Source organism: Eleutherodactylus coqui, chromosome 6, assembly GCF_035609145.1.
Source record: "Eleutherodactylus coqui strain aEleCoq1 chromosome 6, aEleCoq1.hap1, whole genome shotgun sequence".
Taxonomy (NCBI): domain Eukaryota; kingdom Metazoa; phylum Chordata; class Amphibia; order Anura; family Eleutherodactylidae; genus Eleutherodactylus; species Eleutherodactylus coqui.
This window is the reverse complement of record NC_089842.1, coordinates 133,754,103-133,826,191: the sequence shown is the minus strand read 5'-3', so window position 1 is coordinate 133,826,191 and position 72,089 is coordinate 133,754,103. Positions and strand designations below refer to the sequence as shown.

Sequence of the window (72,089 nt, the reverse complement as noted above, 5' to 3'; positions counted from 1 at the left end):
AGAGAGCCTGCTCTCAAGTCAAAAAGCTTGTAAGCTGAGTCACTCTTAACCCAAGGTATCAGTGCACTGCACATTTTAAGATGATCTAACTTGTAGACAGTACTTGTAAATAAGCCCCATTGTGCCTTCTAACAATGGCAACACATATGCTGTCCAACTCATACTCCAGCCATTGATCTTCACAATAACTGTGCCATTTTCTAGGTCAAGGAAAAGGCTCCTCTATTGTGAATTGAATTAAGACTTCGGAACTGGCTATTAATTGTCTAAGTACTCACAGTTCCCCTGTCTAATAAAAGTATAGGCCAGGTCTAGGGAATGGCATAGGCTTTACAATGATGTCATTGTAGCACAGAAAAGATCCGATCAGAGATGCAGGAAGCTGAGCATGGCTTCCTTGCACTAATCTGCATCTTTGTCAAGCCCACCTGTATTCATATACTAGTGATGCGGATACAGTTAAGTAGAGAATGGAGTCAGCATCCCACTTTTCCCCAGGGTACATGCTTGTCAATTATTTCTTTTAAATTCTATTTTAATATAAAATCTCCCTTTTATTAGTTTACACTCCTTCTCAATGTAATATTGCATAGTCAGCATGTCCTGTTACTGAAAGAGTGTCTGTTTTGTTTTGTTCTGTTGCTGTGGAGCATCTGAGAGAATTTTAAAAATGCCTGTGAGATGAAGAACAAATGGGAATTTTCCCTTTCTACTCCATCCCTGCCACCTGTCAAACCCCTGTGCCACTTATTTCATACCTCAGTCAGTATGGCAGGCAAATTCCCCCATTTCACACATATGTTGTTTGTGTTCTCAGTTCCTGCTAGTATTATTCCGAGTGCACAAAGTGACTGCTCAGGGGCTTCTCTTTTAGAAGCACAGAAACAGTTTTCTCCATGCCAAGCTTTACCTTCAAACAGAAATCTCAGTTCTCACTAACTCCAGTATGTACGACGGTCCTCCTTTGTTTTCTTAGCTACAACACTGTCACTAAATGTTAATTGTGTAAAGAAGAGGCCATTCTCAAGTAAAATTAAAAAATAGCAATAACCATAATGGGCATGAATCATTTTTAAACCGTAGCGTTATTATGTAACCATGTTTAACAAAAACCTTTTATACCTTGGTCGGGAACTAAGTAAAAATGTTAACATATTAAATGGGATAAAACACAAAATAATTACCGTATATACTTGAGTATTAGCCGACCCGAGTATAAGCCGAGTCAATACGTTTTACCACAAAAAACTGCTAAAACTTATTGACTAGAGTATAAGCCGAGCTATACTCGAGTATATAGTAGGTAAAAGAAAAAGCAATACTCACCTCCCAGCAGCATCTGTGTTCCCGGCGCGATGCTGTCCCCGGCGGTGCGGCAAGCTGCTTCAGACTTCTCATCCGGCTTGGTTTTAAATTCCCCCACCGTTAGCGCTGTGTAACTAAGTGCTGTGATTGGATCGAGCCGGCGCTCGATAAACCAATCACAGCCATTTAGTGATTTCATTCACTAAATGGCTGTGAATGATCGAGCGCCGGCTGTGATTGGCTGGCGCTCGATCCAATAACAGCGTTTCATCACACAGCGCTGACGGTGGAGGAATTCAAAACCGAATCAGGGAGATGACAGCGGGGAGAAGTCTGAAGCAGCTTGCCGCACTGCCGGGGACACAGATGCCGACTGAGAGGTCAGTATTGCGTTTTTTTCATTTTTTTTTTTTTTTTACCTCCCTCGAATATAAGCAAAGGGGGGCTTTTTCAGCACATTTTTGCGCTGAAAAACTCTGCTTATACTCTAGTATATACAGTATATTTAAATTTGCAAACTGACAATTCAGTTTTATAGTCTGAAAACTTGTAACATCAAATTGCCATTGTTCTGTGTATAGAATATGTAGAAAATATTGTAAATGTGAAAGCCACATTGTAGCCACTGCATATGGCTATTACTTAAGCCTGCCCTGGTGGGCCACACAGCAGGGTATCACAAGCTACATGTGACTCCCGAGCACAGGTTGGCGATCACTCGTATAGAACCCGAAGTACCAACATGTGGTACATATACATGCTATGTCTGTAGGGGTCGCTCACATTGTCTTCACACTGTATAAGTCCTGTGAGCCTAAGAGTACATTTTTGAGGCATTGTTAGACTCCTGGAGCTAAATACCTTGTAGCAGGAGGGAAAAGAATTTGAGATAGAGAGAATAAATCACAATTAATTGTAATGCTGTCCAGTCTTTTCCGATTTCAGTCTTTTATTTCACCTGTGTTTTTCATCTAGCTCTAAGTAGCATTAAGACATCTTTCAGCTATAACACAGGTCTGAAGAGTTTATTGCAAGGCTGCAAGACATACAGTATTTGGCTCCCTGCTTTCACACTACATACACCCCATGACAGCCACCATGCACCCTATAACATGTTTGGTTTCTTCCAGGTATTCCAATTCTTCTCATACTCCTCCTAAATTATACCTATAGGTTAAAGTGACCCTCCAGTCCGGGATAAATCAAAGCAGCATGTGTAGAATGTTAGATTAATTATATATGCTAATGGAATGTGCATCAGGTAGTCAGAGAAGCAGTGCAGCCATCTTTGTTTGCCCAGGACTGGAGGGTCATTTGAATTGTCTTCCTATGAAATTGATTCTATTTTGTATATTTGAGATTGTGAAATTAGATTGTTAGCCCTAGGGAATAGAGATGAGCGAGCATACTCGTCCAAGCTTGATGCTCGTTCGAGTATTAGGGTGCTCGAGATGCTCGTTACTGGAGACGAGCACCACGCGGTACCCATCTCGATTAAACGAGCACTGACCATTGAATTCAATGGAGCCGGCAATACAGCCGGCTCCATTGAAAGCAATGGGCTGCTGGTGATCGCGGGATGAATTGTCGGGAAGGGCTTAAATATATAAGCCCTTACCTGAAAATCATCCAGAAATGTGTAAAAATAAAAAAATATATATATACTCACCTGGTCCCGGCAGACGGAGTTCAGCGTGGCCGGCGGCAGTCCTCCTGAACCGCTCTGAACAGCTGTGAGTAGTATTCAGCAGCCGGGGATTTAAAATCCCCGCCTGCTGACTGAGCTGCGGAAAACCGCATAAAATGCAGCATGTGTGTGATCCGAACGCGGGGGGAAAATGACATCCGTAGGTATTTAATTACCTGAGAGTGCCCAATGACACCCTGTGTGCATGGATCGCACACGCGGGACACCTGCACGGATTTTGAATAACAATTTATGCCAGGGACATGAGGCATAAAAGTCATAGAATAAAATGAACAATAAACATTGCAGCCACTTTGCCACTTATTCGAGACTTGATGCCATAACAGACACAATGCAGCCCATGACAGTCACAATACCTCCCTTTTAGCCTGAATGTCCCCCTATGACAATCACAGGGCTCCTTAAGCCTATGCTAGCCATAATACTTCAATGCCAGTTGCAATACCCTCATGCCAGCTATATAGTACAAAAAATGTGAAGGTAGTGCTCAAACACGATTATTACAAATATACCTCCAAAATTCCCCCCAAAATGTACTTACATCCAAAGAAGTGGGAAGCAAGTCGTCAACCCTTCCCTCCCCACCCCTTCCTGTTGCTAAAGGAATACCCAAGTCATAAAGGAAGGGATGTCCCAGGATTTATTTCAGATGCAATATGTTTTGGGGGTGTCTCAGGTTCAAGCCTGAGAGATCCCCAAAACATGTTGCTTTTGAAATTTATCTTAGGACATTCATTGATTCATGACTTGAGACTTCCTTTAGCAATAGGAGTGTGGGGGGACCCCCTCCTCCCTTCCTTTAGATGTAAATACAGTTTATTTGGAAATTTTGGAGGTATATCTGCAATAATCTTGTTTGAGCACTACCCTCACATTGCTTTTTGTACTGTATATATGTTGGCACTGCAGGATTCTGCTGGACCTTCTGTCTGCTGTCATTAATCATTATTTAAGACTCATGGAATGTGGATATTAGTGTGACACCATCTGGTGTCACACACCCGATGGGTACTATACGTGATACTCAGTGCACTAATCCTTCCAGCGCTAAGTATGGGGCTTATCTTTTAATTCTGCATTTCTCATGCCAGCTAGGAATGGTACTGACATATATTTTCAATAGCAGCAAATATATCAAAATTACACTCACTTTCAATTTCCCTCAGTTGGCGCAAAGTTAATTCACAGCTAAGTTCTTACTGCTGTATGGAATATTCCTAAAATGATAACTGGAAAGCAGAGGTGTAACTTGAAGCTCCTGGGCCCCAATGCAAAACCTATAACAGGGCCCCCAACTATAATGCTTTATTCATAGTACTGGACTGCCTATATGGAAAAGAGACGCCTTATGGGCCCCCTAAGGCTCCTGGGCCCGGGTGCAACCGCATCCCCTATAGTTACGCTAGTGCTGGAAAGAATGCATCATTTGATTTAAGGCAACCCTCTGGTCTCAGGACAAAATTTGATCCTGGGACCAGAAGGTGGATTATATTACCTGCCACTGTCTTCTGTGCTGTAGTCCCTCCAATTCGACATTTTGGGCTGTGTTTTCAGTAGTCCAAGGAGGTTACCATGATCTTCTAACTATCCAATCAACACTGTGCGCTCTATAACGCTAATCATAATGAGCAGGTCTGGTCATTCATATAGCAGTTATAGTGCATCAATAGTCTAACTCTTCCAATGCATTGTGTGGATTGGGTCATTGAAAGCTTGCAGCGGCCATCTTGGATGGCCCAGAACCAGTGGATAGGAGAAACTATGCCACAGAAGACCAACAGCAGGTAATATAACTTCTCCTTTTGGTTCCTTAACAGATTTTTATCCTGAGACCGGAGAGACGCCGTAATTAAAATTTCCAAAATCAATTGAAATAAAAATGTTTGTACTTCACCATTTATAATCCTCATTGTTGACCAACAAAGACAACGGCACCATAAAATCATGTGCTGAATTTTCGTTTATAGTTCTCAATGGGAAGAAAAAGAAAATATAACGCTATTAGATCAGAGATTAGTAACTAAGATTAATTTTGACTCTTAATTGTCTCACATACAATATGCATTCTATCTGTGATTGTCCCATTTTGACTCCATATAACTCATACAGTAGACGGCAATGAACCATATACAGTGTGTGTAAATCATTGTTCAAAATTGAATTCTAAAAATCATCAATTTAAGAAAAGCACAATGAAAATTCAAAAGTACTTTCACTATAAAAACTTTCATATGTATAATTTATCATCTGTCTCCTACATCTAAGCAAATTAGTGCTTCAAGAAAAGCCTTTTCATTCATATCCACAGTAGATGCTGTGCATTTAAATTATTTACTTGCTTCCAAAATTCATTAGACAACTCGCACATAAAGGAGACATTCTATACACAACTAAATAATACATCAAATGAATCAATCCAGTGGAAGGCTGTGCTACTATTTTAAAACAAAATACGAATTTCTAGACTTTTGCCACTGTTTCGATGAAACAAGGTATTACTAACCTCTTAATATTGGATTTCAATTAATTATTGACTCTGAAACCAAGACTTGCATTATTCCTCATGCCAATGTGTTATAAATCATAGAATGTTTACCGCTTTTTTCTATATATTTATTTTGCTAGAGGAATGTTTCACTGTGAATTTTGTTTCTCTGGTCTTAATTTTCTTCTTTAACGATGAGTATGTAATGTGCATACGCCATGAGAAGCATTATCTGAAAGTTGTTAATACAGGATAAATAGTTTATAGGCTGGGAAGAGTTCACTGCACGGGTCCTAGCTTTGAAAAGAGCCCTCTTAAAGAGTTAATGTTGAGCACAAGCATTGTACAGCAGCCTTACACCAAATTACTATAAGGGAGCTTACACACGGTACAGAATTTGTCCGCGCTGACATTTCTGCATCATAATGTTATCCCTATGGGGCTTGAATTCAGCTTCTGTTAAAATCTGCGATTCTTTACTTCAAAACCACAAGATTCAATTCTACTATGGAAAAGCTTTCTGCTGTGGAATTATGGACGTTTTGCAGAATTTTTCGTTTCAGATTTTCTGACATACAGGAGCTGTATAAGAACACAAGAAATTGGAAAAGATGTTCCTTGTAACACATTCTGCAGTTGCAAATGCAATAAAATCCACACCAGTTGGCAAAACCTTTATCTGCACTGCATCCTGTGGACAATTCCAATTCCAAACTGTAAATACAATCTTCTGGCCAGATGGACATTCACTATACTCACCTGGAATCTTACCAAGTTTATCCCTTACAAAATACACCTACAAGACATATTTATTTATGTTTTGCACATCGTTTTGAATCAATATTGGGGATTAATAGGCTGAACTGGATGGACATATGTCTTTTTTCGGCCCCTACATACTGTGATATTATGTTCTGCAAGTGTCCATAGAGACCTTCACCCAATCTGAAGATAGGTTATCGATAGTAAATGTCCAGAAAAACGCTTTAGGCACATGGCTAATTTTGGCTCTTAGGTTCCAACATATTTCTTTCATTTGGCCTCCCCTCATTTCAAAAGTCATAATTTGTCAGTAGAGCCGACATTGATGTGGTAACTGATATTCCTCATTTTCATCTTGGAGCAGCGTCTTTTTAAGGGAGTGAAGGGAGAGAGCTAGCTTCTCCAGTCTAAGGGCTTAGTCACACGAGCGCATATTGGCCGCCATTTTCACGGCCGGCCGATATACGCTACAGTGTGGTGCATTGGATTCCAAAGCAACAGATCACATGGCCGTATTCCCGTGGCGTAAAAGCGCCCGGCCAACTTAATATAGTGCCAGGCGCTTTCACGCCAGGCCGGAAAGATAGTCCTGGAACCAGTGACAGCAGCCAGAGAAGGGAGGTGGGAGGGAGTTTAGCAGCGTAACTGCTAAACTCCCTCCCCCTTATCTGCTGCTCTCTTCCTCTCCGGCTGCTTGCAATGGGAGGGGGCGGGGCTAAGCTGGTGAGCGGGCGAGGGGGAGGAAATGACATTGCGGCCTTGGCATATATGCGACAGGGCTGTGCTGTCTGCACGCGCACAAATGTTAGTTTTGTGTGCCTGTCCATGTGTTTTTATGGCGCCGGACGGCACACGTAAAAACGCCTACGGTAGTGTGAAAGAGCCCTTAAGAGGGAAGACAAGGGCTTTTATTGGAGAAGTGCATATTAATCATTCGATCATACAGTTGCATGCTTGCCGGCCTGCACAGATAAGCACAGCCAAGCCATGAAACACATGGATGGCTGCTACAGTAGTCAATTTAGCTTCACTTTTGTAGCATTCTAAAAGTGGACTTTTTCTGGACCTGAATGTCATTGTTGATAAGAACTGTTAGAATATCATTGTTGATAGGATATGTTAGAATAATATATATACTTCTCCATAGAAAACAAAAGACTCCAGAATTATTACATGCGGAATACAAGAATTTACTAAAACAGGCAGGAATGGAACAGCTCAACTTGATATGAGTAACAATACTTTTTACAGTGAGCTATAGCTAATATTATAGATATAGCTAATTATGACTCTAGTACAGTCATGACAGTGCATAATATTGCTGTGCAGCCTGCGCCTAAAGGAGTGCTATTAAAGGGGCTACTCAGGGCATAAATATTGATGGCTTATCTGTAAGATAGATCATTCATATCAGTTTGCTAAAGGTCCAACTGCTGGCACTTTCACCGTTCACGTGTTTCATTATATAACAGGCATAGCACCATACATTGTGCAGTGGTGGTGCCTGGTATTGCAGCTCAATCCCATTCACCTGAATGGGAATGAGCTGCAGTACAACCACATGACCAAGGAATGTGATATTACAGGCCAAAGAAGAAGCTGTGGTGCATGCCTTAGTTTTGAAGCCTCATTAAACAGCTGATGGGCAGTGCTGCCATGAGTCAGACCCCTACCTATCTGATATTGATTACACAACCTAAGGATAGGCCTTTAATATTTAAGTCTTAGATAAACCCCTTGCATTATTGAAATGTTTCACAAACCTCTAATTTAATTGTCTGCTTTTTTTTCTAATCCTATTAAGGCCGCCTGCAGACGAGCGGGTCGGATCCGGCAGCGAGAAATCTCGCCGCGCGATCCGACCCCAGAGCCTGCAGGGGCGAGCGCGTACTCACCCGCGCCTGGCGGCCCCGGCTCTTTGATGTGCCGGCTGCCGCGCAGCCGGCGCATGCGCAGACCGGAGCCGGCGGCCAGGTGAGTGCGTGCCCTGCAGAAAATTAGAACATGCCGCGGTTTGTTTGCCGCGCGAGATTTCGCGCGGCCAAACCGCGGCCGTCTGCATAGGAGTGCGTATTGTAATGCACTCCTATGCAGACTTTCAGCGGCGGAAATCCCGCGGGAAATCCCGCGGCGGGATTTCCGCTCGTCTGCAGGCGGCCTAATTGTTCTAAAATATAACTCCCGAGATCATTGAAGTTGTGTAAAAAGAATCACCTCCGAGCACACTTTTAAATGTTTAATTATCTTGGTCATATTTTTATATGGCTTACTGACACTTCACTTCACAGTTCATAAAGATCATCTTTACAGCTAATAAGGTTTAGAGAAGATTTTTAACATACAAAGTTACTTTAATTAATAAATTGACAGCATTTATTAAAGTGAGATTTTCATACACACAGACTACTAGAATATCAGTTATCTTTTTTTCTGCATTAAACAACATTGCTCCCTATGCTAAAACTATAATTATAACCAAACAATAATGTATACTGTAGGGCTACATAGAAATACCAATTACTGGCAATTTACTTGTAAAGAGCATTAACATGTACTGAACTTTTAAGAATAAGCTGCCATCTGCCTGTACATGGGGAATAGCACTATTTCTGGCCATTATATGACTTGCAACCTGCATTTCACCCTTTTTACCTCTGCAGACTGAATCTGTGATTTCCAGTTCTCTCTGAGCTGGCGGGAGGAGTCTGGCTGCTGTGCTGTGTTCTTTATAATGTGCACAAAGAAGATGGTAGATTCTGCTCCCTAAGGGTATGTTCACCTTAGGATTTCTCGAATTAAAACCATGGCAGAAATGTATGGTTAAGCTGTGGATTTCTGCTGCAATTATGCACATGCATATAGCGGATCCATCTGCGGATTTAGCCCTTTTCAGTGAACAAATCTCAATGCAAAATTCCCGGTGCAGAAACTGCATGGAATCTGCATCAAGAAGTGGCATGTCACTTCTTTTTTTTACCTCACATGGATTTGAAATCTGTATGTAGAAACAATCTGCGACATATAGACTATAGCACGGATTCCTATTAAAAATAATGGGGTGCAGATTTGACATGGAATTAACATTGATTTCTCTCAGATTGTGCTTCAAAATTCCTCCATGTGAACATACCTTTATTGTCTGTACCACACACACACAGAAATATTAACAGGGAGGACACTAGAAGCACTGAACAGTGGAGATGTGATTCCAGCTACTATAGCACAGTAAATAAGTCATCATAAGCTGCAACCAGCATGTATGTGTGTGTCTGTTTTCTCCTTCCTCCCCCACTCTCCATAGACCTGTCCATAAATCATCCCCCTCTCTACTTCCTGTTATCTGCCTTGTCATCTCAGTTATCAGAAAGCCAAAAATGCAGTAATAGAGGCACCTAGTAACCAGTACTTTAGTGTGATTTTTTTCAGCACAAAAACATCATTTTAGGTAAATGATGTGATTTGCACTTTTACTGTTTGTTACATTGGCTATTATATAGTCACTACCTAACCCCCCTGGAGTCTGGTGTCAATATCACCATTACATAGGTCCGGTAAAGTAAAAATTAACAATATAAAAGATCTATATAAAATTACAATTGATAGCAAATATTTTATAAATTGACACCTTAGTAATAGATGTATGACACTAGTGACATGTCAGGAGATCCCTGTTACCAATAAAGTTTGTTCCATTTTGTATCAGCCCAGGGGGAGGCGCAGGAAACCTTAAGGAGACACAACACCCTTCCTGACCCACGTTGTAGGCCTCTCATCAGCTTAGCCAGAAATCTACTGCACACTGATGAGGGGCAAACACCCTGAAACACCTGTTTTTTTGGCTTGGTTTCCTATTCCCAATCATTGTTATACAGACTTGTATAAAGGGTCTGACATTGATTTGAAGGAATGCTGCCATCCAATAGGTGGCGCTGCAGAGGCATTGTTCCATCTTAATTATTTGAGCTTAGTTAAGGCTTACATAGTTAAATATATATATAGAAGATCAAGTAAAGATCTCTTTATCCTCTGTTTTACTATTTGCTAAGCAGAGTACATTTCTAAAACAAAGTCCATCTCTAGTCAGCTCTAGTCCATCTCTTTCCCTGAGCAAACACTTGTGTGAGCGAAGGTCAATCATAGCTTTCTTCTTTAGGCCTAAACTTTTGATTGTCCTCTTCATATGCCAAAATATCGCAATACGTGTGTCAAGTAAAATACAAAATGGAGTGGGAAACAAGATTGTGTTCAAACGCTCTGGTTTCCCTCACAATACTGTCCATTTACCTCCCTTTGACATAAGTTATATTGCTTTGTAAAGGGTTATTTCCATCTGATAGTTAAAGCACATTGCTAGAGAAATTCTACCATTTCACTAGATAGGAATAAACATTTAAGAACAGTAATGAATGTCAGAAATAGCTTGTTTGACTTCACAGTAACAGTGAAAGCAAATGAAAACCGCAGCACTGATAGCAATCATTACAACCACAGCATGTATAAATGAGATTATAACCGGGCCGGTTGCACTAGAAGCAATTTTTTAAATTTATTAGATAAATAAACAAATAAATAAAAGAACCTTTGATTAAAAAGCATGTGCTGAAACTCAAAGGGATGGCTCTTTGATATTGTTGAGACCATTTAATTTAAGAAATCTATTGGGGGTAAACAATAGGATTTGTCCTACGGGAGTTATGACATACTGCGGCAGATTTACCAATGGGATTGTCATAAAATGTAAGTACATTTCTAGTGCATAATGTCATTTCAAGATTTCCACCTATTTATGAAGGAAGTACACTAAAGCGAATAATAAACAGTGCTTTGCTCGACAAGGGGCTTAGCTTAGCAGGTAGGAGCATAGCTTAAATGTGACAATAGCACAATTGTGTGGTGATATTAAAGCCAACAAATGGGAGGCATGAAGTTTGACAAATGTGTCTAAAGATATGCAAAATTTACCATCCAGCATGAGCCTCTTTGATTATTTGGGCACATTTTTAGACTGCCCAGTCCACATTTATGCAGGAAAAGGTCGCTTATTATTATTATGGGGGACTTGAACTATCCAAATATAAACCTGGAAGCCAAAACCTGCGGATCTCATAAAGGTAACACATTTTTGTCAATTACTAAAGATGATTGCCTCACCCAACTTGTACAGAACCCAACTAGATGGATGGCCATTTTGGACTTAATATTAGCCAACAGACCTGACAGAATAGTAGGGGTGCAGGTTGGGGGGCACATGGGAAATAGTGACCATAATATAATATATTTCATCTTGTCCTTCAAGAGAGAGTTTTATAGGGAAGATACGAAAATGCTAAACTTTAGGAAGGCAAAGTTCGATCAGCTTAAAGATGACCTAAACTTTATTGACTAGGATAATGTGATCAAAAACAATAAATGGGAAACGTTTAAAAACATCCTAATTACTTACTGTGAGAGGTTCATATCTTACAGGAATAAAAGACTTAGTAATAGGAGAAAAACAATATGGCTTATTAAAGATCTTAAGGGTGCAATAAACAGTAAAAAGAAAGCATTTAAACAACTAAAACAAGAAGGCAGTGAAGAAGCAGTAAAAACCTATAAGGAAAAAAATTAATTATGTAAAAATCAGATAAAAGCAGCAAAGGTGGAGACAGAGAGACTTATTGCTAAAGAGAGTAAAGCTAGCCATAAACCAGTGGTTCCCATACTTTTTCAGCCATAGAGCTCTTTTTGAAGCAAAAATTTCTCATGGAGCCCCAAGAAAGCGAGGCGGAGGGTGTGGTTAGGGGAGGGGTTAGGGGCATGGCTTATCACACCATATGATTTTTTTATCTCCATTGTAATAAAAAGGACAGAACCGTTTAAAAAAAAAACAGGCAGGAATGCTAAAGCACTGTATGGGCTATTGATATATATTATATTTAAAATTAACATGCTGTGGAATTAAATCCAAAGTGTGTGAATGCGATTTTCAAAATCTTATCCACTTTGCTGCTACAGCTACTGTAAATTCTGCAGCAAATCTGCCCTGTGTAGTAATAGTGACCCCATATATTGGTGGCCCCAGTAGTAATAGTGTCTCCTATATTGGCCCCAGTACTAATAGTGACCCCCCACAGTGTCCTTAGTAGTAATAGTGTCCCCTATATTGGCCCCAGTAGTAATAGTGACCCCCACAGTGGCCTCAGTAGTAATAGTGTCCCCTATAGTGGCCCCAGTAGTAATAGTGACCCCTATTGCAGCCCCAGTCATAATTGGGACCCCCCATTGTAGCCCCAGTAGTGATAGCACCCCCCCCCCATTGCCACCCCAGTAGTAATTGGGTCCCCCATTGCCGCCACAGTAGTGATAGGATTTCCCATTGCCACCCCAATAGTGATAGGGTCCCGCACTTCTGTTACGCTCTTCAAAAGCAGGGAGAGGAAGGGGTTAAATTACTTACTACACACAGACTTTCCTGTCTCTCCTGTACTGCTAACCCTTTCATCTACCTGAAGCTGGAGGTTTAGCAGTGCGGATTACAGTAGGGGAGATTGGGACAGCCGTGGGCCCCCTTGGAGTCTCGAACCTGGGGCGGTCGCCCCAATCGGCCATATTATAATCAGTAGCCGGCCCATGTGATCTGCATTGCTATGCTGACCTCAGGTCCTGTACATTCATTTCCTCAGTGCAGGCTGTCTCGACAATGCTACAGTGGTGAGTAGAATGGGGGCCTAGACCCTCCATCAGAGACCCTGATAATCCCTCCTGGAGCACCAAGAGCTCCGCAGAGCACATTTTGGCAGACACTGCCCTAAATGTTCTTCAACTATATAAATACTAAAAAGATTAATATTGAAAGTTTTGTCCCTTTAATAAATAATGTAGGAGAAATTGTAGAAGGCAATGAGAAGAAAACAAGTCTATTAAATAGCTTTTTCTCCAGTGTATTCTCAGAGGAAAATGAAATGACAGATGAGATGCAGAATGATAATGTAAACTCTCCACTAAATGTCATCAGTCTAATCCAGGGAGAAGTGCAGAGCTATGATCCCGATGGCATACACCACCAGGTTTTAAGGGAATTAAGTAATGTGATACACAGACCCTTGTTTCTTATATTTAAGGACTCTATAGTGTCAGGGTCTGTTCCACTGGATTGGTGCATAGTCAATGTGGTGCCAATATTTGAAATGGGGTCACACGGAACCTGGAAACTACAGGCCGGTAAGTCTTACTTCTATTCTGGGTAAAATGTTTGAAGCGTTTGTAAGAGATGCTATCCTAGAGTACCTCATGGAAAATGGCTGTATAAGTCCATACCAGAAAAGGTTTATGAGAGACCACTCCTGTCAAACCAACATGATCAGCTTCCAAGAGGAGGTAAGTTCTAGACTGGACAGGGGAGGGAGTCACTGGATCGCGTGTATCTGAACTTTTCCAAAGCTTTTGATACTGTGTTGCATAAAAGGTTGGTATAAAGAATCAGAATGCTTGGTTTAGGCGAGAATGTGTGTAAGTGGGTAAGTAGCTGATCAGTGATAGAAAGCAGAGGATGTTAATAAATGGCATATACTCTGATTGGGTTACTGTTACTAGTGGGATACCACAGAGGTCGGTTTTGGGCCTTAATATATTAATTTATTTATCAATGACCTGGTAGAAGGATTGCAAAGTAAAATATCAATATTGCAGATGATACAAAGCTATGTTAAGTAATTAATACAATAGAGAACATAAGGAGATTGCAAGAGAATCTGGATAAGTTGGGGGCTTGGGCATAAAAGTGACAAATGAGATTTAACACTGATAAATGTAAAGTTATGCACACGGGCAGGGAAATACATGTCACCATTCACACTAAATAGGAAACCACTGGGAAACACTGACATGGAAAAAGACTTGGGGATTTTAGTTAACTGTAAGCTTAACTGGAGCAACCAATGCCAGGCAGCTGCTGCCAAAGCAAATAGGATCATGGGGTGCATCAAAAGAGGTCTAGAGGCACATGATGAGAACATTGTCCTCTTTACAAGTCACGCAGAATTGAATATTGTGTACAGTTTTGGGCACCGGTACAAAGGCGGACAACTAAAGTAATAAATGGAATGGGCGGACTACAATATCCAAAGAGGTTATCAAAATTGGGATTATTTTGTTTAGAAGAAAGACAGCTGAGGGGCGACCTGAAAACTATGTATACCCAGGACTGTGACTGTAACAAGGGGGCATCCTGTCTAGAAGAAAAAAGGTTTTTACACTGACATAGAAGGAGGTTCTTTACTGTAAGAGTAGTGAGACTACGGAATGCTCTGCCTGAGGACGTGGTGATAACAAATTTGATAAAACAGTTCAAAAGGGGTCTGAACGCCTTTCTTGAGCGATACAATATTATATGTTGTAACCATTAATAACTTTAAAACAGTTGTTGATGCAGGGATTATTGCGATTACCAGTTTGGAGTCAGGAGAGAATTTTTTTACCTTAAGTGGGGAAAATTGGCTTCTACCTCATTGGGGTTTGTTTTTTTGCCTTCCTCTGGATAAACATTGGGGGGTTAATAGGCTGAACTGGATGGACATGTCTTTTTTCGGCCTTACATACTATGATACAATGATAACAGAGATAGTAGGTAGTGGGTAGTATGGAAGTCCAATTGACTGTTAACACTGACCTTCTTGATATGGGTACCGGATTGAAAATTGGAAAAAAGATTTATTAAGGTGCTGCAGGTACCTGATAGGTTGGTTGGAGTATTTTTTTATATTTAAAGACAATGGAGATAAAATACGATAAAATGGGAGAAGTTGCCACTGAAGAATGTATCAAGAATATAATTGGGTGAGGAGCTGCAGTTGTCAACTTATGCACATGTAGGCCACGTTCACATGAGTGCATTATAGGTGTATTTATGCACCGTATTATGGACAAATGTCTTGGCCAAGTCATCGGTTTACTGACCAGAAGTCACAACAGTTTTGTATGATGTTGTGAGTTCAGGTCAATAGACCTGCAGTCAAACTGGGTGTTTGTGCAACAAATAAGGTTATAGCCATTAAACGAAATCATACTAAACATGTGTAAACCATATTTAGTTCTGAAGCTTACAATAGCTTGAATAGCTGAATAGTTTCAATTTTGTGAGATACACAAACTCTGATGAAATATATTATGCAAGTACATGATTAGTGGGTTCAACTTATTATATCTGCAAATCCCAGTTGATCCAGAGGAAAACTAAAATTATCATTAAATGCAAATGGAACAGACTTATGAGTCATGGGGTCACAAAAATCCATCCTAGCTCTCTACTAGCAAATCAGAAAATCCATTGATAAGCCTTCAACATTAATATCAATAGTGCTGTATATTGTGTTTCTCTAGAAAAAAAAGATTAACTCACTTTTTAAATCTATCCACACTTAGATCCATTGCCAAATCTTGTAAAAGCATGTTCCACAATATACAGTTTATAGTTACAGAATTGCCTAAAGTGACCATCCGGCCTCCCCCTGGCATGTACCTGCTAATGTTTTATTTCTCACTGGAGGTTTAGTATCTATACTTTATAATTAGAGATGAGCGAGCGTATTCGTCCGAGCTTGATGCTCGTTCGAGCATTAGGGTACTCGAGATGCTCGTTACTCGTGACGAGCACCACGCGGTGTTCGAGTCACTTCCATTTTCTTCCCAGAAAAGTTTGCGCCGTTTTCTGGCCAATAGAAACTCAGGGAAGGCATTACAACTTCCTCCTGTGAAGTTCCAGCCCTATCCCACCCCCCTGCAGTGAGTGGCTGGGGAGATCAGGTGACACCCGAGTATCTAAACTGGGGCCGGCCGCGGCTCGCCACAGATGCACGCTGAGAGACATTAGCGAAAGTGCCGTCCTGCTGTAGCTGCTATAGGGAGAGTGTTAGGCTGTTATCTTCATCTTCAAAAACCCCAACGGTCCTTCTTAGGGCCACATCTGACCGTGTGCAGTACTGTTGAGGCTGCTTTTAGCAGTTTTGCACATTTTTTTTTTTTTGTATATCGGGCATGCAGACCATAGCGTCCTCAGTCTGCAGTCATTTTACTGAGTATAGGGGCAGTACTGGTGAGGCAGGGACAGTGGTACAGGGAAAGAGATATACTGGCTATATAGGCAGTGGGCTTTTTCAAAAAAATTGGAAAAAAAATCTTTTGGCTGCCTGTGACCGTGTTCAGTTTACTGCGTGTCTGCTGGGGGTAGTAGTCGCTCATTAATACCCAGCCTTGCGCATAATTTTTTCTGGCTGCACTGTGCTTTCAATAACCAGAGTCATTCTCCAACAGGGAAATCCATATACAGGCTATATATGCAGAGGGCTTTTTCCCAAAAATTGGAAAAAAATACTATATTTGGGCTGCCTGTGACCGTCTTCAGTTTACTGCGTGTCTGCTGGGGGTAGTAGTCGCTCATTATTACCCAGCCAAGCCTGTGACCGTGTACAGTTTACTGCGTGTCTGCTGGGGGTAGTAGTCGCTCATTATTACCCAGCTAAGCGTTACAGCAGGCTTGCGCATAATTGTTTCCTGCCTCTGCTGTGTCCGTTACATGATCGCCGTCATCCCGCCAGAGGGAAAGAGTATACATATATACGCTGCATACGGTGTCTGTCTGGTTTTTCACCTCACCATTTTAAAAAATTGAAGCAAAATACTTAAGGCCTACCACTGGCCTTTGGCCACTTGACTGGTTCTGCCCTGTGAATTCCAGTAGCTCAGTCATACGCACCTAGGTCTGACTACAGGCTTGCGCATAATTGTTTCCTGGCTCTGTTGTGTCCGTTACATGATCCCCCTATACTGTGCTCCCCCTATACTGCTGTTAGTGATATGTTACTGGGGCCTGTCTAGACTGCTACTACTACTGAAATGGAACTAATACTGTGCTCCCCCTATACTGCTGCTAGTGATATGTTACTGGGGCCTGTCTAGACTGCTACTACTACTGAATTGGAACTAATACTGTGCTCCCCCTATACTGCTGCTTCGGAATTGTTACCGGGGCCTGTCTTGACTGCTACTATTACTGAAATGGGCGGTTGGGCAGCATGTTACCCAGGAGAAGTGGCAGCGGAGTGTCATGCAGGCAGTGATTGTGCTTTGTTGGAGGTAGTGTGGTGCTTAGCTAAGGTATGCCTTGCTAATGAGGGTTTTTCAGAAGTAAAAGTTGTTGGGAGGGGGCCCACTCTTGCCGCTATTGTGGCTTAATAGTGGGACCTGTGAACTTGAGATGCAGCCCAACATGTAGCCCCTCGCCTGCCCTATCCGTTGCTGTGTCGTTCCCATCACTTTCTTGAATTGCCCAGATTTTCACAAATGGAAACCTTAGCGAGCATCGGCGATATACAAAAATGCTCGGGTCGCCCATTGACTTCAATGGGGTTCGTTACTCGAAACGAACCCTCGAGCATCACAGGAAGTTCGACTCGAGTAACGAGCACCCGAGCATTTTGGTGCTCGCTCATCTCTATTTATAATCATTCTGCCCTTACCATGATACACATTAGCTCTCCATACACTGAATTCCTGGTGAGCCTGTTATAGAGCTAGGCTTATACACAGCAGCCAATCAGAAAAGGCAGTGCTGCACCAGGAGGAGGGAAAGTAACAGCCTAAGCCAATGATAAGATGGGACTGTGTTTCAGACTAACTCAGACTACCTTTAGACACTGTAGATAAACTGTAGTTACAGATCTCACTGCTGCCCTAATGGAGCTAATCTACAGAGCAAGGAACAAAATCTGAGTAAAATTAATAGCAGATAATCATCCTTTATATGTACTGAATATTGTATCATTTTTGTGCTCCTGATAATAAAGAATTTGCAAAGTTGCTTTGTTTTTAATTTTAGATCCAATGGCGCAAAAGCTGGAAAAGGTGGAATGCTGGCCAAGTTAGTGTAATAGATGAAACAATACATGGGCGTCCATCCATGTTAGCTGTTAATGATGTCAATGTCTCTGTCAGTTTGCAACTGCTTTCTTGTTGAATTTCTCAAAATACAACCACCAATGCAGATGGATATATGGCTCAACGGTAATGATTAAAAAAACCTAGGAAGGTTATTCTCTGCAAGGGGCCGGATTGTACTTCTTTTGCATGACAATGTGGATCTCTTGAAAATCTCTTGAAAAGTCGTGAATTGGAAGTTTGGAGGCATACTGTCTACATCCCAAATTGGACACCATCTGATTTCTATAGTTTTCATAACAGAGCTGAGACACTTCTACTCTGATGACAACATAAACAAGAAGCCCAAAAACAGTTGCGTGAGTAGAACAAATCTTTTTGCCAGCAGGAATTAGATTCCTTGAACTACTATCTAAACCAAACTTCATATGTGTTTAAATCAGTAAATAAAAAAGAACATTACTTTCTGATTTCTCTTAATAACTCCACTTGTGATAAGTTGGTCTCAGGAAATATACCATTCTTATTTGTAGCTGTTGATCTATGATAGACATATACCATTTGTTATCTTCCAGTTTGCCCTCCACACTAATTTTCTTTCGATTTAAACTAGAAGCTAATGTTCAATTGGTTAGAAAAATAGCAGTAGTTTTTAATAACTATGTGAAACAGAATGACATATGAGGCAGCTAGAATGATAGGAGTGCTGATTTGCGTACATCAGGGACCTAAACCAACTGTATGAATTGTTAGTTATTCAAAAGAGCTATAATGAAAGAGAATAGAATATATCAGGTAATTATAAAGTAAAATGTATTAGCCAATTTCCCAAGAAACCTGGAAAAAACAAACTGAACATTATCTGCAAGTATGATGAAGAATTAGTAGATTTATTTCTTATACTGTGATTCACTAGGATTCAAAATATACAGTATATTCAGTTTATCCTCACCAAATAGTAAAACATACACATAGAAGTGTATCTATACATAAAAGTAGGTTAATAGATTTCCTATTAAAATTGCCCCAATGTGAATGTCTGTGTGCCTGAGGTATATACATTAGACTGTAAATCCATGCGGGGACCTGAACTCATATGTATAACCAGGGCTGGTTTTAGACAAAGTGTGGTCTTGGGCAAAGTTAAAATTGGAGCCCCAAAGTTATGAGATATTGCTTCAACACAGCCGAGTTCAGTGAACTCAGTAAATAAAACAAATATAATTGTGTTTTACCCCATTTTTTAGAACCCAGGCTAGAGCAGACTGAATAAAAAATAAAAAAATTAAAAAAAAAAAAAAAAAAATATATATATATATATATATATATATATCAGATCCCGAGAAAGCAGGTCGCCAGCAGCACATATTGTATATCCCTCCAAGGGCTGGGCATAGATTATGCAGTAGCCAAAGAAACAGGTGAATTTATCCTTATCACCAAAATCACATGCAGCAATGAAAAAAGACTTCGGCAGCATCCAGGGGGCAAATTGATATCCAAAGTTTTATTCCCCCATCACAGAAAAACAGGCAACGTTTCGGCCATGTTGGCCTTTGTCAAGCTCACTCATAGTGGTGCACAATCACATATAAATAGTATCACAGTAAAGCAATTAACAAATCAAAACCCTCCACCTAGTTTGCAACCCCTCCTAGTCACAGATGTCCATTTGCATACAATCATCTCAGGTGCCAGCATCTCCCTCCTCCTCAAGGCTGTCATCTCTATGGTGATCACATGAGTGTGTACTGTTGGCGTCTGCTTTCTTCTACTATGCATGTGTGAGAAGATCGCCGGTATTGCGTTGTCCCATTGCAACGTCATCCACTACGTCATGGGTGACGCCCACATGATCTCAATAAACATATACCACTATGCTGCGGCTCAGCCGGCATAAAAAAACAGCATTTCTGAACAGACTGCACAGTTTAGTCAGTGAATAAATGCATCCGGGATCCTGCACTTTCAAGGGAGGCATTACGTTCCTTTTGCATTATGCAAATATCACATACATACGCTGTTATTATATCCTCAATAGATGTATAGTTTAACCAGTTGTTATCCTGCTACAAATAGATTGTAAAGCCATGCACAGAAGTATTTTTTATGTACATTAACTCGCGCCGTATAATATGTGATATATATACTCATATAAAACCAATGTAGCAGGATATCAAAGCATATGCTAACATCTCTCATAATAATATCATGTATAGTGTCAAATGGTTATACATCGTTTTGTAGTCTCAATGTATCAATCATGAGATACAGCTTATCACATAAATCATACAAGATGCGCAGTCATGCAGTAGTGTTCATCATGTGATATTATAATGAATATATGTAATATTTTACAGTCACCAACCTTGATATGATCATATGGCACTATATCATGCGATTATATCAAATTATTCATATTGTTGTTTCTCACATTAACATATATGATCCCTATAAATCACATGTATATCACAATTATAAATACCATCACATAATGCATATCCTGCAAAATTATGAGATTCATTATGCATAATTCTTCAGTTATAGTATAACTTCTTCGTGTGTCCCGAGGTGTAAAACACAAGGAGGGAGAGGTTGGAACCGTCTATTGGTCTATCTGTAAAGATAAAAGAAAAGGTGGGGTATTTTTTTTTAAAAAAACACCAACATATAATTAAAAACAAACCTCATTACCTATAATGCGTCTCAAGTTTCTTTGTTAGAGGTGGGGCATATATACATATTCAATGTTTAATCCTTTTGAGGACATTGTTTCTAACTCGTAAATCCAGCGAACTCCCGTTTTTTTAGGAGTAGCGCGTGATTACCGCCTCTAGGAGAGGGAGGAACATGGTCGATTATTCTGAATTTAAACTGACTGATTGAGTGGCCCTGTTCAGTAAAGTGCCGTGAAACCGGCAATGTCAAATTTTTAGTTCTGATCGTACTCTTGTGATTCACCATCCGTGTCCTCACCTCTAGGGTGGTTTCTCCTACATAACCCAGTCCACATGGACAGGTTATGAGGTAGACAACGAATGATGAATCTTTTTTCATTGCTATATATCAGATCCCAGTGTGCTATAGAGGCTGTTAGGCCGTCAGCCATTTTGCTCTGTGTGTCTGGCCTTAGACCGATATACAGGATCCAGTTTTTTTATCCACTGTATAATCCTGTGGAATGCAGTTATAGAGGTTTATCAGCTTCCTTCTGCCTGTTGATATTCACATTTAGAAATGCCTCACCTTCCCTGGAAAAGAGCTGTGTTGTGATGTAAATAATTCCCCTTTCGATCTTCTCCCACCTGTATTTTTTGGGTAGTATTAGCATGGAGATACTGAGTTGTATGACCATGCACTTTTTATTGAAGTCCTAGAAAAACCATTCACCTAGCAGAGGGCTCTGGTAGACACGCCGGAGCTGAAAAAATTCAGATTAGGGAAAAACTTTTAATAAGAATTATTAGTTGTGTGAGAGTCCTAGCCCAATATGAAATATATTTTCAGAATCTGATGGCCCAGCTGAATAAAATACACCCACACATGTTTCAGTACGGGCCCCAGAACACCCTCACACTACGTATCCCCATACTTGGCTATAATTTATGTGTCACGCTTCATATCAATGAATAGGTAAAATCATGACAAGAAATATGGCAGGTATATTTTCCTGATCAGAGGACCTCATATGGATATATGACTAAAATGGGGAATTATGGTTTTCCACAAGTCCATACGCATTTACCCCACCCTTCTCTGAATGACCTCAGAGAAGGCGGGGGTATATGTGTTCTGGAAAACTGTTAAGACTAAGGGTCTCAGAGAGACCCAGTGTCAGACCACGAAGATACGCTGCGACATATGGGCTGTCCTGTTTTATTTCTTGGAACTCCACTAATCAGACCCTTTGGGCTGTGTATCCCAAAATCTGGTAACTTTCTTTTAGTTTCTTCCTGTTTATTTTAAAGTCCTGTATTGTTGTGTATTAATATGGTATTCCCTTGTACTCCTGTGTAACATATTTTTGTGTATACTTTTGTACATATATGCACCACTAGTCTTTTTCTAGAATAAATCTACAATTTATTAGTTAAGCCTTGTCCGTTTTAAAATGAATCATAACTCTGAAGATCGTATTCATAATTCATAGTCAGGGTTCCAGCTAACCGGTGATATTGTAACAAGCTGGTGGTGGCAGCGGGTGTATGTGTGCAGCATTGTAGAGCACTGTGGTGCGTTAGAAAGGATCAGGTGGTAATTTGAGCTTTCGCTTTACATGCTTGTAGAAGCTCAGGAAAGCTGGATACAAATCAGCCTGTTTTCTAACAACTCCAAGCTTGCAATCTTGCTAGAGTGACCAATTGAGGGTCTGCCATGATGGTTGGTAGCAGCAAGTGCACTTGGAATAGTCTATCCATAACAAATTGATGATAGAGGTGGGATCAGTCAGCCCCCCCCCCCTTTCTTTTCATGACAAATTGGTGGCAGCAGTGGGATTTTTAAAACATTCGTGCCACAGTTAGGCAATTAATCGTCGTACAAAAAAAGTTAGCGGACTCTTTGCAAAAATCACCACAAAACTTTTACAAGGCTTTGACCCAGTGCTAATATAAACAATTTTTTTGTTTGGGAGTAAGGCTGTACTGTGTGTACCCTCAGACAGTCTCCCTGCCTTCTTGTTTTTCTATTCTATCTTTTTTTTGGCAAGCAACTGTGGGGATGGCAGCTACTTATATGATGCAGAACAAGGAAGTGCTAATCGCCTGCAGTGCTGCAAGCCCCCGAGACGCACCCAGGCTGATCAGATGCCAGATGGCAACCCCGCTGATAGGACTTGATGCCCAGCAGCCACTTGTAGCAAGTCCCATGCAAGGGATGGAGGTCTCCCCAGCAGACATCCCAGGCAACAACAGCCCTCAGGGCTTGGACTGGATTAACCAGAGGGTCCTGTGGCAGTCAGCCACAGAGGACCCTGCTCTACATCTACAGCTTCCTACCGAGATGAACAGAGCTGCAGGGTGCAAGGCAAGACACGAGGCTGCAAGTCATTGCCATAGTAATCTGCTCTTATGAAACACATAAAGATGTAGTACACATGGAACATCAGTATATTGTGGATTTTAACTTCCAATTTTGGCCTTTCAAATGAGGAGGTGAAATCTGTGGAAAATGCACATCCAATTCTGTTACAAATCCCCATGTAAGATATGTAGATTTTGCCACAGATTCATTGCAGACTTTGCCGCAGAATCGCAAAATCCTTGGTTGATAGGCAAAACAGTGAACAATACATATTGTGTGGACATATCCTTATGCACACATATTTATAGATTTTTTGCAAAATGCATAAAAGCATCAATTGTCATTGCAGGTTCAATCACAGCCACTCACGTACTAGGGCTCTCTGATGGTATTGCTATGGGTTTACTGTGATGGTTCCGTTAACGAGAACACCTTGATATTGCTATTAATGGAGGTACTTTTACTTTCATTATTGTAGTGCGGCCAGTATTTGTGAGCAGATTTTACTTAAAAATAATATGTAAAGCTCAGTGACGTACATAGAATTCATGGGATTCTATAGCAAAACTCAGAATTGGCCCCTCCTCACCATTAAAACAAATTATATTAGAGATAGCCTATCTATGATGCTGCAGGCTTAGATACTGCTGATCAGCTCTAGTATACCTGATGCAGTCACTGTATAATATTTAGATAACAGTTCTACACAGTGATAGTGATTACAGTGCAGTTACCTCCAGTAATTACAGTGATCTTCTCTGATTAGTAACATCTCTTCTCATTTTTCTTCTTTGTCCAGGTCTAGACCAGCATGATTTCTTTTAACCATAACCTGTCTCTGCATACTCCCCATTCTGTCTATGGCCCTTGAAACTTACAGTTCCTCATCTGTGTTTTCTGAACCTTACAGTGCACCCTCTGTAGCTCCTAAACTTTATAGTGTCCTACTCTGTGTCTCCTCCCCTCTGCTTTCCCGAATATCCAGCTAGTAGTACAAATCTCCTTGTAACTTACATTTCTGGTGGCCCAGAAGCTACTCTCTGAATGAAAAAACTGCTTCCTAATCCCTCTGTCTGGCAGTACTATACTGACAGCAAGAGGGAGGGGGAAAATGTTGCCTTTCCACTCAAACAGCAGCTTCAGGACCAGCAGAAATGTAAGTAACAAGGAGAATTCACACGTACCGGAAAAATCAGCACCGAAATACACATATCTAAATGGATTGTGAAGTGGATATGAAAATGACTTATTTCCAGCACAAATCCATGTTGATACCCACATGTTTGATTTTGGTGTGGTTTTCCACAGCAGAATATTCCTAATTGTGTTGCAGAATTGTGAAAGTACCCTAACAATGTGGCTTTTAGTAAAAGTGTAGCTAATAGTTTTTATTGTAACAATCCCAATGAAGCTCTGAGTCTAGTTTCTCGAATCCTTTGCAATTGGCTTTTATGACTGATATCATCTCCAATAGGACAACCCCATTTTAAGGCTTAATAGCCAAAAATATATTGTTGATATTAGCATGGGTCTTAGTTGTGGCATACATAAAGTAGACTTAGCATGGTGTCTTTTTTCTCTTCTTTTTTTGTGCATTTTTTATGAAACCAAAGTAAATTTAACAAGTGTGTAACATATACAGAAATACTGTATAATTTAGCTGAATGTGTAATTTTACAATTTTCTAGTAACTTTGCAGAGTTAAATGTGAAACCTTTTTGTTGCTATTGAAGATATCCCATCCATTATACTTTATAGCCTCAGAGGGAGTGGTTGGCAATGACAATGTAGAGGCCTTGAACACATTCCTTAGTTGATCTATACACGGGCTCTCTTCATACATTAACTGCTGCTGAAGCGTTGCTCAGACTTCCAGTTGCAATTTTAACTGTTGAAAGTCAGCATCTCCACTGTTCTCTCATCTATCAAGTAAGCAAAATTTTAGGAAATACCAATGCATGTATGTATTTTACATTGTACTTTATGACATTTCTGAACACTCAGAAGTTTTTCTGTGATAACTTTCTCAGTTTTGTGATTGCTTGTTGTTTCGTTGTTACTATAATGTAATTCAAAATGTTTATTAAGTACTAAAAAAAATAATTTCATTTATGTCCATGAATTAGGCCTGTTGATATTTATATATTCCTTCAGTAGTGCAAGCCGAGAGATCCAACACACATCATTTTAATTACAGTTCCACACAACTCTGTAGACTAATGCGCTACTTGTCTGGAATTTTAATTTGTTTCCAATTTCTGAAAAAGAAAAAAAGGAGGCTGCAGCATACAAGGGAACGTCATGATGGCAAATTATATAGTGGATGCTATGCAGTCTTAGATTGCACTGTACAATTTTTATTAAGTATAGTATGCATATTTTAAGAAACGAGTATGTTCTTGTTTGTGTTTCTGCACTTGGCTCGCAAGTAGAACGGTTTCTCTGTTACAAGTTTGTGCTTGCTTGTGAGTATGAACAGGGATCTCACACACAGAAAGAGTCTGCTGTTATAAGTATGTCCGTAAAGAGTTGATTTCCATTTATCTATGGCCACAGCACACTAGTATATTTGGGGCCACGAGCTGTTTGTGTTAGGGCTCCTGCAAACGAGCGTAGGCGTATATATGCTTGTGACAATGTGACATGATTGATCTGTAATGGAAGGGCTATCACGTGCTTCGCGTGCGTATCTGCACATTCTACTGAACTTTTCCATGCTGCCGGGCCCTTCACATTGTTATGGGACACATCCGCACTGTGATTGAACCAGCTGGGTAGCCTAATTAGTCCCTGGTGTTATTAATTAACTTGGCAAAATCACGCAGTTCTGGGTGCAATATTGTGTGGATGAGGTGCGTATTTATACACCCCCATAGACTCCTATGGTGCCTTGGGTGCACAAATGCGCACAAAAATAGAGCATGTCATGGGGGGGGGGGGGGGTGCCTGCTTGTAGGTACTCAGTATGTCACCCGTTTCTGTCTGAATCTTATGGGGAAGCAGCTGGGTGGGACAGAGTGGGCAGTGTTTTGTACAGAGAGGGTCTGAGAGATATTATGGTGCGGATCATTAGGGGCGGTTTGGATGGCAGTAGCATGCCCACTTGGGCGACAGCCCCTATTATAATCTGTTATTGCTCGCGGGCCACATAAAATGATGGCGTGGACTGGATTGGACCAGCGGGCCTTGAGTTTGACGCACGTGCTGTAGTGCAATGAATATGTAATAATATTGGTAGAATGTTACTAATAACACTATACAAGAACTTGTTCTTAGGAGAAAGGCACACAACATGGTCTAGTTTGTTTATAAAGGGTTAACAGTTCATTAAAATCAACATGGTCACTTATAAATACAGTATGTGACACTTACGCATAATGTCCCTCTTTCAAAGGTTTGCATCCCAATAAACATAACTCAGTCTGTATGTGTGAGTGAATAGTAATTTGTTAAAGGGGTTGTCCCGCGCCGAAACGGGTTTTTTTTTTTTTCAACCCCCCCCCCCCCCCGTTCGGCGCGAGACAACCCCGATGCAGGGACGTACAGAAAGCTCACCGGAGCGCTTACCTTAATCCCCGCGCTCCGGTGACTTCTATACTTACCTGTGAAGATGGCCGCCGGGATCCTCTGCCTCCGTGGACCGCAGCTCTTCTGTGCGGTCCACTGCCGATTCCAGCCTCCTGATTGGCTGGAATCGGCACGTGACGGGGCGGAGCTACACGGAGCTACACGGAGCCCCATAGAGAACAGGAGAAGACCTGGACTGCGCAAGCGCGGCTAATTTGGCCATCGGAGGGCGAAAATTAGTCGGCACCATGGAGACGAGGACGCTAGCAACGGAGCAGGTAAGTAAAAAACTTTTTATAACTTCTGTATGGCTCATAATTAATGCACAATGTATATTACAAAGTGCATTAATATGGCCATACAGAAGTGTATAGACCCACTTGCTGCCGCGGGACAACCCCTTTAACAGCCCAGATACCTTAATTGCATTAACCTGATATACAGCTGGTTGTTCTTGCCCTACTTACAGACTGTTGCATGGGAGTACTTACTGTGTATGACACAGGCTAGTCCTGGGTCAGGGTTCTCCAATAGGAGCTTTGGCTCAAGTTAATCCTTTTTACTTTTCCCGGTTTATTCTGGTCGGTTACCCAGGCTTTCACCTGCACAAATTCTTGGTCATCCTGTTGCATTCTGCTCCACTCGGAATTAGCCCTTTCCATCAACACCTTCACTGGTTTGGCCCCCCACCACTTGTCTGTCCTACTAAACGCAAGGGACATGATTTGGGCTCAGGGAGTTTGTCTTTCTTTGCCTGGTCATCTACCATAGGGTTGACGAGAGACAGTCTTGATGGGACTTCTGCATTTGCTGCTTCAACTTTTTGTTCAGCTTTGATGGGGCCATTATTTGTAGTGAGTCATGCTATGAGAGGTCAAATGTTCCCAGTAGCCTGGTCCTGGATCGGCAATATAAGCTGGTCCAGCTCTTGGAGCATGTTCATACCCAGAATTACAGAGACATCACTTCTAACAGGTTTTTTCATGATAACTACCCCTTTATGTCCAACATCTTGAAGACTCACTCACACGTTCATCCAGGGGACTGAAAATTGGTTGGCTGCAGTTAGGCCCCCTGTCCACGGCCGTGACGGAATATTGCTAGCGATATTCTGCCATGGGGCACGAGGGGGGGAGCACTAACAAGTCTCTGCGGTGAGCCTATCCAATAGATAGGCCCACTGCAGAGAATCGCGGCATGGCATGATTTGAATCCCGTGAGTGGAAAATCGCTATAATTCTCCGCTCATGGACGTCGGGCTGAGTTTTCCACAGTAGGCCTATGGAAAGCTTGTCATGCGAGGTCCGTGGGCAATTTATTAGCTGTGGATCTCACAATGGTAACTAACGGGGCTTTGAATGCCCTGCCTCCAGCGAGTGCTGTGATTGTAGCTTGGATAAGCTTAGATGTGATACAGATGGACATGGAGGCATACAGGTTCTGAATGTTATACTGCAGCATATTGTTGCACATTTTACTGGTTGTCTATTGAGGGCGTCCTGAGCTCGGTCACCTTGTGTGCATGCCCGCATATATCCATTGGTTCCAACAGCTCCTAACAGTCATGTTAGAACATTACAGGTGGCGGGCAATTCACCGATATGACCATCCAGCTTCTCGCATTCCAATAATCCCTCTCCAACTCTGTTAACTGGGCAAAATCTCTCATTGCGTCGTAGAGATGTCTAGTGCTCAACAAGCTCTACACACATGTAAAAAGAGGTCCACTACATACAGATAAACCTTTGAGAGCCTTTTTATAGGCCAATGGTGGAACCACTTTTAGGGCCTCAGGTGGCAAGACCATTCATCTAATCACGGCAAAGCTCTAATAATTTGCATATCTGCATGAGATGTAACTACTTGCCGGGTTTTGCAACAAAACAACAACTACCTCTGTAGTTGTATATTACACTATCTGCCAGGGAAATATGGAATATTTGCAGGCAATGACACTATGACCATACTAAGCAATGATCTTCAGAGCTAAACTTTCTCATTGTTTCAATTGCAATTAAAGTTTTGTATTGTGGAACAGAAGACGTCACACTGATTTGTTTTAAAAAATGGAGTGTCAAGGTGTGTGTGTGTTTTATTTTATACTTCTCTTTAAGCTATCACATACATACAGTATTACTGTAGAATACTTTGTAACCACTACTATTTCCAAATGTTACATTTTCAATATTCTTCCTGTGAATGTAGTTACTGGTACTTAGCATGAGTTCATAATAATATGAGGATTACAAACTCAGTAAAAGCTATAAAAAATCTGCATTTGATTAAATACTTCCATTGTGGATTTGGATGGACACTTTTCATTGAAATTCACCCATAAGTGAAATCTGCAGCCCGTTCACATAAAGATAAGTCTTTTTTTGCTATGAAATTTTACACCAGATCTGCAGTGTGACAGCTCAGCCTCAGGCTAGCTTCACACAAGCATAATATGAGCTCATTTGTGTGCCCGTATTATATCCACAAGTATCATCTGACCACGGGTGTAATGACTCGAAGTGACTGCTTCATAGATCCATATGATGTTGTCAGCGTGGGTCATTAGACCTACAGTCGACCCGCAGAGACTTGCGGCTGTAATTTATGGTTAGACAAATGTGCCCATATTACGCTAGCCTTGTATAGGTGCTCTAAATTAAACAACATATTATATTTTGTTATGAACAGGAGTATCATGATCACACAATACTAGCACAGTGCGGATTCTAGAGTATGGCGCTCTTTTTGAAGCAAATCCTTCAGACCGCTGGCATTTTTGTGGTGTTTCTTTTCTTCTGGAATTTAATGTTATTGTGTTATCTAATTTAAAATGTAGAAGGGAAAAAGCATATAAAAATGTCATTGCAATGTCTTATAGTAAATACTCTAAGAACATTTCTGCTACAGGTACACGCACAGGGACTTTTAGAAAAACGAGTGTGATAATTAGATGAAAATAGCACCCATTCATTTGAATGAGCTTTTTTTACTCTGACAAATAGTCAGAGTCAGGGTGCGGGCAGACGAGCGCATAAACGGCGCGTTTTTGCGACCAAACGTATATACGTGACCATCTGAGGCAATGGTTTCGAATGTATTCGTTCACATGGGCGATTTTACGGCGCGTAAAAACGGCAATTCGAAAAAAAACGGAACATATGCGACCGAAATACGCGCCAACGCATATTCGATCGCCGAAAAGACCGTTTGCAAAGTAGGAACAAACGAAAATATGCTTTCTAGCTCTGGTCGTGATCGGTGAAAAACGATCGCTCAGGCGATTATACGTTGCGCTCGTGCGAACGTAAATACGCCTACGCTCGTCTGCCCGCACCCTAAGGGTGCGGGCAGACGAGCGCATAAACGGCGCGTTTTTGCGACCAAACGTATATACGTGCCCATCTGAGGCAATGGTTTTGAATGTATTCGTTCACATGGGCGATTTTACAGCGCGTAAAAACGGCAATTCGAAAAAAAACTGAACATATGCGACCGAAATATGCGCCAACGCATATTCGATCGCCGAAAAGACCGTTTGCAAAGTAGGAACAAACGAAAATACGCTTTCTAGCTCTGGTCGTGATCGGTGAAAAACGATCGCTCGGGCGATTATACGTTGCGCTCGTGCGAACGTAAATACGCCTACGCTCGTCTGCCCGCACCCTCACAGAAATTGCAGCATGTACTAACTAGTCTGATTTTCGACGAGAATAACAAATGTCAATGTGCGGTCAGTACATGGCAACCTCAGGCGCAACTTTTTTAACACCTGTGTGCATATTTCCTAAGGCCTGTGTCACACAGGCGTATTAGTGCAGTGTTTTGCATGCGCACAATTTGCCCATGCATTATACAGTGAATAGAACCCATTAATTTCTATGGGTTCATTCACCTGCACAGATTATATGCGCAGATTGCAGTCATGACAAAAAATATGCATTATGCTCTGTTTTTCTGCATATTTGCACTGGAAAAAAGCAAATATTGAACTAATTACATCAATTGCCCATTTCAATGAATGAGAACATGGTTGTGTATTTTTTTGCACAATTTTTGAACGTGCAAAAATTAAAGAAAACATGCACATGCATTCAAAATGCAACGCCCAAAGTGCAAATACGTAAATGCAGTTACATCCCAGTTAAGCCTACCTTAGTGTATGTATCTATTTACATGTTGTATTTTTTGAACACAGCATAAGGGCGCAGTCACACGAGCGTAGGCGTATTTACGTTCGCACGTGCGCAGCGTTTAATCGCCGGAAAGAACTTTTTTCGGCGATCATGACCAGAGCTAGAAAGCGTATTATCGTTTGTTCCTACTTTGCAAACTATCTTTTCGGCCATCGAATATGCGTTGGCGCGTATTTCGGTCGCATATGTTCCGTTTTTTTTTCGGGTTGCCGTTTTTATGTGCCGTAAAATCGCCCATGCGAACGAATACATTGGAAACCAATGCCTTAGATGGTCACGTTTATACGATTGGGTGCAAAAACGCGCCGTTTATGCGCTCGTGTGAACGCACCCTAAGAGCGGGTGTGAAGGTGTGGGCTGCTGTCTAGCTAGGTGGTATTCCATAGCAGCAGTATCTGTACAGGGATGAAGGACCTGTGATGATGTCACCACCATGTGATCAGGGGCGGAGCATGTAACTCACTCAGGAATAGGTGGTCTTTAGTATCTGCACAAGGATAAAGGACCTGTGATGATGTCACCATCATGTGAGCAGGGGCAGAGCATATAATTCACGCACGGACGGGCAGGTGATCGTTAGCATTTCGATCTGCAAGCAATGACATCATGATCATAATAAGCAATAATCTTCGGTGATAAACTTCAACCTTGTTTCATTAAAGTTTTATATTGTGGAGCAGAAGACGTCACACTGCTTTGTTTTTTTTAAAAAAGGCCTGCAGTTTGCAATGGACTGCAGTTGTCCCATACCCCGAGACCAGATGACAGGCATGGTGGAGGAGTAGGTGCTCTTCTCTCCCTGAAATGTACCTACCAGGTCATCCCCCCTGTACCCTCACTCACTTTTCCATCATTTGAGGTACATGCGCTACGGCTTTTCTGTCCGCTGTCCATGCGAGTAGCAGTTATCTACCGCCCCCCAGGTGCTCCTCGCCTGTTTTTGGACCACTTTGCTGCCTGGCTCCCCCACTTCCTATCCTGCGAAATTCCAACTCTAATCTTAGGTGATCTTAACATCCCCACTAATGACCCCAACTCCCCATCTGCCTCTCAGCTTCTTTCGCTCACCTCCTCCCTTGGTCTCTTTCAACTCACAGCCTCTCCCACTCACAGGGATGGAAACACTCTTGATCTGGTTTTGCTCCATCTCTGCTCTGCTTCCAACTTCCCTAACTCCCCTCTCCCGCTCTCAGATCATAACCTCCTCTCTTTCTCTGTCACGCTCCCTAACATCTCTCCAGACCCACCTACCTACCATGCCTACAGGAACCTTAAGGCCATTCACACCCAGGACTTTGCTGAATCCCTATAGTCCTCTCTGTCCCCTATCTCTCTCCTCTCCTGCCCCAACCTGGCTGCCGCTGACTACAATACCTCTCTTAAACATGCCCTGGATGAAGCGGCACCCCCCATGACCCGAGCTATCCGATGTACAACGCGACAACCCTGGCTCACGCCTCAAACATGCTTCATCTGGTGGTGCTCTAGAAGTGCTGAACGGCTGTGGAGGAAGTCACAAACGTCCTCAGACTTCCTCCACTAGAAATTAATGCTCAGAACCTACAACCTCGCCCTCCACCATGCCAAACAAGTCTACTTCACCTCTCTAGTCTCCTCACTATCGCACAACCCTAAACGGCTCTTTGATACTTTTCACTCCCTTCTCAGCCCTTAACTGCAGCCCCCTGTGATGGATCTCAGTGCTGTAGAGTTGGCTGCTTACTTCAAAAAGAAAATTGATGACATCTGTCAGGAAATAACTTCCCAAGCCCAGACTAGCCGTGACCCTAGTCTTGTCAGCACTGCATCTAGCTCCTGCTCACTGTCTGTACTCAGACCAACGACAGAGGAAGAAGTCTCAAAATTGCTCTTCTCTGCTTGCCCCACCACCTGTGCTAGCGACCCTCTCCCCTCACACCTCCTCCGATCCCTCTTCCCGGTGGTCATCTCCCATCTCACCACTATATTCAACCTCTCTCTGACCTCTGGCATCTTTCCCTCTTCCTTCAAACATGCCATCATATCCCCACTGCTAAAGAAGCCGACTCTTGACGCGACTGATGCTGCCAACTACCGACCCAACTCTAATTTCCCCTTCATCTCCACACTACTAGAATGCCTAATTTACTCCCACCTTGTAAGCTATCTATCAATGAACTCTCTCCCAAACCCCCACAGTCTGGCTTCCGACCCCAACACTCGACAGAAACTGCCCTTACAATAGAAATGAGCGAGCACACTCATCCGAGCTTAATGCTCATTCGAGTATTAAGGTACTCAAGATGCTCGTTACTCAAGTCGAACACCACGCGGTACTCGAGTCATTTACATTTCCTTCCCCGCATGTTTAGTGCCATTTTCTAGCCAATAAACATGCGGGGAAGGCATTACCACTTCCTGCTATGACGTGCCAGCCCTCTCCCTACCCCCACAGTAGTGAGTGGCTGGGCCGATCAGGTGACCACCAAGTACTTAAACTGGTCCCGCCCGTGGCACGCCTCAGACGCATGCTGGCAGAGGTTAGGGATAGTGCTGCTGCTCATATAGGGACAGTGTTAGAGTAGGATCCTGTCGTCAAGAACCCCAACGGTCCTTCTTAGAGCTACTCCTCATCGTGTGCATTACTGTTGTTGCTGGCTGGGAGCAATAGTGCACCAATTTCTTTTTTTAAGCATCTCGAGCTGTGCAGGCCTTGTCAACTATAGCGTTCTCAGTCTGCAGTGTATTACGCAGAGTTTAGGGACAGAGCTATCTATATAGGGAAAGTTATACAGTCCTGATCCTCCGTACAAGAAGCCCAATGGTCCTTCTTAGGGATACACCTCACCGTGTGCTTTACAGTTGGGGCTGGCTGAGAGCAGTAGTGCATCAATTATTGTATTACACATCTAGGCCTGTTCCCAGCCTTTCAGTAATAGCGTTCTCAGGCTGCAGTGCCGTACAACCAGCTCTCACCGTGAAACTGCACTCTAACATTTCCTAGCCTACTGCAAAGTAGTTCAGTTATACCGTTCTATGTCTGCAGTGCATTAGACAGAGGTCTCACCGCTAAACACTACTGTAATATTTCTTGGGCCACTGCAAAGTATTTCAGCTCTGCCGCTGTGCAGAGCGTCTCACAATACCCTTTCCTTGGTGGAGTTGAGATAGCCGCAGTTACCAGCACTATCCGTAATGCAGAATCAAACAGGTGGGAACTTGAAGTGCCGTGAATAAAAACTCCTTTTATTGTAATCCGTGCATGTAAAAATCACAGGTTCAGAGGACTATTTTCAGCTCCTCATGAGCCTTGATCACCTCTTACAAATAACATTGCTAGCCTATTTAAATAGTGAAACTAATTAAAAACAACACCTGATTATTTACCCTTTGTTTCCTCTTTCAAAACACCTCTCACCCAGTTCCCTAAGGGTGGAAGTCATTTTGTTTGAAAAATCACTTAATCACAATTTTATGGATACACATAATGCACAATCTGTTAGAAAAGAATTCTAGCCCAAAACACATGTCTATCAAAAGATTATACTAGTATAGAACATTTGTCTTTATACAACAAAGGTGGATGGATTCCATATTATTCAATTGCATACTTGTTATAAACGGCAATGAATTATTATTACCTGTTATTCCAGCGAATACTTATCTTAAATAGTCAAAACATGATTTTATGTCTGTTTTCTAAAGTTAGACCCAAATACTTCATTTCAATGCAAAATTCATCGCTCCCATACAAAAATGCTCGAGTCACCCATTGACTTCAATGGGGTTTGTTACTCGAAACAAGCTCTCGAGCATTATGAAAAGTTCAACTCAAGCAACGAGCACCCGAGCATTTTGGTACTCGCCCATCTCTAGTATTCAATGACCTACTGACAGCCAAATCGAGGGGCGATTACTCGCTACTGATCCTCTTCGACCTCTCTGCAGCATTTGACACTGTTGACCACAAACTCATCCTCAGTATGCTTCACTCCATCGGCCTAAATGACACTGCTATCTCCTGGTTCTCCTGCTGCCTGTCTGACCACTCTTTCAGCATCTCCTTTGCTGGCTCTACCTCCCCTCATCTTCCCCTTGCTGTTGGGTTCCCCCAGGGCTCGGTCCTTGGCCCCCTCCTTTTCTCTATCTACACAGCCCCTGTTGGACAAACCATCAGGAGATTTGGCCTCCAATACCACCTGTATGCTGACGACACCCAGCTATACACCTCTTCCAGTGACATCTCTGCACCTTTCCTCCAAAACATCACCGACTGTCTGTCCGCTGTCTCTAACACTATGTCCTCTCTCTACCTAAAACTTAACGTCTCTAAAACTGACATACTGGTATTTCCACCCTCCACTAACCGACCTCATCCTGACATCTCCATCTCAGTGTGTGGCGCCACCATAACTGCAGGACAACATGCCCACTGTCTTGGGGTCGTATTTGACCCTGATCTATCATTTACCCCCTACATCCAATCTCTCATGCGAGCATGTCAGCTGCACCTGAAGAACATCGCAAGAATACGCTATTTTCTCACTGTAGACACGCTAAAAACGCTTACTGTTGCCCTCATCCACTCTCGGCTCGATTATTGCAACTTGTTGCTGATCGGCCTCCCCTGCACCAGACTCTACCCTCTCCAATCCATCCTAAATGCAACAGCCAGGCTCATCTTCCTGTCCAGCCGCTACTCAGACGCCTCTGCCCTGTGCCGGTCACTGCACTGGCTGCCCGTTAAATACAGAATTCAATTTAAACTCACTACCTTCATCCATAGTGCAGCGCCCCCTATATTGCCTCCCTCATCTCAATCCATCACCCAGCCTGGGCTCTCAGCTCTGCTAACGAAACCAGACTGAGCGCCCCTTTAACTCAAACTTCTCATTCCCGCCTCCAAGACTTCTCCAGAGCAGCAGCGGTCCTCTGGAAGGCACTACCAAAGGCTACCCGTGCAATCCAGGATTTGCAGAACTTCAGGCGTGCTCTAAAAACGCACCTCTTCAGGGAGGCATACTGAATTCCCTAAACAAACCCCTCTGTACTCCGCCTCATAGCATGCTCCCTGACCTATTGACTGCAATCCCTGCTAGCCATCATAAACTGCTCCTGCAGTCATACAGATTCTGCCGTCACACGGCTAAATGTCTGATCATCGTCTATGTGTATAGAATCCCTTACTCTCCACCTTGCCATACCGTGCACATCTCCAGCCCTTTACCTTTTGTATCACCCCATTACTTGTAGTATGTAAGCTCGTTGGAGCAGGACCCTCACCACTATTGTTTCCATCAACTGATTACTATGTATCCGTGGTTCTGTAATTTGTGTATTTTGTCTTTCTGTATTCCCCCTGTCTATGTAAGCGCTGCGGAATATGATGATGCTATACAAATAAAGATTATTACTATTATTAAAAAAGCTGTGCGTGCTGTAATACGTTTGTAATATTACGGTTGTGTTACAAAATGTTCGTCTGAAACTGGCTTCCTTTTTTTTAAGGAGAAAAGCCAATAATATTTGTGGCCACAATCTGACATTGTGAATTTTTACCTTTTATGGAAGGACTGAAGTGGCCAGTACTCGGACTCTTGATGGTCAGACATTGATGGCATATGTTATAGATATCCTAGCAATGTCCTTTGTGAGGAAGTCGCCTCTAAGTACCTTGTAACATACATGAAGGATTTCCCTACATTCTAGTAATTCAGTTACAGTAAGATATGCACAGTGGTTCTAGAAAGCAGAATGAAAACACTTTCAGGGCTCAGTCCAGAGGGCGTTTTTTCGCGCGATTTGCGCATGCGCATGCGTCCGGCAATTTTATAAAACCATTACTTTTCATGCGCTCGTCCGATAAATTATAGAACAGAAATCGCAGATCGCACCTATCTGCGATCTGCGATTCCTGTTCTCTTCTCTATATGCGCTCAATGGGGCCAGTGGCAGCAGCGCCGACCCCATTGAGAACATATACTAGACAAATCATTCTCCTCTGCCACAGTTGTAACAGCTGTGGCAGAGAAGAATGATGTTTGCCCATTGAATTCAATGGAGCCGGCAATACAGCCGGCTCCATTGAAAGCAATGGGCTGCCGGCGATCGCACGATGAATTTTCGGGAAGGGCTTAAAAATATAAGCCCTTACCTGAAATTCATCCAGAAATGTGTAAAAATAAAAAAAATATATATACTCACCTGGTCCCGGCAGACGGAGTTCAGCCGCGGCGGCCGGCAGTTCTCCTGAACTGCTCTGAGAAGTATTCAGCAGCCGGGGCTTTAAAATCCCCGCCTGCTGAATGAGCTGCCTCTGATTGGTCACAGCCTCACCAATCAGAGGCAGCTCTCACTCACACCCATTCATGAATTCATGAATGGGTGAGTGAGTGCTGCCTCTGATTGGCTCAGCGCAGGGACCAATCAGGGGCAGCTCTCAGCTGAATGACATGCGCTGAGCCAATCAGAGGCAGCACTCACTCACCCATTCATGAATTCATGAATGGGTGTGAGTGAGAGCTGCCTCTGATTGGTGAGGCTGTGACCAATCAGAGGCAGCTCATTCAGCAGGCGGGGATTTTAAAGCCCTGGCTGCTGAATACTACTCAGAGCAGTTCAGGAGAACTGCCGGCCGCCGCGGCTGAACTCCGTCTGCCGGGACCAGGTGAGTATATATATATTTTTTATTTTTACACATTTCTGGATGAATTTCCGGGAAGGGCTTATATTTTTAAGCCCTTCCCGAAAATTCATCCTGAGATCGCCCACAGCCCATTGCTTTCAATGGAGCCGGCTGTATTGCCGGCTCCATTGAATTCAATGCGCTGGACAGCTCCGGCCCGTTTCTAATGAAACGCGGCTAGGGGCAGTTTTTTGGGGCGATTTTTCGGCCCCGGTCACGCGATTTGCGGATGCGCATCCGTCATGCGATCCACAAATCGCGGGAAAAAAACGCCCGTGTGACTAAGGCCTCAGGCTGGGTTCACACGGTGGAAATCCCGAGAAATGTCCGCAACAGGACTGCACGGAAATTCCATGAGATTTTCGCAGCTGAAGTCCCATGGGTTTTGGCGTGGGTTTTGAAAGCGGTTTATTATGCTGTGGCCATCTTTCCACATAGAGAAGAGAGACTCTGCAGTGGAAACGGTGATAAAATTGACATGATGCGGCTTTTAATTTCGCACAGCATGTCACTTTTACCACGGCTTGTCCGCAACGGACTGTCCGCAGCATGTGGACAAGATTTGTGCAAATCTTGTCCACTTTGCTGCTTAGTCTCAGGCTTAAGAATTTCTATACAGAAAGTATGCACGGAAATTCCACAGCAATTCCACTCTGTGTGAACCTAGCCTAAGGGTATGTTCACACATATTAACCAGGATCCTCCTCCCCTGACTTCTCCTGCTTGGTTCTGCAGGAAGAGAGGAGCAGGGAGGAGGAGTCCGGGCATACACACTCCGCCTGCTGCATTCCCGAGCAGAGAAGCAGCGTTGCTTTGAAAACAAGGAGGAGGTAAGTATATCTGTCTCAGGGGGGCACTATTACTACTCGGCCTACTGTAGGGGGTCACTATTACTACTGAGGCAAATATAAGGGACTCTATTACTACTGAGGTCACTCTACACATGGCAGCATACCACAAGCTAACTTAGGGTATGTTTACACATGGTGGAAATGCTGCGGAATATCCCTCCCCAGCTTCCGATTCCCAGCAGCCTGGTCAGGTGAGGCCACTACAAGCTGCTGGAAGCCAGGGAGCACTGACAGCAGGAAGCCTTCAGAGGAGGGGGAGTGCTGCATAGTATGAAATCAGGTGCGGGTACACAGCTGATTTTCAATTAAAATCTGCACCAATGGTATGGATTGTGACTGTTTCTTGGATGCAGAATTACTGCAGAATTTGCTTTTTGTCTTCTTTTAAAACTGCCCTGTCCTTTTTATAACGACGAAGGTAAAAATCATACATTGTGATAAGCCCCGCCCCTGACCACACCTCTCTGTCCCGCTTTGACCATGGGGAAATCACTTCAATTTTTACCAACAGAAAGTTGAAAAATCTCTGATATAACAGTTAACCTTTGGATCAGTAAACAAGGCGTTGTCAAACAAGTGCGACCATAAGATAATACTTGTTGCTTTTGACCTTCCTAGTTCTTTGCACTTTCTGTTTGTAGCTGAAGAGTTCATCCAGCAGAGCACACAGGTATGCAAGATAAAGGCGGTATGTTAATGTCATTAGGCAGAATTAAACTGCCCTAGGGTTGATGCTACACGGAGCCGCTTTCCGGCACGAGCGGCCCCATTGAGAAAAGAAGAAGACCGGACTGCGCAAGCGCGTCTAATCCGGCGATTAGACGCTGAAAATTAGACGGCACCATGGAGACGGGGACGCCAGCAACGGAACAGGTAAGTGAATCATTTCTGATAACTTCTGTATGGCTCATAATTAATGCACAATGTACATTACAAAGTGCATTAATATGGCCATACAGAAGTGTATAGACCCACTTGCTTTCGCGGGACAACCCCTTTAATTAATTAATTCATTCATTCATTCTATCTACATAGTTCTAATGTACAATTCTGTGCTGATTACTTTCAGAATATATCATGTTAGTGGTTGAGATTTTTCTATTGTGGTGCTCTAATTTCTTTGCTTCCTTTTGCATACCTTGGGTATTAAATGACAAAATTCTGACTCTTCATAGCCACTACACTATTATTGAATTCAATAACAAATCTGTTTTCATAAGCTCCAGAGCTCCCCTTGGTGGTGGAAAATGTCACCGTTTAACTCCATGACCGTGTGAAGAGAAGCCAAGTATTTGAAGCTCATTCTAGAAAGGTTTAAAAAAATGACAAATAAGCTATAAGTCTTGTATGTTTTAAGTGGTTAGCTGCTGTAGTGGTAGCAATATGACCTTATTGTAAGAAGCCTGTAGTAATAACCAAAGAGCACAGTGGCACTTGTAGTATTCAGTCGGTCTTATAACTCATTAATTAATTTATAGTTTTTTTCCGCTGCTTCATATGTGTTTGCACTTCATTATACTCAGTTGCGGTCCAATGTTCACCTGCGTCTATATACAGTATTCTGGCTCAGCTCATCATGTATTTGTTTGAGCACTAAGGTTTTTAGTGGTTTGTGACCTGCCCTAACACTTGGTTTCATGGCATCAAAAGAAACAGTTAAATTGAATTGCAAACGGGTTTATGTTAGATATATATGTAGTTTGTAGGTTTTATCAAATAGACTGGGTCAATATCCTAAATATTAAACTGATTTTTTTTTTTAATGTTAGAAACTCTAGCTTGTCTCGTTCACTGTGTCAAAGGTCAGACCTTGAGTAATACTGTTTCCGTATTACTATACAGTCATAAAAAGTACAATATTATTGCAACTTCCACGTCCTTTAGAAGAACCTTCATACATTCCTTATTTCTTACCCATAAAGTAGGTCAACTGTCTGAAGCTAATATGATAATATATGGAAACATAAGCTATAAAACCTAATTAGCTAAGAGGAAAAGAGAACAGAATGCATTTCTATGGAATCTCCTTGGCGGTATTCCTATATTAGGTGTTTGCCCTCTAAAAGTTACAATAACATGTCTGTTCTCTATTTGTATATCCATCTCCTTTTAAAATGGAATTGATGCTTATGTTCTAGACACAGTGATCTTTTCAGTACATCCCAAACCAGTAATGTACTTATCCGCCCGCCTAAAGAGTTGATGCCAATAACTTACTTTATCGATAAACCTGTACAATATTTGTAATAATTAAAAATTACTTTCATGGGGTATGGCTTGGCTGCCAAAGTGTATGGCTGTCTGGCTGCAGAGCTCCTGATCCACCAGGGCTCCAAAGCTACTCAAACGTACTGAAACAACGGCAAAACAGATCTCACCTGCTGCAAAGCCATCCAGTATTCTGCAAAGAGATAAGCGACCATCTCTAAATCAAAGTTGATTAATTTCTATTTCCCGCAGTCTGCAGTGTATGACCAAAATGACGTTGCTGGACGCTCGCTGGGAAGCTCTGCTGTATCTGAGCATATAAAGTGCTCACCTGAGCGTGCGAATTCTGAAGGGTTGAGGCGAAGATCCAGTTCGTAGCCATTGATTAATGAGCACTTCCAGCAAAACTTCGCAAGTTTGCTCGCAAACCTGAAGGAAAGTCCTTCAAATACCGCGTGACTTGATCATCATTACCATCTCTTTGGCTGCATGTCAAGCGCGGCCTCTTCTCCCTTGGCTAGTTGAAACAAAAGCAAAGAATGAACGCTTCAGATGAAAGACAATGATGCAGGGCTGAGTGACCATGTGCCTTCTGAAACTATATCATCTGCGTTTGTAGGCATTTTCAACGATATTTCTGTTAATGGTGCAGCAGTCGTAGATACCTCCATGAAAGCAATGTTGAAAGCACTGCAAATTTCCTTACAATCCAACTTTCTCAGCTTATCCAATCTCTCAGCTCGGCTATCACTGATGCTGAGAAACAAATCATTCAGGTGGAGACTAAAATGGCTGAATTCACATTGTCGCATAATATCCTTGAAGACTCTCATTCCAAATTGGAATCAGAACTGGAAAAACTCTGAAATAAAGTGGCAGACCTGGAGGACAGGTAACGCCGCAATAACATCAAGTTCCGAGGAATCGCAGAAATGCTCTCCACCTCTGAGTTGCTGCATTACTTGCAGAATCTTATGAAATCACTATAACCAGAGTGCTCTTTGCAGGTCACTATAATTGATAAAGCACATAGACTCCGCAGTCTTAAACATCTAGTAGATTACATAACAAGAGATGTCCTGGGCCACATTTGTTTCTTCCATATCAAAGAAAAGCTGTTGGAGGTGGCCAGGAAAATGGGCCCGTTACCTGCGCCCTATCAAGCATTGTCCTCATTTATGGATGATCTGCTTCAATTTTGGCACAAAAGTGACAATTGCTTTCTATTACCAAAACACGTAGAGACAATAAAATAGCATACAAATGGGGATTGCCTGTGCGCCTACTAATGATCCACAGCAAGACTACCTTTGTTGTTAAATCAGTGGATGAAGGAATTGGTCTTTTACAACAATGGAACTTAGACATCTCCTTGCCTCATAGAGATCCTAGGCAATCTAACCGTCACCTACCAGAGGAACCAACATCGTTGACTTCCAAATCTGCCTTACTGGAATGATACTATGAAACATCCAAAATCTGGAAATACCAAAGAATAGAGATGAGCGAACGTACTCGTCCGAGCTTGATACTCGTTCGAGTATTAGCTTGTTCGAGATGCTCGTTACTAGAGGCGAGTACCACGCGATGTTCGAGTTACTTTCCCTTTCATCTCTGAGACGTTAGCGCGTTTTTCTGGCCAATAGAAAAACAGGGAAGGCATTACAACTTCCCCCTGCGACGTTCAAGCCCTATACCACCCCCCTGCAGTGAGTGGCTGGCGAGATCAGGTGTCACCCGAGTATATAAATCGGCCCCTCCCGCGGCTCGCCACAGATGCATTCTGACAGAGATCAGGGAAAGTGCTGCTGGTGCCGGAGCTGCTATATGGAGAGCGTTAGGAGTTATTTTAGGCTTCAAGAACCCCAACGGTCCTTCTTAGGGTCACATCTGACTGTGTGCAGTACTGTTAAGGCTGCTTTTAGCAGTGTTGCACAATTTTTTTTTGTATATCGGCCGTACAGAGCATTGCGTCCGCAGTCTGCAGTCATTGTACAGAGTATAGGGCCAGTACTGGTGAGGCAGGAAAAGAGATATTCAGGCTATATAGGCAGTGGGCTTTTTCCAAAAAATTGGGGAAAAATACTTTATTTGGGCTGCCTGTGACCGTGTTCAGTTTACTGCGTGTCTGCTGGGGGTAGTAGTCCTAATTAATACGCAGCTAAGCGTTACAGCAGGCTTGCGCAAAATTGTTTCCTGGATCTGCTGTCTCTGTTACATCAGTGCTATCATCCCGCCAGAGGGAAAGAGTATACATAATATTATACGCTGCCTACAGTATCTATCTGCTGGGGGTAGTAGTCCTAATTAATACGCAGCTAAGCGTTAGAGCAGGCTTGCGAAAAATTGTTTCCTGGATCTGCTGTCTCTGTTACATCAGCGCTGTCATCCCGCCAGAGGGAAACAGTATACATAATATTATACGCTGCCTACAGTATCTGTCTGCTGTATCAGCTCAGCATTTTAAAAAAATAGAAGCAAAATACTTAAGGCCTACTACTGGCCTTTGGCCACTTCACTGCTTCTGCGCTGTGAATTCCACTAGCTCAGTCATACGCACCTACGTCTCACTACAGGCGTGCGCAAAATTGTTTCCTGGCTCTGCTGTGCGTTCCGTAAGGGAAGTCAGCCTCCAACCACAGGCCAATAAGCGGCATATTTAATTACAGTGTTCTGTTTCTGCACTACTGGTAATACAGCATGCTGAGGGGTAGGGGTAGGCCTAGAGGACGTGGACGCGGGCGAGGACGCGGATGCCCAAGTCAGGGTGTGGGCACAGGCCGAGCTCCTGATCCAGGTGTATCGCAGCCGACTGCTGCGGGATTAGGAGAGAGGCACGTTTCTGGCGTCCCCACATTCATCTCACAATTAATGGGTCCACGCGGTAGACCTTTATTAGAAAATGAGCAGTGTGAGCAGGTCATGTCATGGATGGCAGAAGGTGCATCCAGCAATCTATCGACCACCCAGAGTTCTACGCCGTCCACTGCTGCAACTCTGAATCCTCTGGCTGCTACTCCTCCTTCCTCCCAGCCTCCTCACTCCATTACAATGACACATTCTGAGGAGCAGGCAGACTCCCAGGAACTGTTCTCGGGCCCCTGCCCAGAATGGGCAGCAATGGTTCCGAATCCTCTCCCACTGGAGGAGTTTGTCGCGACCGATGCCCAACCTTTGGAAAGTTCCCTGGGTCCGGGGGATGAGGCTGGGGACTTCCGGCAACTGTCTCAAGAGCTTTCAGTAGGTGAGGAGGACGACGACGATGAGACACAGTTGTCTATCACTCAGGTAGTAGTAATTGGAGTAAGTACGAGGGAGGAGCGCACAGAGGATTCGGACGAAGAGCAGCAGGACGATGAGGTGACTGACCCCACCTGGTTTGCTACGCCTACTGAGGACAGGTCTTCAGAGGGGGAGGCAAGTGCAGCAGCAGGGCAGGTTGGAAGAGGCAGTGCGGTGGCCAGGGGTAGAGGCAGGGCCAGACCGAATAATCCACCAACTGTTTCCCAAAGCGCCACCTCGCGCCATGCCACCCTGCAGGGGCCGAGGTGCTCAAAGGTCTGGCAGTTTTTCACTGAGAGTGCAGACGACCGACGAACAGTGGTGTGCAACCTTTGTCGCGCCAAGATCAGCCGGGGAGCCACCACCACCAGCATGCGCAGACATATGATGGCCAAGCACCCCACAAGGTGGGACGAAGGCCGTTCACCGCCTCCGGTTTGCACCGCTGCCTCTCCCCCTGTGCCCCAACCTGCCACTGAGATCCAACCCCCCTCTCAGGACACAGGCACTATCGTCTCCTGGCCACACCCTCCGCTGTGCTCGGCCCCATCCACCAATGTCTCTCAGCGCACCGTCCAGCCGTCGCTAGCGCAAGTGTTGGAGCGCAAGCGCAAGTACGCCGCCACGCACCCGCACGCTCAAGCGTTAAACGTGCACATAGCCAAATTTATCAGCCTGGAGATGCTGCTGTATAGGGTTGTGGAAACGGAGGCTTTCAAAGGTATGATGGCGGCGGCGGCCCCGTGCTACTCAGTTCCCAGTTGCCACTTCTTTTCCCGATGTATCGTCCCAGCCCTGCATGACCACGTCTCCCGCAACATTGTACGCGCCCTCACCAACGCGGTTACTGGCAAGGTTCACTTAACAACGGACACGTGGACAAGCACAGGCGGGCAGGGCCACTATATCTCCCTGACGGCACATTGGGTGAATTTAGTGGAGGCTGGGACAGAGTCAGAGCCTGGGACCGCTCACGTCCTACCCACCCCCAGAATTGCGGGCCCCAGCTCGGTGGTGGCATCTGCAGCGGTGTATGCTTCCTCCACTAAACCACCCTCCTCCTCCTCCAACGCAACCTCTGTCTCGCAATCAAGATGTGTCAGCAGCAGCAGCACGTCGCCAGCAGTCGGTGTCGCGCGGTGTGGCAGCACAGCGGTGGGCAAGCGTCAGCAGGCCGTGCTGAAACTACTCAGCTTAGGAGAGAAGAGGCACACAGCCCACGAACTGCTGCAGGGTCTGACAGAGCACACCGACCGCTGGCTTGCGCCGCTGAGCCTCCAACCGGGCATGGTCGTGTGTGACAACGGCCGTAATCTGGTGGCGGCTCTGCAGCTCGGCAGCCTCACGCACGTGCCATGCCTGGCCCACGTCTTTAATTTGGTGGTTCAGCGCTTTCTGAAAAGCTACCCACGCTTGTCAGACCTGCTCGGAAAGGTGCGCCGGCTCTGGGCACATTTCCGCAAGTCCCACACGGACGCTGCCACCCTGCGCACCCTGCAACATCGGTTTCATCTGCCAGTGCACCGACTGCTGTGCGACGTGCCCACACGGTGGAACTCTATGCTCCACATGTTGGCCAGGCTCTATGAGCAGCGTAGAGCTATAGTGGAATACCAACTCCAACATGGGCGGCGCAGTGGGAGTCAGCCTCCTCAATTCTTTACAGAAGAGTGGGCCTGGTTGGCAGACATCTGCCAGGTCCTTCGAAACTTTGAGGAGTCTACCCAGATGGTGAGCAGCGATGCTGCAATCATTAGCGTCACCATTCCTCTGCTATGCCTCTTGAGAAGTTCCCTGCAAAGCATAAAGGCAGACGCTTTGCGCTCGGAAATAGAGGCGGGGAAGACAGTATGTCGCTGGATAGTCAGAGCACCCTCCTGTCTATATCTCAGCGCGTTGAGAAGGAGGAGGAGGAGCATGAGGAGGATGAGGAGGAGGGGGAAGAGACATCTTGGCCCACTGCTGAGGGTACCCATGCTGCTTGCCTGTTATCCTTTCAGCATGTATGGCCGGAGGAGAAGGAGGAGGATCCTGAAAGTTATCTTCATAGGGAGGACAGCCATGTGTTGCATACAGGTACCCTGGCACACATGGCTGACTTCATGTTAGGATGCCTTTCTCGTGACCCTCGCGTTACACGCATTCTTGCCACTACGGATTACTGGGTGTACACACTGCTCGATCCACGGTATAAGGAGAACCTTTCCACTCTCATACCCGAAGAGGAAAGGGGTTCGAGAGTGATGCTATACCACAGGACCCTGGCGGACAAACTGATGGTAAAATCCCCATCCGACAGCGCTAGTGGCTGAAGGCGCAGTTCCAAGGGCCAGGTAGCAGGGGAGGCGCAGAGATCAGGCAGCATGTACAGCACAGCCAGGGGAACACTCTCTAAGGCCTTTGACAGCTTTATGGCTCCCCAGCAAGACTGTGTCACCGCTCCCCAGTCAATGCTGAGTCGGCGGGAGCACTGTAAAAGGATGGTGAGGGAGTACGTAGCCGATCGCACGACCGTCCTCCGTGACGCCTCTGCCCCCTACAACTACTGGGTGTCGAAGCTGGACACGTGGCCTGAACTCGCGCTGTATGCCCTGGAGGTGCTTGCTTGTCCTGCGGCTAGCGTCTTGTCAGAGAGGGTGTTTAGTGCGGCTGGGGGAATCATCACAAATAAGCGTACCCGCCTGTCAACCGACAGTGCCGACAGGCTTACACTCATCAAGATGAACAAAGCCTGGATTTCCCCAGACTTCTCTTCTCCACCAGCGGACAGCAGCGATACCTAAACAATACGTAGGCTGCACCCGCGGATGGAAGCATTGTTCTCTATCACCATCAAAAACGTGGACCTTTTAGCTTCATCAATCTGTGTATAATATTCATCCTCCTCCTCCTGCTCCTCCTCCTGAAACCTGACGTAATCACGCCGAACGGGCAATTTTTCTTAGGCCCACAAGGCTCAGTCATATAATTTTTGTAAACAATTTTTATACGTTTTAATGCTCATTAAAGCATTGAAACTTTCACCTGAACCAATTTTTATTTTAACTGGGCTGCCTCCAGGCCTAGTTACAAATTAAGCCACATTAACCAAAGCGATTAATAGGTTTCACCTGCCCTCTTGGTTGGGCATCGGCAATTTTTCTGACGTACATTAGTACTGTTGGTACACTAATTTTTTTGGGCCCTCGCCTACAGTGTAATCCAATTAATTTTTTGCCCACCTGCATTAAAGCTGACGTTACATCAGCTGTGCTGGGCACTGCAATGGGATATATATATGTACCGCCGGTGGGTTCCAGGGAGCCACCCATGCTGTGGGTCCACAGGGAGTTGTAACTGCATGTGTCCACTTCTAAAGAACCCCAGTCTGACTGGGGCATGCAGTGTGGGCCGAAGCCCACCTGCATTTAATCGGACGTTACCTCAGCTGTGATGGGCACTGCAATGGGATACATTTATGTACAGCCGGTGGGTTCCAGGGAGCCACCCATGCTGTGGGTCCACAGGGAGTTGTAACTGCATGTGTCCACTTCTAAAGAACCCCAGTCTGACTGGGGCATGCAGTGTGGGCCGAAGCCCACCTGCATTAAACATGACATTACCTCAGCTGTGATGGGCAATGCAATGGGATATATTTATGGCACCCACCCATGCTGTGGGTCCACACGGACTTCACAATAGGGAGCTGTACCTGCCTGTGTCTATGAATTAAAAACCCCAGTCAGGTTGGGGCATGCAGTGTGGGCCGAAGCCCACCTGCATTTAATCGGACGTTACCTCAGCTGTGATGGGCACTGCAATGGGATACATTAATGTACAGCCGGTGGGTTTCAGGGAGCCACCCATGCTGTGGGTGCACACGGAATTCCCATTGCGGAGTTGTACCTGCCTGTGACTATTTATAAAAAACCGCGGTCTGACTGGGGCATGCAGACACCTTGACAGAATGAATAGTGTGTGGCACATAGGTTCCCCATTGCTATGCCCACGTGTGCAGCTCCTGATGGCGGTGGCACAGGATTATATTTCTCATTGCTTCTGTACAGCATTGTGGGCTATCGCCCTGCCCCTTTTAAAGAGGGTCGCTGCCAAGCCGTGCCAACCCTCTGCAGTGTGTGCCTGTGGTTCCTCCTCATGGCAGACGCTCTTATAAATAGACATGAGGGTGGTGTGGCATGAGTGCAGCTGAAGGCTGCGCAGGGACACTTTGGTGTGCGCTGTGGACACTGCGTCGTGCGGGGGGGGGGGGGCGGTTGGGCAGCATGTAACCCAGGAGAAGTGGCAGCGGAGTGTCATGCAGGCAGTGATTGTGCTTTGTTGGAGGTAGTGTGGTGCTTAGCTAAGGTATGCATTGCTAATGAGGGCTTTTCAGAAGTAAAAGTTGTTGGGAGGGGGGGGGCCACTCTTGCCGCTATTGTGGCTTAATAGTGGGACCTGGGAACTTGAGATGCAGCCCAACATGTAGCCCCTCGCCTGCCCTATCCGTTGCTGTGTCGTTCCCATCACTTTCTTGAATTGCCCAGATTTTCACAAATGGAAACCTTAGGGAGCATCGGCGATATACAAAAATGCTCGAGTTGCCCATTGACTTCAATGGGGTTCATTACTCAAAACGAACCCTCGAGCATCGCGATAATTTCGTCCCGAGTAACGAGCACCCGAGCATTTTGGTGCTCGCTCATCTCTACCAAAGATCCTTTACCCCACCTATGTTAACCAGTTCTAGAAGAGCTGCTACATTTCCGTTCTCATCTGCAAGTTTGTCAAGGACTAGAGATGAGCGAGCATACTTGTCCGAGCTTGATGCTCGTTCGAGTATTAGGGTGCTCGAGATGCTCGTTACTCAAGACGAGCACCACGCGGTACTCATCTCGATTAAAGGAGCACTGACCATTGAATTCAATGGAGCCAGCAATACAGCCGGCTCCATTGAAAGCAATGGGCTGCCGGCGATCTCAGGATGAATTTTCGGGAAGGGCTTAAAAATATAAGCCCTTACCTGAAAATCATCCTAAAATGTGTAAAAAAAAAAAAAATGTCAGCATAAAGATCGTTCTCCTCTGCTATAGCTGTAACAGCTGTGGCAGAGAAGAACGATGTTAGCCCATTGAATTCAATGGAGCCGGCAATACACCCAGCTCCATTGAAAGCAGTGGGCTGCAGGCGAGCGCGGAATGAATTTTCGGGAAGGGCTTAAAACTATAAGACCTTACCTAAAAATCATCCTAAAATGTGTAAAAATTAAAAAAAAATGTATACTCACCTTTCCGCTGCAGCCAGAGTTCAGCCGCGTCTGGCCGGCAGTTCTCCTGAACTGCTCTCTGTAGTATTCAGCAGGTGGGGATTTAAAATCCCCTCCTGCTGAATGAGATGCCTCTGATTGGTCACAGCCTCACCAATCAGAGGCAGCTCTCACTCACACCAATTCATGAATTTATGTATGGGTGAGTGCTGCCTCTGATTGACAGCTGAGAGCTGCCCCTGATTGGTCCCTGCGCTGAGCCAATCAGAGGCAGCACTCACCCATTCATGAATTCATGAATGGGTGTGAGTGAGAGCTGCCTCTGATTGGTGAGGCTGTGACCAATCAGAGGCATCTCATTCAGCAGGCGGGGATTTTAAATCCCCACCTGCTGAATACTACAGAGAGCAGTTCAGGAGAACTGCCGGCCAGACGTGGCTGAACTCCGGCTTCAGCGGAAGGGTGAGTATACATTTTTTTTTATTTTTACACATTTTAGGATGATTTTTAGGTAAGGGCTTATATTTTTAAGCCCTTCCCGAAAATTCATCCTGCGCTCGCCGGCAGCCCATTGCTTTCAATGGAGGCGGCTGTATTGCCGGCTCCATTGAATTCAATGGGCTAACATCATTCTTCTCTGCCACAGCTGTTACAGCTGTGGCAGAGGAGAACGATCTTTATGCTGACAGTGCGGGGGGGGGGCCCACTCTTGCCGCTATTGTGGCTTAATAGTGGGACCTGGGAACTTGAGATGAAGCCCAACATGTAGTCCCTCGCCTACCCTATCCGTTTCTGTGTCGTTCCCATCACTTTCATGAATTTCCCAGATTTTCACAAATGAAAACCTTAGCGAGCATCGGCGATATACAAAAATGCTCGAGTCGCCCATTGACTTTAATGGGGTTCGTTACTCAAAACGAACCCTCGAGCATCGCGGGAAGTTCAACTCGAGTAACGAGCACTCGAGCATTTTGGTGCTCGCTCATCTCTATCAAGGACTGTTTATTGTTATTGTTGTATTCCCCTGTTTCTTTCTTCTTTCTCTATCAAATACCAAGTATGACCATTGACTGACGTGGCATAAGAAAATTGCTCCCACGATGACATCTATGAACTGGTTTTACAGCAAAGGACTTGATGTATTGTTTCAAAATGCAAAAAGGGCAAATGACTTATTTGCAGTGATTTCAGTGCAGTCTCAGATAACGTTGAGGCCTTAGTCACACGGGCGTTTTTTCACGCGATTTGCGGATCGCATGACGGATGCGCATCCGCAAATCGCGTGACCGGTGCGCGCAAGTCGCCCACAAATCGCCCGAAAATCTGCTCCTAGCCGCGTTTCATTAGAAACGGGCCGGAGCTGTCCAGAGCATTGCATTCAATGGAGACGGCAATAGAGCCGGCTCCATTTAAAGCAATGCGCTGCGGGCGAGCCCGGGATGAATTGTCGGGAAGGGCTTAAATATATAAGCCCTTCCCTGCAATTCATCCTAAAATGTGTAAAAATAAAAAATATATATATACTCACCTTCTCCCGGCAGCCGGAGCTCCGCGCGGCCGTCCTGCAGTGGGTGTGAAGGGGGTGTGAGTCAGACCTGCCCCCTGATTGGCTCAGCGCTGAGCCAATCAGAGGCATGTCTCACTCACACCCATTCATGAATTCATGAATGGATGTGAGTCAGACCTGCCCCTGATTGGCTCAGCGCTGAGAGGCAGCAGTCACTCACCCATTCATGAACTCATGAATGGGTGTGTGAGTGAATCCTGCCTCTGATTGGTCAGGGCTGTGACCAATCAGAGGCAGATCATTCAGCAGGCGGGGATTTTAAAGCCCCGCCGGCTGAATAGAGCCGAGAAGCAGTTCAGGAGAACTGACAGCGGCCGCGGCTGGACTCCGGCTGCAGCGGAAAGGTGAGTATACAATTTTTTTTTATTTTAACACATTTTAGGATGAATTGCAGGGAAGGGCTTATATATTTAAGCCCTTCCCGACAATTCACCCCGCGCACGCCGGCAGCCCATTGCTTTCAATGGAGCGGCTGTATTGCCGGCTCCATTGAATTCAATGGGCAAACATCGTTCTTCTCTGCCACAGCTGTTACAGCTGTGGCAGAGAAGAAGGATTTGTCTTCTATATGTTCTCAATGGGGTCGGCGCTGCTGCCGCCGGCCCCATTGAGCGCATATAGAGAAGAGAACAGGAATCGCAGATCGCAGATAGGTGCGATCTGCGATTTCTGCTCTATAATTTATCGGACGAGCGCATAAAAAGCGCTCATGTGTCCGATACCATTGCAAAGCAATGGTTTTATAAAATCGCCGGACGCATGCGCATGCGCAAATCGCGGCTAAAAACGCCCGTCTGACTAAGGCCTGATACTACCTCTAACTGAGGTAATCAGGCCCAATTTATAGCTGGCATACGATGAAAGGAAGAACATTTCGATCCTTTGCGAGCAATGCATACCTCCAAGAGGGATTGCTCCTGGCATTCGATTGTTCACACCAGCTATTCAAGGATCGATATGTTTATATTGGATAGACATCTACTATTACTTCCCCAAGAGTCAACAATTGAAACAATTACCTGGTCTGATCATGCCACAATCTCCTTGACCCTTGCAGAACACCACAACCAACCACCAACATATATTTGGTGTAGTAATGATTCTCTGTTAATTCAAGCGGAACATATAAACAATCTGTAAAAAGATTTAAAGGACTACTTTACTCATAATATATCCCTGTGAACCCTTGTACCTTGTGGAACACTCATAAGGCATATAAAAGAGGTTCTTTTATCAGAATAGGACATCATGTGAAAAAAGGACAATAACCTTAAGGCCTCATGTCCACGGGCAAAATAGGATTTTAAATCCGCAGCGGATCACCCGCATGCGGATCCGCATCCTATAGGGATGCATTGACCACCCGCGGGTAGATAAATACCCGCAGATGGTCAATAAAAGTGAATTTAAAAAAAATGGAGCATGAAAAAAAACGTGACATGCTCCATTTTCGTGCGGGTCTCCCGCGGGGACTCTATTGAAGCCTATGGAAGCCGTCCGGATCCGCAGGAGACCAAAAATAAGAATAACTTACCCGCAGCGGACCGGGCTGATCTTCTCTTCTTCCTGGCCGGATCTTCTTGCTTCGGCCCGGCGGATGTGCCCGGCACATGCGCGCGGCACGCTGCCGGCGTGCCAAGTACATCCGCCGGCCGAAGAAAGAAGATCCGGCCCTGAAGAAGAGAAGACCTTCCCGGTCCGCTGCGGGTAAGTTTATTCTTATTTATTTTTCTTTTCAGCGCTCATGTCCGCGGGGCAGGAGGGACCCGCTACGGATTCTCCATGGAGAATCCGTAGAGGGCCTGATTTTCCCCATGGACTGAGGCCTAAATGATTTACTTATCAAAATAAAGGACCTCATACCTATACATAATATATCATCTACCTAACCACCCCACCAGAAACCTGCTCTGGTTATTTACTATGCATATACTAGGGAATTGATTTGGATCCTTGATGACTCCCTGTTCTGTAGCCTTTGTTAACCCTTACCAGTACTGCATATATTTGAGTACAATGTTGTATTAAAATTTACAGTACTCTAAATAAGCAATAATTAGCTCCCTGCGAGCGGACTTAAGAATGTTACGCACCAGTACTATATTTGTGTCATTTCCTAATAAAAACCCATTGAAACTAAAATAAAGGACTTCATATCACAAAATAAACAGAAGCAAACACCCCAACAGTCAGAAGAGTCCTTTCAATAGAGACATAAGCTTCAAAGTCACTTACTACAATACTATGAGAGGAAATTAAATAGGACTAATGCCCAATAGTATTCTCAAAATAATAAATCTCCGAAGTTATTGGCATCTCATCTTAAAGTTCATCTTGACTCCATTGTGGAGATCTGAAAACCAGAAGCACTGGGTGCATATTGAATACCACTTAAAGATCTATTGTCCTGTTTAAAGCTTTACTCATAATTTCTTTATGGAATTTACCTTTGCCTCCTCACCTCTCTCTGCTGACTTAAACATCTTTAAAAATATGGAAAAAATTCCACAACATAAGAAAACCCCAAAGCTTCCTCCCGAGAGAACATATTACTTTAGACCTGTTTCAATACACCATTCCATATCTGAATATTTCAAAGTTGAGATCATTATGTATTACACTTGCACACTTATTGCAAAAGGAATCTCTTGTCTCATTTGAGCAACTAAAATCTCAATGTCATTTGACCCCACTGGACTAATACAAATACTTGCAAGTACAGCACTTTCTACAAGTACACAAACCACTATTATTTTGTGGCAATTTAATTAATGAATGGCCGAACGCTGCCTGTGATTGGCTGAGTGCTCAGCCAATCAGATGCAGCCCTCCCAGCAGGCGGCGATTTGAAATCCCTGCCTGCCGAAAGAACTTCATTACAGTGACAGGACCCACGCTGCTAGACGCACCTGAGCCCTAGCAGCGGTGGAGAGGTAAGTATAGATTTTTTTTTACATTTTTACTACAACTAGGGATGATTTTCAGGAAAGGTCTTATATTTAAAGCCCTTCCTCAAAAATCACTGCGAGGGGTGCCAGAACCCAAGCGGCTAGACGCGCCGAGCCCTCGGCAGCGGCGTAGGGCTAAGTATAGTTTTTTTTTTCGGGAACCTTACTCGAGTATAAGCCGAGGATGGCTTTTTCAGCATAAAAAATATGCTGAAAAGGTCAGCTTATACTCAAGTATATATGCTATTTGAAAAAAATTGTTGCATGAAACCCATCTTTATTATTGAAATTCTAATATATATAGAAAATCTAGATGTCTTGCAACCAATGTGTATCTGGATGACCGCTGTATATTCTTCTACCTGTGTAAACTCCTTTGCTTTTATCAGTCAGTTGTGAAATCCCAGGATTTATACAAATCATTTCCTTTTGCTTTACCTGGCATTAGACTTATCTATCTACATCTGTTATCTAACTGTTTAAACCAATAGTTGTTATTTTCTTTCTTCCTTACTAACTAAACTACTTAACCTAAGACATGTATTACATGGTTATTGAATGTTTTCTTTTGTACTTCCTTTTACATTATATGTGTTGGTTTATTAACCTTTGTATTGTATCTTATTTTGTCATGAAAAAATTCTAATAAATATTGAAATACAAAAAAAAAAATACGTTCATGCACCATTTTTATGAAAAAAGTAAAACTAATACATTTATGGAAAAATTAGACATTTCTTTAAAAAAAGCACATAAATTGTAATTGAGTAGTTAATATCTACATTATTAATTATACTATTAATTATAGTATCAAAAATCTTGATATTTTTTGATATTGAGTAACACAAGCTTTTTACAGAATGTTGGTTTGGTTACTGATCTTTCATTTCCTTTTAAACATTTAGTCAATTTAATTAATTGCAATATTTACAAGAGATACAGAAGTATTTGAACAGTGACACAATTTTCATAATTTAGCCTCCATATAATGGATTTGCAACAAGCCATCAATATGTTAATAAGATGTAAGGTCTTCAGTTTTAGTTTTAGTTCAAGCAGTTTAATAAAAATATTGCATTTATTTTTATGGAATTACACCAATTTTAAAATAGTCTCTCCTTTTTCACAGGCTCAAAAGTAATTGGACAATTGACTGGTAAGCAGTGTCATAGGCCTCTGTGGCTTGCTTCTCACAATTTCATAAAAATGGAACAAATGCTTCTAGAGTACCACCCATTATAAGTTAGCATTCCTGCAAGTAAGGGTGCATTCAGACGAGCGTGTTTTGGTGCGTGCATACGCACACACAAAAACACGCTTGTATTTACAACACTGCATTCCCTATGGCGTGTGCATATGTCCGTACTTTGCAGGTGTGTGCCTGCAAAGATAGGACATGCGTGCACCATAGGGAATGCACGCATTGTTTTTAATGGAGCCGCGGCTGCTGCCGGCGGCTCCATTGAAAACAATGACCTGCTGGCTCCCTACATTCCTTTTCAGGGAAGGACTTTACATATAAGCCCTTCCCTGAAAAAGAAAGATTTTAGTGTAAAAAAAATTAAAATGCAGGCATTCTCTTCAATAGAGCCGCCTCTGCTGCCGGCGGCTCCATTGAAGACAACGGTCTGCTGGCACCACCAAATTGTTTTTCAGGGAAGAGCTTTACATATAGGCTCTTAACTGAAAAGGAAAAATTTTGGTGAAAAAAAAAGTGCAGTCATTCACTTCAATGGAGCCGCTGCTGCTAGCGGCGGCTCCATTAAAGACAATGGTCTGTGGGCACACCTGAATTCTTTTTCAGGGAAGAGCTTAACATATAGGCTCTTAACTGAAAAGGAAGAATTTTGGTGAAAAAAAAAAAAATGCAGCCATTCACTTCAATGGACCCGCTGCTGCTGGCGGCGGCTCCATTGAAGACAATGGTCTGTGGCACACCTGAATTGTTTTTCAGGGAAGGGCTTTACATATAAGCCCTTCCCTGGAAATCAATTAAAAGTGATTTAAAAAACAAAAAAAATAGATACTCACCTCCCTTCAGCTGCTGGGGCACAGCCGCGTCTTCTCCTGCTGTCCCCTGCACTGTGGTGCTGAACTGCTGATCTATCAGCAGCTGGGGATTTAAAATCCCCGCCTGCTGAAAGAGCTGAATGTAATTGGCTGAGGTGCTCAGCCAATCACAGGCAGCTCTCCCCGAATGAATGACAGGTGAGAGCTGCCTGTGATTTTAAATCCCCGGCTGCTGATAGATCAGCAGTTCAGCAACACAGTGCAGGGGACAGCAGGAGAAGACGCGGCTGTGCCCCGGCAGCTGAAGGGAGGTGAGTACCTATTTTTTAAATTTTTTTTACTATTTTAAAAGGCTTTTCAGGGAAGGGCTTATGAAGCCCTTCCCTGCAAAGCCACTAACAGCTGCCGGGGCTCAGCGGGGACTTCTGCCGCTGTCCCCGGCTCTGTAGCGCTGCAGAGCTATCAGCAGCTGGGGATTTAAAATCCCCTCCTGCTGGTAGCTCTGATTGTGATTGGCTGAAGCAATTCAGCCAACCACAATTAGAGCTACCAGCAGGCAGGGATTTTAAATCCCCAGCTGCTGATAGCTCAGAACTACAGAGCCGGGACAGCGCTAGAAGTCGCGGCTGAGCCCTGGCAGCTGAAGGGAGGTGAGAATTGTTTTTTTTTTTTGCACTACTTTAAATGGCTTTTCAGGGAAGGGCTTATGAAGCCCTTCCCTGAAAAGCCATTGACAGGATGCCGGCAGCAGGATTCTCTACCGCAGCTGTCATGTGTGACAGCTGCGGTTGAGAATTGAAGAATTCCTTTTGCTGCATCTGGCAGATGTAGCAGCAGGGAATTCTTTTAACTAGCGGGGGTGAAGGATCTTCATGCCCGCGGGGGGTCACAGAAGCGGCGGAGAGGTACATTTTTTTAATTCTTTTTTTGTTTTGCACTAAAATGTTTCTTTTTCAGGGAAGGGCTTATATGTAAAGCCCTTCCCTGGAAAAGAATGCAGGGGACCAGCAGAGCATTGTTTTCAATGGAGCCGCAGGCAGCAGCCGCGGCTCCATTGACAACAAGCACGCAGCTGTGTTCACGCGTGCTTTTGCTCATACCTAGGTGCGGACGTATGTACGCACCTAAGTATGCACCAAAACACGCTCGTCTGAACGCACCCTTAATGTCAGACCTTTTTACAGGCCTTGCAGCAATCACTGGGAATATAAGCAAAACAAGAGTCTTCTCCAGAAGCAAAAAAAAAAAGGTCATGTACAGATGGACTGTTTGGGTTGTTTTACCGCTCATCAGTGTTAAGGCCCATTTAGACAAAACGATTATCACTCAAAAGATGTCTTTTGAGCGACTTTTGAGCGATAATCGCTGTGTGCATTTACAGGGCAAGGCGCCTGTATCTGGCAAACGTTGAGTGATCACCTTTCGCTCCAAGCGGGGTATGCAGAAGACAAGCGGGGCCGCTTGTCTTCTGCATCCAGCTGTTCTCTGCTGGGAGTGCTCAGCTGCTATACCGCTAAGCACTCCAAGGGGGTATACAGAACACAGCTGGACCGCTGTGTTCTTCATACCCCGGCTGTTCACGGAGCACTCAGCTGGTATACAGCTGTGCATTCAGTGTGGAGTATGAAGAACACAGCTGGACCACCTGTGATCAGAGAGCAGGGCACAGCTGAAACAATAGTATCAGCTGTATCCCGCTGTGAACTCCCGATAAGGCTGATTGTTGTCTTTCAGCATGCTAAAGGCAACAATGAGAGACGGCTTAACGAAAACTGCACGATGTCAGTGCAGCTAGACGCAATGATTATCACTCAAAAGACGGCTTTTGAGCGAATTTTGAGCGATATTCGTTGTGTCTAAATAGACCTTTAAGTAGATTGCTGGCTTGACTGGGTGATAAGCCAATGATGTGGGTCATGAAGGGTATAATTTCTCCTTAAGGAGAAACTGATAAGGGATAAAAAGCCTAAACAGTCTGCTGTGGTTTCCTTAAAGGGATATTCCCATCTCGGGAATCCTATTTCAATGTGTTGGAAATTACAAAACACTGCACCCACCCATAAGATGATTATTTTTAAAATGCATAATTCTCCAGATATTGCGGTTATTGATTCCTTTGTCTTCTGTTTGTTTACTGCTCATTGCCAGGGAAACTAACCACATCTTCTATGGAAAGACATAGTATGGAACATCCGTAGCTGGCAGCTGGGCTGAGAGCTAGTGCGCATGTGCTCCTGGCGACCAGATTTAGATAAAAGAAGTATGATGGGAATACCACTTCAAGGAATAACTTCATGACATGGGTCAGGAAGGCTGTAATTTCTCCTTAAGGAAGATGCTGGCATCAGGGTTTTGTACACCTCATTAGTGTACAGTAGGTTGTTGGTTTAGCTGGATGAGAGGCCTATGACTTGTGTCAGGAAGGCTATAGATCTCCCTGATCCACTTCATAGATCTCTTGCCCAGCTAAGCCAGCGACCTACTTCACCCTGATGAGGGTAAAAAACCTATATAAAATCTTTCTGTACATGGTTATCATTTTTCCTTTGTGGAGAATATTCTGCCTTTGGCTTATATTTCCAGTCCTTTTTGCAAGGCCTGTGAAAAGGTCTGATATTGCCTTGCTGGAATGCTCCCTTCCAATAGGTGGCACTGTAGAAGTATTGTTCCATCTCTCCCTTTGCATATTTTCTATAGGGGTAGGAATGGCCTTGTAAGTCTCCTAACGCCTTTCAGGTGCTCTCCTTAATTAGAAACTTCCTGAATTATTATTTCCTGGCACGTTACAGAAAAAAAGGTCTGGAGTTGATTCAAAGTATTGAATTTGCATTTGGTAGCTTTTTATGGGAACTATCAATATGTGGTCCAAAGAGTGCTTAATGCAAGTGAAGGAGGACATAATTGAGCTGAAAAAATTAAACTATGAGAGAGATAGCAGAAATTTTAAGAGCAGCCAAAGCTTATAAAGAAGGAGCTTTTCACTTATTGAAGAAAAACTGAAGGCAGAACGACCCACAAACAGCAGCTGAAGGCAGCTGCAGTAAAGATAGAGCATCTCAAGGGAATACCGTAATATTGGCATTTGGTGGTGACCGTGTGTTCCAAACTTTAGGCAGCTATAGACTGCCAAGTATTTACACCCAGGTATTAAAAAACCCTATATTTAAGATTATTATTTTAGTTTGTCCCATTACTTTTGAGCCTGTGAAAAGGAAGGGGGTCTATGTAAAAAATGGCTGTAATTTCTAAACAGTTAATGCAATAGTTTTACAAATCCCTTCAATTAAAGCTGAATGGCTATATTTCAATCACATATTAACCCTTTCCAATCCACTGTCTGACCTCTGAAGACATTATGATTTAAGGCTGTACAGCTCCGATGTTGGAAGACGCCCGTCGGGGTTCTCTTACTGTATATTGCCAGCCCCTCTGCTGTTGGAGCCTATCCAACGTGTCACCTCATGCAGTACTTGCTTTAGCCAGCATATAGCGCTGTTGTGTAACGGCAGAAAAAGAGTAAGCCCCCTAGGAAAACCAAGATTCAAATTGGATTGGAAAGGGTTAATGGCTTTATTTCATCCATTGTGGTGGTGTACAGAAGCTAAATCATGAAAATTGTGTCACCGCCCCAATACTTTTAGACCCAACTGGGCCTTAATGTTGCTTTTTAGCTTTTAACTTTAAATATTTCTTATTTCCTGCCAAGTCTTTTCATCATGATGGAAGCTGGAAGACAATACATAGAGTTTGAACACATAAGAGTACCTGCAGCTGTGCATACAATGGAAAGTTTTAACTATGCATGGAAAGAATTTGAAACCCGTGATGATGATGTTTTTAATGTAACATATCCCAAATCAGGTAACTAATTGATTTGTAAAATTGTCAACAAAATACTCTAAATGCATCATTATATTATTTATTTTAAAGCTCCATTTATTCCATAATTCCAGGACGTTGTACGAATGAAATCAGAGGTTCAAATACATTATATACAGTATGTATGGAAACAATAGGAACAATAAACATCTACCAAATGACTAACAAACTGGTACAGAGGGAGAGAAGGCCCTGCCTGCTTACAATCTACAAGAGCGGGAGAAGGAGATAGTAGGTGAGGGAAGAAGGTACTCATGTTGTGGTGGCAGCAGGGTTACTATAGGTTGTAAGCTTTTCTAAAAAAGTGGGTTTTCGGGTTCCTTTGAAGTTTTCCAAGGTGGTGAAGAGTCGGATGTGTTGGCGTAGCAAATTCCAGAACATAGGTGATGCTCAGGAGAAATATTAGAGACAATTATGCGAGGAACAGACTAGGAGAGAGCAGAGAAGAAGGTCTTGCAAGGATTGTTTGTGCGGAGGTATTGGGATACTGGAGCAGAGATTTATGGAAAGGACAGATTGTGGACAGCCTAGTATGTTATTGATAACATATTGAATTGGACTCCCCAGATGATGGGTAACCAGTGAATGAAGAGGTAGAAGGATAATGAGTGGAGAGGTGAATTAGCTGAACAGCAGGGTTCAGAATTGGATGGAAGGTTACAGGAAAGTATATTGCAGAATTCTAGATGAGAGAGGATGAGGACATGCACTGGCATTTATGTTGACTCAGGTTGAGAAAAGATTGTATCCGAGAGATGTTTTTAAGCTGGAGGTGGCATTTAGACTTTTAAAAGGGTGTTCCCACCATAGATGTGTATGATATATCTACTGCATATACCAGTAAAGAAAGGTTTCCATTTTAAAAATGTATGGCATATCCTCGGAATACGCCATAAATGCCTGCACCTATCTCCAGAACAGGGGTCCCTCAATCCCAGCCCCATCTGGTTCTGTGGATATGCCATAAATGTCTAAGGTAGGAATTCCTGTTTAATGTTTGGTTAGTGAGGTAGCTTCCTTGATGGCTACACCTATTAGAAGAAAGAAGTCCACTGATCCCATTTTAACAGGCGGGATGGAGCCTGGGAGGGGAGTGCCACCATAATTACAGACCATACACAAACCTTTTGTATAGTCTGAAGTATTATGTTTCACCACTCTCTGCTGCCCCTTCCAGGGTCCAAGTTTTTTGTCAATTTGTGATTTTGTCTTAAGTATAAAGCTGTTGCTTACATACTTGAAATTTAAGTTATAATGGCTCTCTAACACTGATATGAATGGGGCTTTACTGTGTATAAATACAAATATCTGTCGAGTGATTTTATATACTCAAGCTTGCACACATGACTGAGCAATGGAACTATGGAATATTGCCCATTCAGATAAAGGTCACCATTGGCACTATTGATCTTTTCTGTACTTTCAAAGTAGCAGCTCCACACCTCAGACTTTAAAAACAGATTTAGCAAAATTAGAGAATCTGAGGCACAGTAAATGAAATTTTACTTATTGAACTCAGAAATACACATAACAGTACAACAACATCTGTGCACTTTGATTTTTTTTTCCTTTTAAGGGTGGACACCCACTGGCGTTTTTTTCTCCACTGCGATGCGAGACTAAAGTTAAAGTCTCGCATCGCAGTGCGAGAAAAAAATCGGCATGACCCAAGGATATCGGCAGAGTTTTCTCGTGTTCTCGCAGCGCAAGAGAGAAAATATCGCAAGTGTGCGTCCACCCTAATATGGACCTTTCTGTAGTGATGTAATGAAGCTAGGACGTGCTAGGGCGAAGGCTTGGCACTTTTTATGGCAGCCAGGATATAACAGGGTACAAGTTTTGACATGCAGAGGGCTGTGGACACCGACTGGCCAGTTTCCAAAGCAATTATCCAATCACATGCTCATATTTGTCACTAGTAGAGATGAGCGAGCGTACTCGGAAAAGCACTACTCGCTCGAGTAATTTGCTTTATCCGAGTATCGCTGTGCTCGTCCCTGAAGATTCGGGTGCCGCTGCGGCTGACAGGTGAGTCACAGCGGGGAGCAGGGGAGAGCGGGCGGGAGAGAGGGAGAGAAAGATCTCCCCTCCGTTCCTCCCCGCTCTCCCCTGCAGCTCCCTGCTCCGTGCCGGCACCCGAATCTTCAGGGACGAGCACAGCGATACTCGGATAAAGCAAATTACTCGAGCGAGTAGTGCTTTTCCGAGTATGCTCGCTCATCTCTAGTCACTAGCATTGTAATGATATGATTGCCTGTGCGTCACACCCACTACTAAAGACTAGTAGTTAGTGAGACGTATGGGTGATCACATGACCACAATGACAGCATTGCCATGTGATTTGTATTGTTCATATATTGAAAAAGAGTAGAACTCAAAATAGGATAATGCTTTTTTAAGGGATGTCTCTGCATGCCCAACTCCCAATCTGCTGTTCCTCTAGTGACAGTCTCTACAAGTAGGCAGATTAGTTTGACTCTCTCACACCCTCCCAGAGGCTCCTCCCAGTACTATCGCTCCCAGAAGCATAACCAAAAGATTTGAAAAATGGAACAATAAATAAACAACAACAGTGCAAGCCCTTTTATTACAGTAACTTAGCAATTGTAGACTTTTTCCAAAATATGACACTGGGCCCATAGAGGTAACTCCCATATCAATGCAATTTATAATGTATAATTGAATTAAATATTCAAAATCTGGAAAAGGTTAAATATTTAAAATGGATTTATAAAAGCCTGGAGTTTTTAACCCCTTAACAACTTGCCCTATTTTGGCATTGAGGATGCAACGATTTTGGGGGGATTTTCATCTCCACTTTTCAAAAGCCATAACTTTTTTTATTTTTCTGTCGGCGCGGCTATATAAGCACTTGTTTTTGTATAGTGAATTGTAGTTTTTATTGGTGCCATTTTTGGGTGCATAGACTATATTGTAAAATATTATTAATTTTTTTATGATTGCAGGGAGAGAAAAAAACATTAATTCTGCCATTGTTTTTTTTTTCTGTTAATCATGCAGTATAAATGACACAATATGTTTTTCCTGCAGGTTGGTATGATTACAACAAGACCAAAATTCTTAACTTTTTTTTAGCTTTTCTGCAATAAAAACCCTTTTTTTGGAAATTATTTGTTTTTCTAAATCGTTGCATTCAAAGTCCTATAACTTTTTTATTTTTTCATGGATGGTGCTCTGGGAGGGCTTGTGTTTTGTGCAACGAGCTGTAGTTTTATGGGTACCAATTTGTAGTACATACGGCTTTTTTGATAACTTTTATTGCTTTTTTGGGAAGCAAAATGAAAAATATAAGCATAAAATAGGTTTTTTTTATGATTTTTGATGCGCAGGTTAAAAAGTGTGTTCAATTTGTTGTGCGAGTTGTTACGGATATGACAATGCCAAATATGTGGGATTTAAAATTTAAATTTTTAAAAAAAAATACTAATAGGGGGAAAAGTACAAAAAAGGGTTTTTTTCATTTTTGCATTTTGACACTGTTTTGATCTTTTTTTTACACTATTTGCGTCCTTGTGTGGGGACTTGCCCATAGCACCTATGATCGCTGTGATAAAGCATTGCAGGACTTATGTCCTGCAGTGCCATATTGCTTGTTATAGCGATCATGGGCACTGGCAATGCAGGACGCCTGTATCTGGTATCTTGTTGCCATGGCAACCCATTGGGCTCTCCTTGATAACATTGCAAGAGTCCAATTACATCACAGAGGGAGTGCACTCTCTCTGTAAACCCTTTACATGCCGCGATCTACATAGATCATGGCATATAAGGGGTTAGCAGCGGGGGCCGCTGTCCTGATGCATGCCCGCTGTTGCAGCGGGAGGCCGGCTATCGCTGACAGCCGGCTCCCACTGCCGGATAGCGCGGGATCTCTTTTGAACTTGCACTATCCTCAGGGCGTAACTGTACATCCTGTTGCTCTAAGTACCACCCTGCCAAGACGTACAGTAATGCCCTGTGGCGTTAAGGGGTTGAAGAGCTAGATTTTTCCTTCCCCTACTGCTGGGGTTTTTTAGTTTAGAGAAAAAACGTCTGAGAGGTGACCTACTAACTATGTATAAATATATCAGGAGTTAATTCAGAGATCTCTCCCATCATCTACTCATACCCAGGACGCAGGCTGTAACTAGGGGGTATCCTCTATGTCTAGAAGAAAGAAGGTTTCTACCCAAAGGGGGATCTTTACTGTAAGAGCAGTGAGACTATGGAACCCTCTGCTTCTCCCTTTCATGCTCCCAAGAATAATGATTTACTATACGTATTGTGTTATAGGTACTACATGGCTACAAGAAATCCTCTCTCTCATCTACAGCAATGGTGATCCTACACCAGTAAAAACAGCTTTTAGCTGGGATCGTGTTCCTTGGATTGAACAGCATGGTGGACGAACCCAACTTGAAAATAGACCATCCCCTCGACTTATCACAACACATCTTCCTTTCCATCTGTTTACCCAGTCATTCTTCAAGACCAAAGCCAAGGTTTGTTGTATCGTATCTATAGGATTACTTGGTTTCTCTCACTGAGAACAATCACGCTTTGTAAAAGGTGCTGTGGTGATATGGATGTACAAAGTGAATATTATTTTTCATTTTCTGCAATTCTTGATACCCCTTCTAAATACACGCTAATGATTTTCTAAAACATTTTCTTTGTATGAAAATATTGGAGGGAAAGCAGAAAATCCACTAAGTATAAATGAGTGAAACTTTTTTCTTTTAGTTGGCATTTCTACAAGTGAATTTTCCACATATAAAGCCAAAGACAACATAAGTGTAAAACTATGTGCTGTGTCTGCAAAAAATATGCATTTTTGTAATCCGTGTGTAGCTCCTTAATTATGCCATCTGTATCTGGTCCATGTGGCTATCATCTGATTTTCATTTCACTAAAAAAATGAAACAGGCACAATTTTTGCATCCACATTGGCTTGAATAGGCGAGTCTCATCTGCATATCAGATCAGATTAACGTATGGTGTGTTTTATTTCATATAATCTGTATGTCTGTGTGGAAAAAAAAACATGTATGATTTGGCAGATTGACTACTATGAGTGCTGTCCAAGTCTAGTCCATTGTAGACTTGAACAGCAGAGAGACTGAAAATAGTCTTGTGTGCCTATGGCCTAAGTGACAATGAAGGTTAAAATGATCTAATACTGTTTCATTTTTTCTATATGTGGACAATATGGTTTCATAGCAGAAAATTTGTCATTTGGCAATTTTCTGGCTAAGTGCGTTTTAACTAATTTGCATATATTTATTCCCAAGCATTAAGAATAATCTTTTGTGTATTTTTGGTCCATATCAGCAAAAATTGTGCCCTTTTTAGATACTCTATATATTTCCTTTAAATAAAACAGTAACTATTCATTTGCTTTATATGTAAGAATTTCTACATTTTATGTTTTTGTATATTAGGTAATCTATACAATACGGAATCCAAAAGACGTTTGTGTGTCTCTTTACTACTTCTCTAGAATGGTACAATTTATGGAATACAGGGATGACTTCCAAGATTTTGTCTCTTTATTTCTAAGTAAAGACAGTGAGTATTTGTTGAATTGATGCTAAATACTGAACAATCAGTTTTTAATTTCCAATCTCCAGCTTGTATTATTTGCTTTGAACTTCCATAATCCTGATATATATAGCCTTAACTCTGTCTGCTTCTACTATCTTTATCGACACAAATACCTAGGCCTGAGTAGAACTACCAGGGTAGCAGGCATGACAGCTTCTAGTTGGCTCAACAGTACCTCCATTTGGGAGTGTGGTGCAGTTCATGATCAATGAGAATAATGAAAGGAGTGAAACTCCACAGTGGAAAATCGAATGCAGAATAATAAAATGGTGATATAGGTGTTCTAAAAACCATTATGGAATCACTTCTATGACTTAGGATGCTTTTAAACGTGGTAAAATATTCTGTCACAGAAATAGCTGCACCAAAATCCACAGGATTTCACTATTGCAAATTCCACATCAAATTCCAATGTTAGACATGCAGATTTTGGTGCACATTTTTCCGTGGTAGTATGTTTACATGGGGCTGAAATGTTGTGGAATGTCTGCAGCAGACATTCCGCAGCACTTTCACATTCTAAGGGCTCGTTCACACAAGCGCTGTGGGCGCACAGTATAGGCGTGTGCAAAGATCACGGCTATACTGCATTAAAGAGCAAATGAACGGGTTAATTCCAGCTATTTGAAGTAGCCCGTTCACACGATACAAGGTGCGTGGTGCATGCTTTCCAGCTCCCATAGGAGTCTATGGAAAGCATGCACCAAAGATAGGACAAGTCCTATTCTTGTATGCACCACGGAGCTTATATGCGGCCTTGCAGTCGCATGTCTTATCTTTGTTAGGGCATCTAACATTCTTTCATGTAAACGCTTTTATAGGAAACCATTGGTTCCTATAGAAGCGCTTTCTGTGTGTCTATGCTGCGCACCCATGTTGCTCATGTGAACAAGCCCTAAAGCAGTGTCAAAATCAGCTAAGTACCACAGCTGATTTTAAAAGGTACAGCGCTCACATCCAAAATCTTTAGCTGTTAGCGCTTCCTTCACCAGGCACCCGGCAGCCTGTACTAAGCGCAACACCAGGTGCTGCAGAATTTCTGTACCCCCTCCCCCTACCCCGTGTAAACAGAACATTAAAGGGGTTGACCACTTTAAATATAAAACATCTACAGTCCTCCAGACAATAAATAAAGCTAAAAAGAACTTGTTTTAAGCTAAATTAACTGTTTATATTTAATTTCCATCACCCCTATACCTCAGCATGCTTCTGTGGTGGTTATCCAGCAGCCTTGTGCTGATGGGACTTCAGGAAAAGTGAAAGTATAAATCTCAACATGCATCCCTGCAACTGTCTCCATAGTTACAGACACTTCGCCACCCTTCTGTTCTGTTGTGGACACAGTGGCTGCACCATCCTCTACCATATGTACCGCTAGTTGTTCCCCCAAAAGTATTAAAAAAATGGATGCTTCTACTTCTGTATGAAAATAAAGTCAAGCCCAAAAATACAATCAGTATGTACATATAGATACATGTACATGTTGCACATGTTATTACATACATATACGTAGATATCTATATGTACACTACACGTTACACACAATAAGACACTTTTTGCAGAAAAGAAGACCAAAATTTTCATGTTCTTAAGGCAACTCTGAAATATCTTAACAATTATTCTCACAAAAAAGGTATCTCATTTTTTATAATACCTTTGGCTCTAAAACCATCTTAACTAATATAATTCCTTTACTCAACTGGGAATGGGATCTGAAAATGGACATCTCCCAGAACCAATTGAAACCCGTGTTCTCTATCCTGTATAAATCCTTCAAATGTACTTCATTCTTTACGACCACTCTGCAATGGTGGTATACTCCAATTAAGCTTCATCAGCTATTCCCAACTAATTCTCCTCTCTATTGGAGAAACTAAAGTACCCCAGGCTCTGTACTTGATAAAGACCCTCGGATGGAGGGTTGAAACGTTGTTGTTGTGGGCACAATAAAGATTTGATCTTTGATTTAACCCCCGGAGTGCTGCTCTCATACATAGGGCTTAGTCACACGGGCGTTTATTGCCGCGATTTGCGCATGCGCAGCGCTCCGGCGACTTTTTAAAACCATTGCTTTGCAATGGTATCGGACACATGAGCGCTTTTTATGCGCTCGTCCGATAAATTAGAGAACAGAAATCGCAGATCGCACCTATCTGCGATCTGCGATTCCTGTTCTCTTCTCTATATGCGCTCAACGGGGCCGGCGGCAGCAGCGCCGACCCCATTGAGAACATATAGAAGACAAATCATTCTTCTCTGCCACAGCTGGAACAGCTGTGGCAGAGAAGAACGATGTTTGCCCATTGAATTCAATGGAGCGGCAATACAGCCGCTCCATTGAAAGCAATGGGCTGCCGGCGTGCGCGGGGTTAATTGTCGGGAAGGGGTTAAATATATAACCCCTTACCTGCAATGCATCCTTAAATGTGAAAAAATTAAAAAAAAGGATGTTCTCACCTGCTCCCGGCAGCTGGAGATCCCGGCGGTCGGCCTGCAGTGGGTGTGAAGGAGGTGTGACTCAGGCTTGCCCCTGATTGGCTCAGCCTGAGCCAATCAGAGGCTGAGCTCAGTCACACCCATTCATGAATTCATGAATGGGTGTGACTGAGACTTGCTTCTGATTGGCTCAGCGCTGAGCCAATCAGGGGCAAGCCTGAGTCACACCTCCTTCACACCCACTGCAGGCCGACCGCCGGGATCTCCAGCTGCCGGGAGCAGGTGAGTACATCCTTTTTTTTTATTTTTTCACATTTAAGGATGCATTGCAGGTAAGGGGTTATATATTTAACCCCTTCCCGACAATTAACCCCGCGCACGCCCGCAGCGCTTGCATTCAATGGAGCCGCTGTATTGCCGGCTCCATTGAATGCAATGCGCTGGACAGCTCCGGCCCGTTTCTAATGAAACGCGGCTAGGAGCAGATTTTCGGGCGATTTTTGGGCCGATTTTTCGGCGCCGGTCACGCGATTTGCGCATGCGCATCCGTCATGCGATGCGCAAATCGCGTGAAAAAACGCCCGTGTGACTAAGGCCATACTCTGTTGCGGAAACTTCGATCCAGGATCTCTGATGAGCGTGCACCATCTGGTGAGGATTGTCTTCCCTTCATTTTCAAGGTGAAGTGTGTGCTGTGATCTATCAGTTCTATTTTGATTCCAGGCTCTGTACTCCATATCCTTTGGGAGTGTTTTCAGCTACAACTAAACTTATAATCCAAATGGTGACCAAACTAAACCTGGCTCTCCAACCTGAAATGGCCGTACTTCCTCAATCCAGAGTTTCTCCTAAATCCCTCTGTCTTGACCAATCATAGCCCTCACCCATTTTGTACATTAGTTGCTCACCTATGAACCTGCTCAAGGTCTGATATGTCCTTTTTGAGTATTGGTCTCCAAAGCTGTACACAATATGCCATGTGCGGTCTGACCACATATAATGCCTTTGTAGCATCACCAATTCAAGGTAGCTTCAATGGAAGCTGTACTTACAATACCAACCTAAACCGCTGTACTATGAACAGAGCTGTCTGCTTCCAGATATGTCCACAATGACAGTGGGCCCAGCGAAGAGCTGATCAGTGGGAATCTCAAGCGATGACAAGAAAAGCCCAGTACAATCTCTTTATTGAGGTTCAACCTTTAGAGTGGGCATTGATCAATTTTATAACTATCTGAAGTTTAATTTCTCTTGTGTCAGCTTTAAAACGGCCTTCAATAAAAATCAAAAAGGTCCGGCTAAGTGTTGTTTCTAATTGTCTGTGCATGTGTTTGTTCTTTCTTCTGTAGTCATGTTTGGTCGCTGGTTTGAGCATGTAAAGGGATGGCTAACAATGAAAGATAACCCAAACTTTCTTATTCTGTCATATGAAGACATGCTTAAGGTATGCACATCTAATACAATTTTGGAATCCACTGTATGTTATGAAGCACTATACTGTATTACACCAGAATTGACAACTGTGCATAATGAGTTGGAAATCTCAGATTATCCACAGAAAGACAAAAACTACCATTCAACAGCATTGTCTAATTTGCTTTAGCATGAGAAAAGTCATTTTGATCCCTTACAGGACATTTCCATATTTTTCTAAAGTAATCATGTCACTTTCTCATAAGGGAGATTCTTAATGCCTCCTACATAGTAAATATGCCATATTATACACTCCCTAAAATGACCTGAGATAGGCATATTTCACATGAGTGTAATACAGGGGTATAACTGCATCATAGCTTTTTTATAATGCTCTTTGTTTGGGTGATCAGATCCGTGATATGGCCAGGATTTGTGGCCATAATATGGGCCCAAAAATGTGCTTGTATTATGCTTGTGTGATATTGACCTTTAGCATAGACAGTAGTCTTGTAAGTGTTGACCTATGCAGATTTAATATATAATTATGATTTTTTTTTTTTTTAATACTAAAAATTGCTGATTAACATTTTTTTTTTGTTCTAGGATTTAAGGAGCAATGTTATTAAAATTTGTAAATTCCTCGCAAGAGAACTGGATGATGCTGCCATAGATTCTGTAGTAGAACATTCTTCTTTCCAAGCAATGAAAAACAACCCTATGTCCAACTATTCTGTTGTGCCTAATGATATTTTTGACAAAAAATATGGAACATTTCACAGAAAAGGTAGAGTATGTGGCAAGAAAAATGATCAAAATAGGTGCAGACTAGTGCATGCTTTCAAAAAAGATGGTCTGTCTCTTAATGCACAGTTATGTGCAGTCTGCTGCCAGACCACAGCCAGTCCATTCTGCTAATTAAAAGGAAAATTGACAATCCAAGTAATTTAGAATTATTGTGAAGACTCTTGCACCATATTAAGTCTTCTGAGTAATTGGAGGCATACTTTAGTGGGTGAATACAGAAACATACAGTAAAGTCTACGAGATAAGTACATATGGAAACATAGCAATAAACTCCAAGCTTTGGCAAGAATTCCAAATGTTTCCTAAGCGGAGTCAATAAAAGTGGGTGTAGAGTGAGAGTTCTAGGGTTCTAAGCATAGTTAAATGCAAGAAAATGTCATGCCAAAGATCTGAAATATCAAAATAATTGTGGAGATATAGAGGGTTATTACAAATTACCTCCCTGATTTGAAATACTCATAACTCACGTTTATAGACATTCAGATACATAAATTTGATACCAATGGAGTGTTCGCACTTACTGGATTTTCTCTGGATTGTCCACAGCAGAAAGATCTGTATCAAATGGATTTTGATGTGGATTTTGGTGCATATTCACAGTGGATTTCACCTTTTCCAATGGAAAGGGGGGGGGGATCCATTAGACATAGAAAATTTATGGACAGCAAATCATTTGATTGCCAATAAAAGTAAAGACCATACCTACCTATTACACTCCAGGAAATTCATATACTCTTACATATTAACAAAATCATTCTTTTTTCCTGTAGGTGTAGCTGGAGATCATAAGAATCATTTTACTCCTGCTCAAGAAGAGGAATTTGAAAAGATTTACAAGGATTGTATGAAAGACGTCAACATTTCCTTTACATGAAGTTGAAGAGAATAATACTGGATTAAGATATTTCTATTGCACATTGTGACTCCTACGTTAAGAAACACTCGAAAAGACTATTAGGTCTATATAATGAATATGGGTGAGCGAGTATTACTTGTTCACAATAGCTTGGATGAAATAAATTTTCAAAAAAATGATTGTATAAAGTTTATTTTCCCACTAATATGTTTCACACTAAGGCCTCAGTCACACGGGCGCATCGGCACCCGTACACCGGCGCCGATGCGCCTGTGTGACTGCAGGAAGGAGACAGACGTACCTGCAGACAGCCGTCTCTCTGCAGCGCCGGAGGAAAGAACACATGACCAGCAATGAAGCCGGTCACATGTTCTTTCCTCCAGCGCTACAGAGAGATGGCCATCTGCAGGTACGTCCGTCTGCTGGTGTCAGTCACACGGGCGCATCGGCGCCGGTGTACGGGTGCCGATGCACCCGTGTGACTGAGGTCTTAGTGTGGTTTTACACACAGCATGTTCTGAGCCAAAGCCAGAAGTCGATCCAATATAAAGGAGAAGTATAAGGTCTCATTTACACCTGCATCACAGGTTCTTTTTGAAGCCTCTATCACGGGTTCTCTTAAATTAGAGAAAAATAGGGCAGCATGCAATGCTTTTTATCCAGTTTAATGTTGGATGCTCTAAGGGGAAACCTGACGGATCCCACTATAGTTAATGGATTTTATTGGGTGCCATTGACCAGATCCGGAAAAGCGGATAATTTTATTGTTCTGCTCCTAAAATGGAGCAGAAAAATGGGAAGTAACAACATCAGTGTGAATGAGCCCCAAGTCCTTTTTTTATACAGCATCTCCCAGTCCTTTGCAATGTATTCTTGGCTAAAAAAAATGCATGAAAAACTGCCACAAAAATTGTGGCTTTACAAAAAAGAAAAAAAAAACTGTGTGTGAAACCACACTTTAGGGTATTCCCACCTCATAAAGTGGTGCCTCCAAAATTTGAAAAAATTACCCAAATTGGGTAAGAGTGGTTTCACACGCCGCAATTTTTAAAAGAAAAGCCATTACAGTTTCTGATGTAGTTTTTTTAACCAACGCCAAAAGTATGATCCAGTAAGAAGGAGAATTATAAGTCCTTTCTTTAGATTTCCCTTCTTTTGAATCTATTTCTAGCTTTGGATCAAAAGTCTGCATGAAAGATTGACAGAGAAAAAAAATGCTACCACTACAGTGCTGTTTTCCAAAGAACATTGTGTGTGAGAAAGCACCATAAAAGTGATTTTTTAAGGGAAGGTGGGGTGGGGGGTGACATGTAATTGTGAACAGTGTCAGTTGAATACCAGTGGTCACATGACCTGTTTGGTGGGTCACA

At 43.1% G+C, this 72,089-nt stretch overlaps 1 protein-coding gene across 4 annotated transcripts; it reads left to right on the top strand.

Moving 5' to 3' along the window:
• The first annotated feature begins 25,035 nt into the window (after nucleotides 1-25,035).
• Nucleotides 25,036-70,867, top strand: LOC136631465 (3-beta-hydroxysteroid sulfotransferase-like). 4 transcript variants are annotated; one of them, XM_066605758.1, is made up of 8 exons: nucleotides 25,087-25,124; nucleotides 54,844-54,870; nucleotides 59,431-59,585; nucleotides 63,897-64,105; nucleotides 65,045-65,171; nucleotides 68,993-69,087; nucleotides 69,663-69,843; nucleotides 70,634-70,867. In XM_066605758.1, the coding sequence occupies exons 3-8, from the start codon at nucleotides 59,441-59,443 to the stop codon at nucleotides 70,735-70,737; spliced, it is 861 nt and encodes a 286-aa protein (XP_066461855.1). In that variant the 5' UTR covers nucleotides 25,087-25,124; nucleotides 54,844-54,870; nucleotides 59,431-59,440; the 3' UTR covers nucleotides 70,738-70,867. The 4 variants fall into 4 exon arrangements, with proteins under 4 accessions (XP_066461853.1, XP_066461855.1, XP_066461856.1 ...); XM_066605757.1 differs by lacking the exon at nucleotides 25,087-25,124 and adding an exon at nucleotides 39,111-39,137; XM_066605756.1 differs by lacking the exon at nucleotides 54,844-54,870 and having other exon boundaries at nucleotides 25,036-25,124.
• Nucleotides 70,868-72,089: the final 1,222 nt, after the last annotated feature.

Bases quoted from the DNA above. Each gene is read 5' to 3' on its own strand.
- LOC136631465 (XM_066605756.1), top strand. From the start codon at position 59,441: ATGATGGAAGCTGGAAGACAATACATAGAGTTTGAACACATAAGAGTA. The intron at 59,586-63,896 runs GTAACTAATTGA...ATTGTGTTATAG, and splicing joins TGTAACATATCCCAAATCAG to GTACTACATGGCTACAAGAA. The intron at 69,844-70,633 runs GTAGAGTATGTG...TTTTTCCTGTAG, and splicing joins TGGAACATTTCACAGAAAAG to GTGTAGCTGGAGATCATAAG.